Source organism: Schistocerca serialis, chromosome 8, assembly GCF_023864345.2.
Source record: "Schistocerca serialis cubense isolate TAMUIC-IGC-003099 chromosome 8, iqSchSeri2.2, whole genome shotgun sequence".
Lineage (NCBI taxonomy): Eukaryota > Metazoa > Arthropoda > Insecta > Orthoptera > Acrididae > Schistocerca > Schistocerca serialis.
The window spans coordinates 500,378,802-500,450,890 of record NC_064645.1 but is presented as its reverse complement, the minus strand read 5'-3'; positions in this window follow the sequence as shown (position 1 = coordinate 500,450,890).

The following is a 72,089-nucleotide window of genomic DNA, read 5'->3' as shown; positions in this document are numbered from 1 at the left end:
TTGTACAATTGTTTAATGATATTTATAATTCGGGAATTATTCCTAGGGATTGGTTGACATCTACCTTTGTTACATTACCCAAAAAGGCTAATGCCAAAACTTGTAATGATCACCGTACAATAAGCTTAATGAGTCACACCTTAAAGATATTTCTAAAAGTTATACACCAACGAATATACAAAAAAGTAGAAGAAGGTATAAGTGAAACACAATTCGGTTTTAGAAGTTCCCTCGGTACAAGAGAAGCATTGTTTGCTTTTAACATATTAGCGCAACGATGTATGGAGGTTAACCAGCCACTATATGTGTGCTTCCTGGATTATAATAAAGCATTTGACAAAGTTCGTCATGATCATCTCATAGAATTGTTAGAAAAGAAAACACTTGATAAGAAAGACATCCGCATTATATATAACCTCTACTACAATCAAACCGCAACCGTGAAGGTAGAAAATGAGTTATCGAATGATATAGAAATAAAGAGGGGTGTGAGACAAGGTTGCGTTCTCTCACCCCTATTGTTTAATATGTATTCAGAAGACATAATCCAGGCAGCTCTATCAGATGAAATAGCTGGCATTAAAGTGAATGGGCTAAACATTAACAATGTTAGGTTTGCTGATGACACTGCACTACTAGCTGGAAACCTCAAAGATCTACAATTACTTCTTGACAAAGTCGCAGAAAAAAGTGAAGAATTTGGCTTGACTCTTAACGTAAGCAAGACTAAGTTCATGGTGATATCTAAAACACACCAACAAGAAAATCTTACAATCAATAGGGAAAGAGTCGATCAAGTACGTAAATTTAAATATCTCGGAACAATTGCAAATGAGGAGATTGAAAGCTCAGAAGAAATTAAATCGAGAATAGGACAGGCCAGAAGTATCTTTAATAAGATGAAAAATGCATTCTGTTCGAGAGACATTTGTTTAAACACAAAAATGAGGTTGCTAAGATGCTATGTATTCTCAAAATTATTATACGGAATGGAAGCGTGGACATTGAAAAAGAAGGACATGAACAGTTTAGAAGCTTTTGAAATGTGGGCATATAGAAGAATACTTAGAATTAGTTGGGTGTCGAGGATTACTAATCAAGATGTCCTAAGAAGAATGGGAAAGGAAAAAGAATTAATTAAAATTATTAAAGTAAGGAAGCTACAATATTTAGGCCATGTTATTAGGGGAGTAAATTACAAAATATTGCAAATAATACTAGAAGGGAAAATTTGTGGGAAGAGAACGAGGGGTAGAAGGCGGACATCCTGGATTGACAATTTAAAAAATTGGTACAACTGTTCAACGTCAGAACTCCTTAGATCAGCCAAATCAAGATCAGAAATTGCCATGATGACAGCCAACCTTCTTAGAGGAGACGGCACATGAAGAAGAAGAAGGCCCTCCATGAACCATCGAGCACTCTTGATGCGACGGAGCTTGCTCAGTATCAACTCATTGCAGGCCTCTTGAGACATATTGTTCAACTCCTCAATGGCAGCATTCCTGAGAGCTTCAATAGTTAATGGAGGATGTTGACGACCAGAAATTACTCTTTTGAGTAAGCTCCATGCATGCTCTATGCAATTCGTATCCGGTGAGCATGCTGGCCAATCCATTCTTCGGATCCCACGGCCTGTCAGATACCAACACACACTGCGAGTACGATGAGGTCGGGGGTTATTATCCTGTAGAGTGAACCCTTCCCGTACAGTCTCTGCAAAACTACTGACTATGGGTCAGAAATGTTGTTCTCATACACTGCAGCGGTCATGTCGCCTTCAATTTGAACGGATGGTGTGCGGCGGCCATACATCATAGTGCCCAAATACGATTGAGCCACTGGATTGTTTTTGACTATCCACAGACAGTGAGGAGTGATTGCGTTCCCCTGTTTGCCTCCGTATGCGAACAGAATTGACTACAGGGTACAAGCATATTCGTACTTTGTCTGTGAACAACGATTTGGTCGATTGGTCTCACGCTCGATGTTCATGTGCTCCAGCCCATTTTACACGAGCACTCCTGGGATACGACCGGAGTAGTAGAGTCATGAGATGTCTTCAGCTGTACAATCCCCCACCACGATGTCTGTCGCGCAGTTTGGGTACTTACGGGAACCCCTGTGGCTTCTCGAAGCTCATGGCAAAGAGTTGTCGCTGCCTTTCTAGGGTGTCTCCGTGCAGGTATTATTACGTAACGGTCATGAGCTGCTGTAGTTTTGTGTGGGCGGCCTTCGCGATGTCTATCTGCTACTGAATGCGTTTCCTGGAGCTTTTTCCACAGTCTAGAGACAACACTTTGATTAACATGAACAATATGAGCGGCATTAACTTGTTTCATGTTTTTTCCCATCAATGTGGTGATTTTGATACGCAGAGGCTGTTCTGAGGCATTGTGCTGCACTACGCGCCACACGAACAACTGTGCAATCACGAGAGCTAAGCTCTGGTGTATTGCGTTTGTTTACAAGCCGTGATTGCACGGCTATTGATGAGACAGAGTGACAACGACGAACGAGTTCGCATTATGTACACAACCACCTCCTACATAAACACGAAAGGAACATCCTTAGTGACTATTAGTGGCTAATTTTGAAATATGTTTAACTTTTTTATGAGTGTATGTTATCGTTGTATGAAGAATTTCCCAAAACAAGATAAATGCGGAAGATCACATTTTTAGAATGGAGGAGATAGAAATGGTCGACCCACGAAGAAATGGCAGTCAACTGAGGTTGGAACACGCCAACAGCCTAATTATGGAAGAGGAAGTAAGTAACTGTTCAGTCAACATTATCAGTTACACTTATACCCAACATTCTCAATTATTTGTTGGATATATAGCAGTCTCTGTCTTCCCCTACAGTTTTCGCTCTTTACGGCTTCCTCTAGTACTATAGAAGCTATTATCCGACGTCTTAACGCGTGATTTCCATCTTTTCCTTTCCTCGCCTCCTCCTCATTTCTTATCTAGTCAGTCCGTTTAATTTCGTCTTCTACTGCATAACAGTTTCACCAATTAGATTCTCTTCTTTTCTGATTTTTCCAATGGTCCATAATTCAGTTCCATTCAATTTTATGCTCCAAACGAACATTCTCAGATATTTCTCCCTCAAATTAAGGCTTATTTTTGATAGCTTTGGTTCGCCTTACCCGTAATTTTACCTTTATGATCATTCTAGTCACTCCGCAATAACGTGGGAAAACTTCATTTTCCTTATCGTGTATACACTTTTCAGTATCCTTTGTTTACGTTCGTGAGATTTATCAGCTTCAAAAAGCCATCTACTTTTGCGCAGTAGTTGTCAAATTTTTTCTCCTCACATCGCGTGACGTGTATGCGGGCTCTACGGTTCTTCGGCACTCTGACCGTCGATCTTAATTTCCAGCTGCCACAGGTCGACTACAAGTAGTGGACTAATTGGTCCTCCAAGATAGAGGGATAGATTTTTGTTAAAAGTGGCGAAAGATGTGCCTTTGCCGATTGTATGAAATGATTGTGATCAAGTTAGAACGCGGAGATATCTTGGTTTACGTTGAATCGTTTCGCAGCCGTGCAGGTGGCATCTTATTTTCTTTACTATCTCTTATGGATGCAGTAACATGTCTTTAGTATTATATTTCTGTGGCGTTTTCGATCTAAAACAGAAAATATGGCTAGGGAAATGAGAGGGTAAGGGAGAAATCCGCATGCGGATCCCCCGAATGCGCCGTGTGGTGCCTCACAATATTACGACAGCCTGCAAGAAATGTCTCTACCAACAGATTACGAATTGGTCCCTGCTTGTATAATAGTTTCCGGCATTACTAACCTCCAAAGAATTCACAGAATGAAAGGGGTTTGGAAACACTCCTCACACGTTTATTAAAATACGATAAATTGCTTGTGAATTGTCACAGTTCCGACTCTTAGGCTACATTCAACTTAACCGTAAAATTATTCTCTAAACCAGTATGTATTTGATGTTTCATTAACTACATGCGCTGAAAGAACGTTTAGTGTATCACCAATTTTCCTGAGATATCACGTTGTCCAGTGACGTGATTTCTTAGAAGTGTCGAGATCTTCCAAATATCGAGTCCTCTCTAAGAGACGCTACATCAAATTACTTTGATTTCATACTCTATGAAGATATGATTCCTTTTCCTGCCTCTCAGAAGACAAGTATGTGTGCAACGCCACATAATCAGCTACTTATTTGCGGCAAAATGATTGTTTATCCTCACACCGGATCAATCTATTTTATGCGCAGTTCACCTGCCGAACAACTTGTCCAATATCTCACACGAGGCTGATATGTTTTAGAGCTCTTGGCGACAAATAAAGCAGACCTTGTGGATTCTTTTAGTAATGGAACAGGGGTTAGCCAGTTCGATGTCGTAGCGGGGCTCATCCCTTGAACGGCTTGTTAGCCTGAATGCAGGTAGCGTGCAGCCATTTGTTCGTCACGGCACTAGGAGGAGGAGGGTTGAATCTACCACCTTAACGGTTTACCACCTTAACCGCCAGACCACAAGGACCGACGACATAAGAAAAGTCTAGCACAGTTTTTGTATTTGTTCTAGAGATTGGCAGTCACTAACTGATTATATATATATCTGTCTCAAATTTGAAACTCAAAAACCAACCAGAATACAAGTGTAAATTACCATTTCACTGCGCTGTGAAAAAAACACGACCCAAGTAAGGTTGTACAGGAAAGAAAAAAATCCATCTTGATTTTATAACATTTGGGAAACACCGAGCACGTTAGCTTTCTCTGTACTGTTAAGAATTTTTCCTAGGTAGGAGAACAGTGACAGGATGCTGTCAGTCACGTCTGGTCGATTGAGGAGCCACTTGAAAAGGGAAGTAGCCGCAGCCTTGTGAAAACACTTATCACCTTGGAAGAGGAGAGCGCCCACATCATGCTCGTGCTGAAGATGTAGAAGAAAGGACAATATATTTCACCGAAAACGGTGAAACATATCCATACATCCTCTCTCACGTTAACTGTAAACTGAGCTAATGGTGCTGAGTTGTAGTACGGGAAATACACCCAAACAATCATAAAAACGCGACACACGGCAGGCTGAACTCCTTATTGATCCATCGGTGCAATCGACTTGTCGCACCCCACAACGCACATGCAGCCTGCTACTGCCCAGTTTCTGTGTTGTTTGCTCCACTGTCGCTGTGAGAAATGCCCTTTAGCGATGTACCCGACTGCAAATATTTACAGTACCCAGTTACCTCCGCAGTAGTCTGGTAGTAACTGATTGAGATGGACCTGCAGTCACTGATAAGAGCAATTCCCAGTATAACACCTCTGTAGGTATTTTGTGCCAAATATGACGTTAACGCATTATAAGTGTTACCCTCTGGGACGAATTTTGAAGTATGACCGTGAGTTTACCTAATGGACAGAGGGTATCGAATATGAATTTCGTTACTATGGCAATTAGTAGAAAACTGAAAGACTTTAATTTTGTAAATAATGATTGTAGTAAAATTCGCGTAAATGAAATACTAAACGGTCGCCAGCCTAATTAGGCATCATAATTTAAAACATTAAGCTCAAAGAATTTAAATATAATTTAGCAAAAGGGAGTTTCATTCTTTCTCTCTTGGTAAAGTGGAATGGACACACATAAATACCAGATGAACTCACCCGTGGTAATGAGTAGTTATCATTTGCATAAATTGGCACTCACAGAAAGATAATTAGCACTTTACTCCTATTAATAACAATCACCACCTCAACCATTAACCAATTCAGCACCAAAAGGTTATCAATCACCTCATGAGACTAAATGAAGTGTGACAAGAGTCCTGGTTTAACTAACACACACATCACAAATGTAGATAAATAACACTATACAAACACTTTTTTACCCTGTCTCATTTACGGAAATACTTTAGATTTCTTTAGCAAAACAATCTTTAGTTTAACTTTCTCATAATAGAAAAGAATATAGTGGGGATCTACAAACAGTCACTTCCTTTATAAGCAAGCTATGCACACATTTTATAAACTATTTTCGTTACACTAATACTGATTTTCAAACCCACATGAAATTATTTATCTTTCAATGCTTCAGAGAAATTTACGCTAACATTATATTTACTTAACTTCAGCAATAAGTTCAAGGTAAAGTTAAGTTTCATGTAGGTTCAAAATTGTGTGCGTCTTTCATTACTTATGAAGCAAGTGATTTTAACTAAAAACATTTATGCCCTTTAGCACTAAAATTTTGGCACCTTCAAAGTAGAAACAATTCAAAGCAAAATAAAGTTTTTTCTAAGTTCCAAATTATATGTCTCTCTCTTTACCTGTGAAATACGTAATTTAACTAACAACATTTATATGCTGTAAAACTGAAACTTAGGCACATTCAAACAGAAACAAGTTAGTAGTTCTTCATAAACAGGATACTCGGTCTTTAGCACGTTTTGGATAGGACCCTGCTTGGTTTCATGAACAGGACAGTTTCAAAGTTCAAACACGAATTTTTATCATTGAAATTATTATTGAAAACCACTCACATCAATATACTGGTCCATTCTGTAATACATATCTGAACTGCTGCAGTTGGTGGAGCAGTGGCGCAGTAGTGGTGGCAAGCACGTGGTGGCTAGGTGGTCCCATGCTCTTGAAGTTGAATGCTCTTTACAAATTCTTCTTGGCGACGTATTTCCTTCATTTCAGAGCCATTCCATGATAACAAGAGCACCATACGACAGACAAAACCACATCCGCGGCAATTTCAACATCAATTGGCTTCCAAATGCCTCACTTGGCACCCGCGTTGTTAACAGTACAACGTCCAGCCACTGACTGGATAATGTACTCTCTCTCTTGTCGCTAAGATTGACCGCAACGTCCACCTTTTCTCACGCCCCAAACCCCTACCGTAGCGGAGGGGGTTCCCTACGTCTTTTAAGTTACAATTTCCCTAAGTATGAACCAGTATTCAAATTACAAATTCTCTGTTATAAAGATGCATGATTTACAAAATTGTTTTTAAATTAAAATTATTTTTAAACATTTTTTAAAATTTTTATCTTACGTATATTACACATATCAACTTTCCTTTCACAACTCAATGAACTTAATCAGTAAAGAACAACCACTTCATAGTAACATACATAGTATTACACAATATAAAGTACTTACAATCGATATTGGTGTTACAATACCGGTTGGCATTGACAAGGAGTGGCGCTCAACTCTAGTCCCTGACGGTTGGAATGATTTCACCACTGTTCTTACGCTGTGCTAGGTAGTTACTAGTGGTAATCCATGTCTTCTAGACACGTTGTACAGTCCGCGTTGATACACCAACAAACCGACAAGCCTAATTCACGGTGCGTTCGTGGATAGTCCAAAGACCTTTCCTTTCGGTGTACTCTTTTAACGGGTTAAACACTATTTTGTCGGATGAGCATATGTGGTTGATCTGTAAATCTTTTTAACTGAAACAGGATGCATTCAGGTTATAACACCGCTTTTTTCTCAGAAAATAATTACACGAAGACTGTGGATCTTGTGTCACCTTTCGATGTAATCTCCCTGCAGCCGTAAACGTTTTTCACACTGTCAACACCATGGTTCCAAGGCCGCTGCGAACGCTTCTTTAGGAGTCTGGTTTGACCATTGGAAAATCACTGATGTAATAGTGGTACATCTAGTGAATGCGCTACGACAGAGTGTGTCTTTCATCTTTGGAAACAGCCGAGAGTAACTGTGAGCCAAGTTGAGGTTATGTGTGTTCCTAGAGCGTAGACAAACTGAAATATGAAGTGGGGAACGGAGAATAATGTTCGTTTTTCGGATATCTATGCTTTGCATACGTGTTTGTGGGATTTCAGTGATGCTGATTACAAAAATAAGCAACATATTGCTGTCGCTGAGACCGTCATGTGCGATCATAACATAGATGGTTTGATAATATCTGAGCTGCAGGGCAAAATTTATTGAGTTAGGAGCACATATACGACTGAATTAAGAAATATACAAGCAAGCGTAATTCTAGCTGTGGTAATGCTCTCGTCTATAAGACTAAAAACTCATCGTTCGAGTTGGCCAACTCTTTGTTAAGGAATATTGTTGACAGGAGGGAAGGCTATACAAATTCAAGAAGCAGCATTATTTATTCAATATTCATCTGTTTAAGACGTTGCTGCAGTGCTTCGCTTTCATATATGTTAGAATTTTGAAATATTGCCACTGTAAAGATCTCTCTTCAAGAGAGTAGTTTGCAAACCATTCTCTTCTTAATGCAGCCCGCTTCGAGTAATTATTGTTGCTAATGTTAAAAATTATTACTGTTAATGTTAATAATTATTGGTGTTAATAAAATAGCGTCATCACCAACTAAAACCGTATCTTATAGCATGCCGAGTGTTCTCGATTGTACTGCACGCAATATGATATGTAATTTCAGTTCTGGCGACAGCGCATCATGCATTACAGTACCTTTATTCTTTTCCACATAATTAACTCTATTTAGAAGAAACGTGAACAGTTCTGGTGACATTCTAAGATAGTTAAAAGAACTTCTTGGATCTTCCGTTATAAATTATTTCAGCAATGATGCTGAGCAACCGAGCTGACGTCTTTTCTTCATCCAGTCACGTATCGAAACACGTTTCTTATTTTTTTTTTTCTTATGCAGCGGCCCCACGCTACAAGCTTTAACTCGTGCGACGTGCAGCTGCCAAAAGTTTCCGTCCAGACACGACTCAAAGACCAACAAAACGACGAAACTGAAGCGTATACTGGTGTCGCCGTGTCGACAGTCATATATGAAACCACTTGCGTGCAACTCATTCCACGCAACGAGTGGTGCAACCCAATGTCGTCGTGTAAACTAGGCTTTACATTAAATCAAACTGCATGTTTCTATCTGTAGCCGATCTTGAGAAAAAATTCGAATGTGTGATAACTTGAATGCACCGCGTCTTACGATATCGTGCACAGCGATTCCGATTACATGCGGAGGTAACAGAGAGTGCACGAAGGGAGCGCAGTAGGACGATGATTGCGAAGTGCAGGGAAGAGTACTTTCGGCGCAGACATTAGGCGCGTTCAATATGTAATGCAATCCATATTTTTCTCAGCCAATTTCGGTTCAGAAAATGCATCGTGGAATATTTCCGATTCAGCCCCTTTAGTCTCTTGAAGTTCCGATACGTGGCGGCGGTATCGCAACCTTCAAATGGTTCAAATGGCTCTGAGCACTAAGCGACTTAACATCTGAGGTCATCAGTCCCCTGGAACTTAGAACTACTTAAGCCTAACTTACCTAAGGACATCACACACATCCGTGCCCGAGGCAAGATTCGAACCTGAGACCGTAGCGGTCGCGCGGTTCCAGACTGAAGCGCCTAGAACCGCTCGGCCACTGCGGCCGGCTCGCTGTTTGATGTCCTCCATCATGATGCAACAATCAACTCTGAAGCGTACCGTGCTACCATCAGGAAGCTGAAGATGTGTCTTCAGTATGTTCCTTGCCACAAAAGTGCAAACCAGTTTCTGCTTCTCCACGACAACGGAAGGCCTCACACAAGTCTGCGTGGTCACAGAGCTTCATTGGACCGTTCTTCCTGATCCCCCCTACAACCGGATCTCGCACCTTCTGATTTCCATCTGTTTGGCGGATGCACTCCTCGAGACGTTGGCTCCGACGGCGAACAGTAGAATGGTACATCTACATCTACATTTATACACCGCAAGCCACCCAACGGTGTGTGGCGGAGGGCACTTTACGTGCCACTGTCATTACCTTCCTTTCCTGTTCCACTCGCGTATGGTTCGCGGGAAGAACGAATGCCGGGAAGCCTCCGTGCGCGCTCGAATCTCTCTAATTTTACATTCGTGATTTCCTCGGGAGGTATAAGTAGGTGGAAGCAATATATTCGACACCTCATCCAGAAACGCACCCTCTCGAAACCTGGACAGCAAGCTACACTGCGATGCAGAGCGCCTCTCTTGCAGAGTCTGCCACTTGAGTTTGTTAAACATCTCCTTAACGCTATCACGCTTACCAAATAACCCTGTGACGAAACGCGCAGCTCTTATTTGGATCTTCTCTATCTCCTCTGTCAACCCGACCTGGTACGGATCCCACACTGATGAGCAATACTCAAGTATAGGCCGCACGAGTGTTTTGTAAGCCACCTCCTTTGTTGATGGACTACATTTTCTAAGGACTCTCCCAATGAATCTCAACCTGGTACCCGCCTTACCAACCATTAATTTTATATGATCATTCCATTTCAAATCGTTCCGCACGCATACTCCCAGATATTTTACAGAAGTAACTGCTACCAGTCCTTGTTCCGCTATCATATAATCATACAATAAAGGATCCTTCTTTCTATTTATTCGCAATACATTACATTTGTCAATGTTAAGGGTGAGTTGTCACTCCCTGCAGGAAGTGCCTATCCACTGTAGATCTTCCTGCATTTCGCTGCAATTTTCTAATGCTGCAACTTCTCTGTATACTACAGTATCATCCGCGAAAAGCCGCATGGAACTTCCGACTCTATCTACTATGTCATTTATATATATTATCAAAAGCAATGGTCCCATAACACTCCCCTGTGGTATGCCAGAGGTTGCTTTAACGTCTGTAGACGTCTCTCCATTGAGAACAACATGCTGTGTTCTGTTTGCTAAAAACTCTTCAATCCAGCCACACAGCTGGTCTGATATTCCGTAGGCTCTTACATTGTTTATCAGGCGACAGTGCGGAACTGTATCGAACGCCTTCCGGAAGTCAAGGAAAATGGCGTTTATCTGGGAGCCTGTATCTAATATTTTCTGGGTCTCATCAACAAATAAAGCGAGTTGGGTCTCACACGATCGCTGTTTCCGGAATCCATGTTGATTCCTACAGAGATTCTGGGTTGCTAGAAATGACATGATACGCGAGCAAAAAAACATGTTCTAAAATTCTACAACAGATCGATGTCAGAGATATAGGCCTATAGTTTTGCGCATCTGCTCGACGACCCTTCTTGAAAACTGGGACTACCTGTGTACTTCCTAGTAAGGTGGCATAAGGCGTCTCATTGAACGGGGATTTTGTTAAAACCAGGATTTTGTAGCCAAAGAGTGGGGAATAATATGATGTATTGGAATCCTGAACAAAATTTCAAATAAAAATGTGCCTTACTTGTTACAGCCTGCTCGTATGTAGATACAGATAGGGGCGGTACGGGTTAAGGAGTGGTGCCTACGGCAGCGACGGCGCGTCTGTTTTTGCGCGGCTCGCGAAACGGCGCCTGCCCGTGGCGCGGTGAAAGGTCGCGGTTCGTTAAGCCGCGATGACTGCATCGCCGGCGGAATGGCATCACCACGGCCGGTCGGAGCGACTATTTTTAAGCCGTGCGGCCTCTTTGTTCTATTTATAATCGTAAGTCGTCAACGCAAATGTCTCGGGGCCGTTCTCAGTTTCAGGAAATTACTGGTCATAAACTGCTCCAACAGCAAGTGGGACAGCAGGGCGCGCTTCGTGACTAATTGGTGTCGGCTATCCTCTCTGGCCCTTTTCTTTGTCTGTTCGTTTGTCTGCCCTCACCTTCTGTTCCGCTCTGGGTTTCTGATTACACGTGACCGCTGTTTGTAGCCTTCTGTCTCCTCTCCTGCTGACGGCGTGCTAGCAGACAAGAGGTTTGTGTCTTTTGCCAAATTCGAAAGAAAGAGATGGAACGCTGTCTGTGTAATAGCAGTCATCGAACCTTTATGCTTCAGTAACAGTCTTGTGCCTTAGTTTAACGATTTACAGGAACCAGTCACGAAAACCGATTCAGACATTATTTAGCGAGGATTGAGCTTTTAAAGCTGAGACACCCTGAGCTGTGTGTGCGACTATCTGAGCATCCTAGTGGTTCAGGAGCTTGTAGACGATTGGGCTGAGGTACCTCAACCGTCAGAAATCAGTACATCTTTGTACAGGGACAGATACTGCTAGAAGTGAAGGACAGTGTGACACGCATCTAGTGAGCGGGGTTCAGCCGTTCTGTTCAGTAAGCGGACAGATCTCAGGTTATTTTCCAGTGAAACGTATGTGTGGGCGTAGAATCTTTAGACAATTATTCCGAAATTCAGGAAACTGCAAGTGCTGCTTGGTACAATGACTGGTAGTCGATTTTTACCATTAGAAAAAGAACTGCAATGCAATGCATGTAAACGGGTGAAAATCTTCAGTATTATTATATCATTCCATAGACGAGTATTCACAATCGTCAAATACCTAGCTGTATTCCGTAGGAGTGACACCAGATACACCTACAATGCTGGTCATTATAGTATCATGCCTAATACGGTGTATGAAATCAGCTGACATTCAAAACTGATTCGAGTCATCTCGGAGTGGATAAATTCAGGCCCGATATGGTTTTCAAGGGAGTATTACACCATCTTTCTTCCAAAATGGTGGCAAGTTTAAGTAACGATGATGGATGTGGATAGCAATCACCCACCACAAAGGCTAATAAACACTACTGGCCATTAAAATTGCTACACCAAGAAGAAATGCAAATGATAAACGGATATTCATTGGACAAATATATTATACTAGAACTGACATGTGATTACATTTTTACGCAATTTGGATGCATAGATCCTGAGAAATCAGTACCCAGAACAACCACGTCTGGTCGTAATAACGGCCTTGATACACCTGGGCATTGAGTCAAACAGAGCTTGCCTGGCGTGTACAGGTACAACTGCCCATGCAGCTTCAACACAAACCACAGTTCATCAAGAGTAGTGACTGGCGTATTGTGACGAGCCAGTTGCTCGGCCACCATTGACCAGACGTTTTCAATTGGTGAGAGATCTGGAGAATGTGCTGGCCAGGGCAGCAGTCGAACACTTTCTGTATCCAGAAAGTTCCGTACAGGACTTGCAACATGCGGTCGTGCATTATCCAGCTGAAATGTAGGGTTTTGCAGGGATCGAAAGAAGGGTAGAGCCACGGGTAGTACCATATCCACTGTTCAAAGTGCCGTCAGTACGAACAAGAGGTGACCGAGACGTGTAACCAATGGCACCCCACCCAATCACGCCGGGTGATATGCCAGTATGGCGATGAGGAATACACGCTTCCAATGTGTGTTCACCGCGATGTCACCAAACACGGATGCGACCATCATGATGCTGTAAACAGAACCTGGATTCATCCGGAAAAATGACGTTTTGCCATTCGTGCACCCAGGTTCGTCGTTGAGTACACCATCGCAGACGCTTCTGTCTGTGATGCAGCGTCAAGGGTAACTCCAGCCATGGTCTCCGAGGTGACAGTCCATCGAGACGTGGTTGCACGATCCGTTACAGCCATGCGGATAAGATGCCTGACATATCGACTGCTAGTGACACGAAGCCGTTGAGATCGAACACGGCGTTCCGTATTACCCTCCTGAACCACCGATTCCGTATTCTGCTAACAGTCATTGGATCTCGACCAACGCGAGCAGCAATGTCGTGATACGATAAACCGCAATCGCGATAGGTTACAACCCGACCTTTATCAAAGCCGGAAACGTGATAGTACGCATTTCTCCTCCTTACACGATGCATCACCACAACGTTTCACCAGGCAACGCCGGTCAACTGCTGTTTGTGTATGAGAAATCGGTTGGAAACGTTCCTCTTGTCAGCACGTTGTAGGTGTCGCCACCGGCGCCAACCTTGTGTGAATGTTGTGAAAAGCTAATCAGTTGCATATCACAGCATCTTCTTCCTGTCGGTTAAATTTCGCGTCTGTAGCACGCCATCTTCGTGGTGTAGCAATTTTAATGGCCAGTAGTGTATTAAGATCTGGTCAGTATGGTGGCCAAGGCAGATGCGAACCTTCATTGTCGTTCACACAATAGCCGCCCTGGACGATGGGAGCTGTGTGAGCAGGGGCCCTATCATCTTGAAATATTGCAGCACATTTGGGAAATAAACATTGCTTCATAGGATGGGCCTGATCATTCAAATGCTCTTCTCGAATTGTTCCACAGTCCAAATTTTATGGTTTCGGCACCACGTTTTCCTGTTACGGGCATTTGCATCACCATGGAATTCCAGTTCGCCCTGAAGTTCCCTCCTTATGGAGCTCCATTCGTGTTGTTTTGGTGCTGACGGGGTTCTCGAGTCCGACATTCTGTCATGCAGTGATTTTTCCAGCTTCAATGACCGTCCGTCACGATCACTCAACCCAAACCCTTGTTCACAACTAATAAAATGTTCCGGGCTATTACGCCATGGGCGAATGGATTTTAGCTTAAAACCCAAGGTTTCGGTGTGTCCCTCCACTGCGCGGAACCATGTAGAAGCGGAATTTTGCTGCAGTCGGTGGCGAGCCAGGGTGTGAATCGTACATTCAAAACAGCTGCAATTCCCCTTGAAAATGTCCTCCGGGGATGGGGACGAAACATTAGGTTTTAAGATGAAATCTACTCGACCACGGCATAAAAGCCCGGAATATTTTATCAATTGCGACGTTTCCGACAGTGAAAATTAACATTTTACACTTTCGTTCCCCTTGTGACTTAGTAGATGATGTTTTTCCGCTTTCCGTGTGAACCGTGGTGCGCCTTTTCTGGCACACCAGCTCTTTGGCAGTACTATCTATTACCTGGCTGTATTACGATCTTTGCCCCCGTTGCGATCTGGCGGCGGGTATTTGCGGTAGGGGAGTTGGTCGTCGAACTCTCTAGCGCTAGGACGTGCTTGTGGGATCGACGTAGCAAACACGCGGGCTCGGCGAGGGGTGGCGCGGCCGGTCTACCTTGCAAGACGGTCGGGAGTTTGTGGTGGACCTGTCTGATGTCAACTTCGGGCGCTGCTCGTCACATTGCTTTGGGGCCTGTTTTCTCGGAGAGACCCATCCCTTGAGACCATCTCGAACAACGCTGTCCGTGTAAGTGGTTTGGCTGCCTTCGTTTCGTCAAACGATTTGCATTGCAGCGAGTGTACTTATTGGTCGGCTGATTCTAATATACGTGTTATCGAAGTAAAAGCAGCCGGCAGAGTCTGTGTGACTGTATGCAGGCCAGCAGTTACTATTTGCTTTAAAATCCGGTGGTTGGATGACTATTGAAAAACAGATTAGCACGAACTCGTGCGTGTGATTTTGGGTTATTGCCAACAAGCGACGTCCCTGGTATATTGCTGTAAAAAAAATTGCAACCAGTTATTCTGTTTTTAGTAAAACTTGTGTTTGTAAAGCTAGTCATTTATATGTACTTCTTTATATACGTGCACTTATTGAATGCACTCACTCAACAGTAATTGGTTTGTCTATTTTATTGTTTATCAGTTTCTTAACGTATATTGATTAATGTTTGGTTGGTGTTCGCTGTGTCTTCTGGGGTCTGTTTGTGTTACAGTTTCTGCGTGTTGTGTACATAGTTCCGCATAGTCAGCGTGTACACAACTTTCCCACTAGAGCGCGCCCCGCTAAGCACAACAGCGCAGGCGCAGCGCTCGTCCGTCTCCGCACTCCGAGATGGCGCTGCCATAGAGACGGACCAAATTCTGCTTCCGCCGATCCACGTATTAATATGTAACGCAGCCAATGAGATTGCTGCTAACGTAGAACCTTTTCTCCTCGAAAATCACAATCGCGCAGTGATACATGAACGCACGAGGTATTATAACGAGTGTACAGACCTCCGATCAGTCAGTCTGCATTAGTCTGTACGAGTCTGCATTAGTCTGTACCAGTTTCTAGTCAAGTTTTAGTCTGTGCCTAGTAAGATTATCATATTCCTGTACATAGCCATGAAGAGAAATGTATAGACACTTTGTCAAGTATCAGAGATATGTGAGAATAAGATTAACGTACCAAGACCAAAGGAACTTCAGATTGTCAGTTGTAAACAGCATCCAGAATCAAGTTACGTAATGTCTATATTTTTTATAATTTTAATAAATGTGTGTGAAAATTAATCAAGTTCTGTTTAAAGTTGGTCACCGTCAATCTGCTACTCTAAGCGTGCAAGTGGCATTTCTATCGTCTGACCTAACGGCAGAAGATAAACACGCCACGATAAGACCACGAGACATATTGCTGACACTCGCCTACTTCGTTAGAGCGACAAGTCAAATAATCTGATGGTGTGTGTACCGAAGGTCTTACAGTACACACACCACATTGGCGACGAGGTACTAAGGAAACAGAAGATTTCAGCACAATTACGGATGACCACGTGTGAGCCTGAAATAAAATAGAATTACAGTGGACTTCGGGAAGCTACATACTTGACTGTTAACCCGCTCTCTTGCAGCCAAGATATCATTGTTGCAGTAATCTGGTCGCACTTGGAATTTTCAGATAACCATGGACCACACGGCGCAGATCGTAAATCTCATGGCACAAATACAACAGACGCAACAGGCGTTGCTCACAAGAGTGGAACGTTTGAAGTCGCAGCCTGCCGTAGCGTCTCCGCTACAAATTCAACTTCCACCATCACCTTTCGCAGTTTACGACAGCAAGGAAGAAGCGTGGCCGGACTATGCAGCACGCCTGGAACAGCACTTCCTCACACACCAGATATCGGGTGATGTAGAAAAAAGATCTTATTTTTTGGCGAACTGCGGCGCAGCTATCTACAACCTTATATTAAAACTGAATCCGACTTGTGAACCGACAAATTTGTCATTCCCAGCTATTAAAGACTTGCTCGAAAAATACTGCGACAAGCAAACGAATGTGCTGCTGCAAGGCACAGCAGACATACGCGGAATGGATTACACAGTTGCAAGGATTAACTAGGAACTGCAAATTTATTTGTGAAAACGAAAAGTGTAAAAAGACCTATGCAAATTCTTTAATACGTGATATGCTCATAATGCATTCACCGGAGGAGAAATTAAGGAAAGAGCTCCTTAGTTTAATCAATGCGTCCTTGCAAGATTGTTTACCAATCATTCGAGCACACGAACAAAGCCAAGCTTCTGTGAATGCGGTAAAAGACGACGGCTGTGACGTGTTCGCGAGACAGGCACGCGACACGGGGCAACGCGGCCCACGTACTCAAGGCCGTAAACAGAACAGCAAGGCCAGGCTCACGCGATCTGAGAACGGATCACACACCCAACCTCAAAGACTAAAGTTGAAATCATGTCTTAAATGTGAAATCAATCATCACAGAGACAATTGTTACTACCGTAACGCACATTGTGACTTTTGCAAACGAAAAGGTCACAAATCAGAAGTGTGTAATAATAAAAGTGTACAGTCTAGAAATAAGTTTAGCAATAAGAAAGTGCTTAATTTTAAGAGACATACCTCCAATGCGTGTGTCGATATGAATAGGCAAGACTATATTCCGGTTTGAAACATAAAGTTAATGCTATAGTACAAAACAGGGACAAATCTTTGTATGTAACATTACTGATGAACAAAATACCTATCAAATTCCAGATTGACACAGGATCGTCGATCTCTATCATAAATCTGCACGCGCATAAACGACTAGGTTCTCCTAAATTGCAGCATTTTGAAAGCTCACTGTACAGCTACAGTAATAAACAAATTCCAGTCAAAGGTGCACTGACGACGGAAGTAACTTACAAACAGTTCACCAAGACAGCTACTTTAGCAGTAGTTAACACCAATAAGGCATCAAACTTGCTGGGTCTGGATCTCTTTAACGAATTAGGCTTCACAGTCCATGAAGCGAAACAGGTCACACATGAAGTTCCGAAAGGAAAATTACAAACAGAGTTGCAGAAGTACGACGATATTTTTTCCTCCGCGACAGGCAGTGTAACAGATTACCAGGCACACATTACGCTGACACCGAATGCAGTGAAGAAGTTTTGCAAAGCTAGAACTGTCCTTTACACAATGAAAGAACGCGTAAAGCAAGAACTTGACCGTTTAGAAGGCAATGGTATTATCGAACCAGTCACATGAAGCTCCTGGGAAACACCAATCGTTGTAATAGAAAAGCCAAATGGATCATTACGTATCTGTGGAGATTTCAAGACTACTATCAATTCACAGTGCATTATAGATACATACCCGATTCCGAAACCGGAAGAACTGATGTATAAATTAGCAGGGGGTGTGTATTTCGCCAAACTGGATTTAAAGGAAGCATATCTGCAGATCCCATTAGACAAAGATACACAAAAGTTTATGGTCATAAATACTCCATTTGGATTGTACAGATACAAGCGCTTACCATTTGGTATCGCTAGCGCACCAAGCCTCTTTCAACGTTACTTGGAACATTTAATTAGAAACTGTCCTAATGCAGTTAACTATCTCGATGACATAATCGTCTCGGGAAAAATTCCACAAGATTTACTAGATAACCTGGAAGAACTGTTCAAGGTTCTCAGAAAGGTCAGTCTCAGGTGATACAAGGACAAATGTATATTTTTTGTCAAGAAAATTCAGTATTTAGGACATATATTGTCAAATAACGGTATCAGTCCGACACCACAGCACATAGAAGCAATACAGAAATTTCTAGCTCCGAAAGACTTAAGGCAACTAAGAGCTTTATTAGGCCAAATTAATTATTACCGGAAATTCATACCGAAAGCAGCTGAAATTTCCGAACCGTTGCACAGATTGCTTCGCAAAGGAGTCACGTGGAATTGGTCCAAAGAATGCCAGCGCGCACTCGACAAACTGAAACGACGTTAAGTAGACGCAAAATGTCTTACGACATATGACCCGCAAAAGCTGATCACTATTGCGGTGGACTCGTCAGATTACGGGATCGGTGCTGTCATGTCCCAAAACATGAAGGAATTGAACGACCGATTGCATACGCGTCGAAAACATTAAACTCAAGTCAACTAAACTATAGCCAAGTAGAAAAAGAGGCATTAGCAATTATCTTTGCAGTGAAGAAGTTTCATGACTGCATATACGGATGTATTCTGCTCACAGACCATAAACCTTGGTGACAATATTCGGACCACATAACAGTGTAGCCACTAAGACAGCACAGCATTTACGACGTTGGGCATTGCTACTGTCTAATTGCAACTACGAGATCTTATATAGATCGACGGCAAAACATGCCTACGCAGATGTACTTTCACGTCTACCGGCGGGTCAAGATGAACATTTTGACAAATCAGAGGACGTATGTTTTCAGATAGACGTAATCAGTGAGGACGTCGTGTAAAATTTCCCCGTCAATTCCACCTTAATAGCTAAGTTAGTGACCAAAGATCCAGTGTTATCAAAGATAAAGCAGTATATTCTTACGGAATGGCCAACCGATAAGAACATGTTAGCTCAGCCAGAAGTGAAATCTTATTGGAACATGTGACATGCTCTCACAGTGCACAAAGGCGTCATATTAGTTCACGGTGAAACGGGAAAAACAAGAGTAGTTATACCCAAAGCTCTCAGGACTAAAGTGCTAACAATGTTACACCAATGTCATTGGGGCATAGTACGCACGAAACGCATGGCCAGAGAACATTGCTACTGGAAGAACATTGATAAAGATATTGAAACAATGCTTTATAACTGTAAATAATGTCAGACGCATCAATCAGCTCCGCCGAGACAATATTTTCCGTGGCCACAGGCAACAGAACCTTGGTCAAGATTGCATATTGACTATGCAGGTCCTTTTCTTGGAACTTCTTGGTTGATTGTTACTGATGCATTTTCAAAATTCCCTTTTGTACTACAAATGCGTACAACTTCTTTAGCGGCAACAATTCAAGCGTTGTCAAAGATCTTTTCCATTGAAAGATTGCCTCAAACCATAGTGACCGATAACGGCACACAATTTACGTCGCAAGAATTCCAGTCATTCTGTCAGATGAACGGAATTGCACATTACAGGACGACACCATTCCACCCTGAGGCTAATGGACTCACCGAACGATTCGTACGAACGTTCAAGGCACACATGACAAAGTTGGTGCAACAGTACAACAAGAGACTTCCTTATTAATTTTTCTGTCACAATACAGAGCTACTCAGCACGAGGCACAGTCACCAGCAGAAAAACTGCATGGGCGACAACACAGGACTTTGATGTCTATTCTAAAACCCACAATGCATCCAGAAAATGATCAACGAACGTTGAAAGGACGACGATTCCACGTAAACGACAAAGTCATCGTAACTGTCTACAGTCGAGGAAAGCGTACTTGGACACAAGGAATCATTGTAGAGTGCATTGGAAATGTCTTGTATAGAATAAGAACGCAAAGCGGCATAGTTATACGCCATACTAATCAATTACGGCAGCAAAGACAGCAGTCACATATAGGCAGAACTCCTAGGCTGTTTCCTTTTGCAGACTCAGAAGCAGATGTCAACCCCGAGCAGCTCGCAGGATTCCAGACGCCGTCACCGGCAGCCGACGCTGCCGCCGCCAACGCAGCCACCGCCACCGACGCCGACGCAGCACCTTCATGGGCAGCCGACTACACCAGCCGTCCACAGCCGACGTCCCCAGAGAAGATGGACGTCGAAGAAGAATTTAAGCTATGACCAATGTACCGATGTTGAAATGCAATTATTTAACAAAATTTTTGCTTCTCCGGTTCCCTGTTCCATAGGTTTTGAGTGGGTTTTCCTAGCGGACCGCAGCCGAATGCCACAGGGAGCAATATGTGTGCACCCACAGACAGACGCACGCCGGAAAGCAAGGAAGCAGAAAAAAAGGCTTTTCAAGCAAACTTCAAAAGCTTTCTTTTCTCCCCCCGGAAGGGAGGGATGTTGTGTACATAGTTCCGCGTAGTCAGCGCGTACACAACTTTCCCTCTAGAGCGCGCCCCGCTAAGCACAACAGCGCAGGCGCAGCGCTCGTCCGTCTCCCCACTACGAGACGGCGCTGTCTTAGAGACGGACCAAATTCTGCTTCCGCCGATCCGCGTATTAATATGTAACGCAGCCAATGAGATTGCTGCTAACGTAGAACCTTTTCTCCTCGAAAATCACACTCGCGCAGTGATAAATGAACGCACGAGGTATTATAACGAGTGTACAGACCTCCGATCAGTCAGTCTACATTAGTCTGTACGAGTCTGCATTAATTTGTACCAGTCTCTAGTCGAGTTTCAGTCTGCGCCTAATAAGATTATCATATTCCTGTACATAGCCATGAAGAGAAATGTATAGGCACTTTGTCAAGTATCAGAGATATGTGAGAATAAGATTAACGTACCAAGACCAAAGGAACTTCAGATTGTCAGTTGTGAACAGCATCCAGAATCAAGTTACGTAATGTCTATATTTTTTATAATTTTAATAAATGTGTGTGAAAATTAATCAAGTTCTGTTTAAAGTTGGTCACCGTCAATCTGCTACTCTAAGCGTGCAAGTGGCATTTCTATCGTCTGACCGAACGGCAGAAGATACACACGCTACGATAAGACCACGAGACGTATTGCTGACACTCGTCTACTTCGTTAGAGCGACAAGCCAAATAATCTGACTGTGTGTGTACCGAAGGTCTTACAGTGCGCACCCCACACTGCGAGTTGGAGAGCGTGGATGCGGCGCCACGTGCCGCTTCGGTGCACAGAAGCTGTGACGTGCCGTCTAATGGGGAGTGACTCCCGGTTCGGCCCCTGCGTTTAGGTTTTGTTTGGACGGCTGGTCTGCTGCTTCCGGCATTTAAGTCACCTTTGCCAAGGGTAGCCTGTGGTCACTGCCCGTTTGATGAACGTAACTTATTTCATGTATCTCTTTCTTTTTTTTTTCTTTTTTTTTTTAAATAAAAAAGGTTTTAAATTTGTTGATTATGAACTGTAATTATAGTCACGTGTTGTGCTGGTTGGGTTTTTGGGGGTTCTAAACGAACTGACGCTTTTCGTCTTTATATTGTAAATTATTTTTTTTTTAAAAAGTTTCTGTGCCATTTCTTTAAATCAGCTTCAGACTTTAATTTATTTGAAAGCTCTTTGGGTCATCTCTTTAAGTCTGTTGGTAATTGTTATCTGCTGTCTTGCTTGAGTAGCAAGATATCTGTAATATTTTATTAAAGATGCGCACGTTGATTGTCTGTTACCTGTATTAAATAAACAAGAATTTGGTAGTCGTTGTTTACGGAGTGACATTACAGGGGCCTTGACCTTCCATCCCAAGTATACCCCTCATCCCCACTTTCTAAGTTACACCGTGTGTGCTCTGTAAGTCTTCGATACGGTGCCTCTTGCAACAACAAACACTTCGCATCTTTTGGTTACGGTGCCACCCATCGTCCGAGCACCAACAATTTGCTCAGATCATCTCCGACTTAATGCATTCGCAACTACACAGAACACTATTCTGACTACGACTGATATTTGAGGAAGTTGCACATTTGCCGTTAGTGGCCAAATACAACAGGGAAACCACCTGCATCCTTGCCTAACAAAATGGCTCAAATGGCTCTGTACACTATGAAATCAGTCCTCTAGTACTTAGAACTACTTAAACCTAACTAACCTAAGGACATCACACACATCCATGCCCGAGGCAGGATTCGAACCTGCGACCGTAGCGGTCGCACGGTTCCAGACTGAAGCGCCTAGAACCTCTCGGCCACTTCGGTCGGCCTTGCCTAACATCTGCATTTATGTTCAAGCACGTGTTTCCCTCAGTATTTACATACTTTTGTCCAGGTCCTGTACATTGAGCGACCTAAGATGCAATGTGCACATAAAAATGTAGGAAATATGGTTCCAGGCTGAGATTCGTTGGAAGAATCATAAGGAAGAGTAGTTCATCCACGAAGAAAGTGGCTTTCAAAACAGTTGTTCGACCAATGTTTGAACACTGCTCTATAGCTTGGGGCCCTTCCCAGGTTGTATTGATTAAAGAGATGGACGAGATCCAACGAAGAGTGGTACGTTTTGTCACGGGATCGTTCAGGCGTTATGAGATGTTCAACAAACTCCAGTTGCAGACGCTAGAAGAGAGGCGTTGTTCATCGCGGAGAAGTTTACAATTGAAATTCAGAGAGAACCCGTCGGGCAACATATTACTTCCATCTACATGCGCATGAACGAGAAAACTAGAGAAATTAGTGTTTACACGAAAGTTTACCGACAATCATTCTTCTCATGCACCATTCCCCAATGGGACAGGAAACGGGAGAAATTGTTAGTAGCAGAAGTACCCTCTGCCAAGACTGTAAAATGACTTGTGGAGAATACACGGTGGTCCATTGATAGTGACCGGGCCAAATATTTCACGAAATAAGCGTCAAACGAAAAAACTACAACTTGTCTAGCTTGAAGGGGGAAACCAGATGGTGCCATGGTTGGCCTCTAGATGGCGCTGCCATAGGTCAAACGGATATCAACTGCGTTTTTTTAAACAGGAACCCACATTTTTTATTACATATTCGTGTAGTACGCAAAGAAATATGAATGATTTAGTTGGACAATTTTTTTCCCTTTGTGATAGATGCCGCTATAATAGTCACAAATGTATAAGTACGTGGTATCACGTAACATTCCGCCAGTGTGGACGGTATTTTCTTCGTGATACATTACCCGTGTTAAAATGGACCGTCTACCAATTGCGGGAAAGGTCGATATCGTGTTGATGTATGGCTATTGTGATCAAAATGCCCAACGGGTGTGTGCTATGTATGCTGCTCGGTATCCTGGACGACATCATCCAAGTGTGCGGACCGTTCGCCGGATAGTTACGTTATTTAAGGAAACAAGTATTCAGCCACATGTGAAACGTCAACCACGACCTGCAACAAATGATGATGCCCAAGTAGGTGTTTTAGCTGCTGTCGCGGCTAATCCGCACATCAGTAGCAGACAAATTGTGCGAGAATCGGAAATCTCAAAAACGTCGGTGTTGAAAATGCTACAACAACATCGATTGCACCCGTACCATATTTCTATGCACCAGGAATTGCATGGCGATCGACTCTGAACGTCGTGTACAGTTCTGCTACTGGGCACAAGAGAAATTACGGGACGATGACATATTTTTTGCACGCGTTCTATTTAGCGACGAAGCGCCATTCACCAGCTGCGGTAACGTAAACCAGCATAATATGCACTACTGGACAACGGAGAATTCACGATGACTGCGACAAGTGGAATATCAGTGACCTTGTCGAGTTAATGTATGGTGCGGCTATATTGGAGGAAAGATAATTGGCCCCCATTTTATCGATGGCAATCCAAATGGTGCAATATATGCTGATTTCCTATGTAATGTTCTACCGATGTTGCTACAAGATGTTTCACTGCATGACAGAATGGCGATGTACTTCCAACATGATGGATATCCGGCACATAGCTCGCGTGCGGTTGACGCGGAATTGAATAGCATATTTAATGACAGGTGGATTGGTCGTCGAAGCACGTTCACCGGCTCTGACGTCCCTGGATTTCTTTCTGTTGGGAAGCTTGAAGGATATTTGCTATCGTGATCCACCTACAACGCCTGACAACATGCGTCAACGCATTGTCAATGCATGTGCGAACATTGCGGAAGACGAACTACTCGCTGTTGAGAGGAATGTCGCTACATGTATTGCCAAATTCATTGAGGTTGACAGACATCATTTTGAGCATTTATTGCATTAATGTGGTATTTACAGGTAATCACGCTGTAACAGCAAGCATTTTCAGAAATGATAAGTTCACAAAGGCACATGTATCATATTGGAACAACCGAAATAAAATGTTCAAACGTACCTACGTTCTGTATTTTAATTTAAAAAGCCTACATGTTACCAACTGTTCGTCTAAAATTGTGAGCCATATGTTTGTGACTATTACAGCGCCATCTATCACAAAGCGAAAAAGTGGTCCAACTAAAATATTCATATTTCTTTACGTACTACACGAATATGTAATAAAAATGGGGGTCTTATTTAAAAAAACGCAGTTGATATCCGTTTGACCCATGGCAGCGCCATCTAGAGGGCCAACCATAGCTCCATCTAGTTTCCCCCTTCAAGCTAGACAAGTTTCGTTCTTAGTAGTTTTTTCGTTTGACTCTTATTTCGTGAGGTATTTGGGCAGGTCACGATCAATGGACCACCCTGTATATGTAGATGTAGAACACCATAAACGCATCTTGCAACAAACGTCAAATGAAGTTTACTTTATGCTTAGATACGCAAATGATAAGCATTTCATTTCAACCGGACAGTGTAGGTAGCAGTAACGCCCTCTGCATTCTGTTTATGGGTAAAAATTACATAATTGGTTTCTCAACCAGAAGTTCCGTTTGAATCAAGAAATGTAGAAGCCATGAACTGTGTGTCTAAAGACACAACCGAGTTTTCTTTCGAGTGATGGCAGCGATGCAACTAATTGACAATGGGTTCTCCTCCGTTGCTAATCATTTACAAGAGAAAAAATTTTTCACTGACATGAATTGTTATCATTCTTCATTAAAGATGGAGAATAGTTGAAAAGTAATGTTCTAGCGATACAGACGTTTCATATAACCGCAAACATGTTCGATATTTATGCAGTTGGAGATTCGAGCGGCCACGAAACACTACGCTATTGGTTTTGCTTTTCGGAGGGAAAAATTGTCACACACAGACTTTTCTGCTTTTACACTGTTGTCACGATATTAGGAACATGCCATTGTCTAGAATAGTCTATCAGAACTGCTGACCTAATCCCAAATTACGTAAAACAGATCCAAGCACCACGTCGCAACACAACACAATTGGAGTGTCGTCACAACACATTTTTGGCAAACATCTGTAGATCCAAGCGTCTGTGTAGTCCATCACGTATTGTGATGCAACACTTCATGAAGCGTTTTCGCACTCCTCCACAGATAAATGGAGTTATTTGCACCACCGTATGAGACGGTCCTATGCCGCGTGGGATTAGCCGAGAGGTCTGGGGAGCTGCAGGCATGGACTGTGCGGCTGATCACGGCGAAGGTTCGAGTCCTCCCTCGGGCATGGGTGTGTGTGTTTGTCCTTAGGATAATTTAGGTTAATTAGTGTGTAAGATTAGGGACTGATGACCTTAGCAGGTAAGTCCCATAAGATTTCACACACATTTGAACAGCTGATGGTCCTATAACCTCTCTAAGAGGCATTCTTTTACTGACCTGTGCACCTGATCTGCAACGTAAATGCTCTGCAATAAATGAAAAGGATGTCCAACGTCTGGTTCGTGCAATAGGTTTTAATATTTCTAGGGACGCTGGCAATTAATTTCTTAGGAATAGTAGAACTTTCAGTGGTGGTGGTGGTGGTTTTCGGGGAAGGAGACCAGACAGTGAGGTCATCGGTCTCATCGGATTAGGGAAGGATGGGGAAGGAAGTCGGCCGTGCACTTTCAGAGGAACCATCCCGGCATATGCCTGGAGTGATTTAGGGAAATCACGGAAAACCTAAATCAGGATGGCCGGACACGGGATTGAACCGTCGTCCTCCCGAATGCGAGTCCAGTTTTCTAACCACTGCGCCACCTCGCTCGGTTTGAACTTTCCGTACTTGGTGTTTCTCTGATATACTGTTTACAAAATGGAGCGAACAAATGGCCTAGGAAGATTTCACTCGTGCCAACTGTCTCTTATGACATGCCAGAATCAATGTTTCTCTACAATCGTGCTATGTTCAAACTCAGTCACATGTCTCGAATAACTTATTCCAACGAAAAACTTGTCAATGTTGATACATTGCGGTTGCACGTATATATCCTTGATTGCATAGCCGAAGACCTTTAGCAGCAATTTAGATTGGCGAGAACGTAGTGTGTCAGTGTCACGAATATAGATTTAGATTTTGCCTGATCTAGACAAAATATCTGCAGACCTCCACGAAAAAGTAAAAAAATAAATAAAACGGTATTTAAATCTATATTAAATTTAATAAAGACGTACGGTCTAAGTCAAATCAAGACTTACACAATGACAGCAGGAAGTCCAATCGGTAATCGAATCCCATGATCTGCTATGTCAAATTGACGAGGTACTTAAATCTGTACAAATGGTAAGAAAACAAACTGAATTCAGTCAGTAATGCAAAATGTAAGATGCATTTCACTTTCCGGTGCTTTACATCAGTTTTATATCAGGTTACCACTCTTCCCGCTAAGTGCACAAAGGTATTTTGTAAAGTGATATGTTGTGCTAGAATACAGCTCTAATGTTTTGCAAAACAATGGCAAAAAGAAAATTACTGTTTCCAGTAGCGGCTTCATAGTCGTTACGTACAGCACTTTTAAAGACTATGTAACCACTACTGAAGACAGGAAGAAGTTACTGTCTTTTTTGCCGTGGTTTTGTAGTGCCGCTACCCAGTGCTTGAGCAAAAATTAGATCTTTAGCAAAAGCAATGAGAAGTAGTGTAGAAGCTGCCGTGGAGCACTGCGTTAACAGCTGCTAGCTGATATCCGCCATTGTGGCGACTTATGGGTCACAATAAGGTCACACAAGGGGATTGCGAAGCCAGCTTAGCTGAGCGCAGAAGTAAACTACCGGGTGATCAAAAAGTCAGTATAAATTTGAAAACTTAATAAACCACGGAATAATGTAGATAGAGAGGTAAAAATTGACGCAGATGCTTGGAATGACATGGGGTTTTATTAGAACAAAAAAAAAAAAAACAAAGTTCACAAAATGTCCGACAGATGGCACTGGACAGCAAAACTGCTACCGTGACGGGTGGGAGGTACCCCGATATGTTACAGAATCGCCTCATCCCCAGCCTGGCTGATAAACACCTGCTGGAACCTACGATGTTTATGCAGGATGGCGCACAACCCCACATTGCTAGACGCGTGAAAGATCTCTCGCGCGCGTCGTTTGGTGATGATCGTGTGCTCAGCCGCCACTTTCGTCATGCATCGCCTCCCAGGTCCCCAGACCTCAGTCCGTGCGATTATTGGCTTTGGGGTTACCTGAAGTCGCAAGTGTATCGTGATCGACCGACATCTCTAGGGATGCCGAAAGACAACATCCGACGCCAATGCCTCACCATAACTCCGGACATGCTTTACAGTGCTGTTCACAGCATTATTGCTGGACTACAGCTATTGTTGAGGAATGACGGTGGACATATTGAGCATTCCATGTAAAGAACATCATCTTTGCTTTGTCTTACTTTGTTATGCTAATTATTGCTATTCTGATCAGATGGAGCGCCATCTGACGGAAATTTTTTGAACTTTTGTATTTTTTTTTTGTACTAATAAAACCCCATGTCATTCCAAGCACGTATGTCAATTTGTACCTCTCTATCTACAATAATCCGTGATTTATTCAGTTTTCAAATTTATACTGACTTTTTGATCACCCGGTATATCGCACAGCGGTAACCATGTAGTGACCAGGGCGATGTCACCACACCAGGACAGGTCTCTATAGGGTGTCTGGGTACACAGGACATTCTAGTAAATTCTGATAAATATTCTATAAATATTTTAAATATTAATAAATAAAAGAACAACAATAAAATAAAATCTAATAATTGTAATATTTTTTTCCAGATTGAATGATGGCTCTGTCTAAAGAAGAAAGAACGAAGTTGGTACTCTTAAGTGCAGGAGAAGGATGGATGGATATAACAATATCCATAAACTTCTTTAAAAGCGCTGAAACTGTAACCATTATTAACTTTCTAAATTATCAAGAAATAAGAATATATTCAGAAAAATATTGCTGAAGAATTTAACCTTCGACCCCCTTATAGTCAACCTGTTTGTATTAATGCCGTCGGGAAATTAATCACGAAGATTAAAGAAGCAGGTAGTTTGTTGGACAAGTCCCATTCCGGCCGGCCAAAGACTTCAGACGAAACGAAAGAGGTTATCTTGGCTAAGGTCGATGATAGCTCAAAGATATTGCTTCGTCGGATATCCACAAGTTGGGTGTTCCAAGGTCATCCATCCACAAAATCCTGGCAGAAATGAGGTTTCATCCGTACAAGATACAGAAATTGCATCACTTAAATGGGGGTGACCCCGACAGACGCATGCAGATGTGTGAATGGTTTGCAGAGAAAATGGATAAAAATATCGATTTTAGTAAATACTGTGTGTTGTTCAGTGATGACGCTGTGTTTTATGTCAATGGTGAAATGAACAGACAAAATCGTCGATACTGGTCTCAAGGCAATCCACATTGGATGAGTGCACCGAAACAGCAGTATTGAAAAAAGGTGATGGTGAAAAAAGGGGGTGGTGTGATGTGGTTCATCTTTGATGAAAATTTAACAGGTGAGACTTATCTGAACATGATGAGAGACAAAATGACACCTCAATTTGAGCGTTTGAGTGAGGGACTTCCAGAATGGTTTCGTGTTGAAAGATAAAGTTTACTCGTAGAAGACTACAAATTTAAAACACCTGACAGAACGCATTACCAGTCAACGTGCTAAAATCGACGGCATCTCAAACCTGTTCCATCGTTTTCAGCTTAATCTTGCAAAGCGCATCACATTATTCAATGAAAAGCAAGGAGATCATGTTAAAAATACTATTTATCAATATTAAAGTGGCTATAATGTGCTTTGTTATTATTTATTGGAGTTCACTGTGTATCCAGACTTTATGGATACCCTGTTGTTACGTGCGACATGACTAGGTGACAGGCTTTAGTGAAACAAATGTGTGACAGTGACATACAAAGAAGTTTGAATTTCGAGGAAGGCGGTCACTTCTCGTCGCCATAAACTAGCAGCACGACCACGATGCCAGAAGATACACCAGGCATCAAGACGACTGGGCTTTGCCAGCAGCGGCCACGTGTTTGAGACGGTGCTGAGGCTACCTCCAGCACGAAGTGCTACACCAGGACTCGGTGCCACAGCCCCATCGAACTGCCAACCGTGCCTGCTGCCACAGATACTGAGTTCCTAGTGGGGTTTGGTGCCACTGGGCCAGCTGCCATCTGACTCCTGACGGAGGGCAGTGAGTTGTACCAACACGACTCAAAGGAAGGCCTCGGCGCTTGTTGGTGACGTCACGTCAGCTAGGCACGGCGAACGCCAGGTCTGTCGCAGGCAGAAACGCCTGGGCGTGCTTATCACTATAAATCTCTTATTTTTGGACAAAATGATTGGCATTGTTTTGGATCCTGCAGTTTTATTTAGATGAAACATTTTCTTACTATCGTAAAGCTACAAATGAAGATCATAGTTCTGTATTACTGAATCCTGTCGAAACAAACGTAGATCAATATGAGAAGATGCTTTGCCCTATTGCAAGCTTCGGAAATTTTACATTCAACTAATTATATTTACTTGATCCATTTTGTTACCGCAACTTACCCCAACCCCCTTACAGTTAACTCGTTTCTTTTATTTATTTATTTATTTTCGTTTGACATCGTCACTGGAAATGTGAACTAATTTACATGTGCAAATGTCCAACTGTTGCCAGTCATTATATTACAGTCGTTTTCAACGAAAGGAATTCTAAACAGGAAACAAAATAGCTTCATACATCTAAAATACTGCTGAGCTTAAACTTTCTTAAACATGCACATTAGAAAAGACAAATATTCCCGTCTTGCAACTGAAAGGAGAAACTTTATAAGATAAAAAAATTTTTATTTGATAAAACAAGTATCTCTCTTTTGCCTCTTCTTCTGTCCCCCACCCCCTCCCCCAACGTGTACAATCGCAAGATACTTCACTAACATCCAGTGCTCCTCAACCCATAGTCAACCAAGATACCTAAAGAAGAGCACCAATATGTTCACAGTTTCTTGTAAAAGCAACCCAGTACAAACGTAACTTCCTCAGATTTACAAATAAGATAAAGAAGCACGAATTCTGTTGCTGCAGGACCATGAAGTTGTTTTTGTATGTCAATCCTTAAGACAGGTGGAAATTTAAGTTCAGGAGTACACTATTTGTTAAGAAGTGTAATGAATTGCACAATTAATTGATTGCAGAAATCTCTCAGAACACTGTATGTTGGTCAACTACCGCCAATAGTTTCACATTTTCCTGCGTCAGAGAGGGAGACACCACCATTATAAGTATGCCTGCAACAGACCTGGCGTTCGCCGTGCCTAGCTGACGTGACGTCACGAACAAGCGCCGAGGCCTTCCTTTGAGTCGGTGTTGGTTGTACCCCTCACGCAGCCGTCTTCGCGCACCAATGCGGTGAAGTGAGCAGAGCGGGGGACTGCGCGGGCTCCGCGATGCTGAGGAAAGTAGCGCCCACTGACGTCAACGGCCGTGGCCTCTGAGGTTTACCAACCTATCACGGGCCTACGGTCAGCAATGCTGGACACCTGCTCAGCCACCGCTACGTCAGTGCCAGCCAGGCACAACAGACAGAGGCGTGGTTGCCTCATTACGTCCTGTAGCGAGGTCAATAATAACTGTTCTTAACTGCTGAGCGAGAGGGTCGTTCTTATCAGAATCGACAGCTAGGCAACACCGACACGACAGTTCAGGTATACATGCCGACGTCGCAAGCTGAAGATGAAGAGATAGAGAAAGTGTATGAGCATATTGAAAGAGTGGGGATACTGAAAGGGTGATACAGTACGTAAAGGGATATGAAAATCTAATAGTCATGAGGGGCTGGAATGCAGTTGCAGGGGAAGGAGTAGAAGAAACGGTTACAGGAGAATATGGGTTTGGAACAAGAACTGAGAGAGGAGAAAGACTAATTGAGTTATGTAATAAATTTCAGCTAGTAATAGCGAATAAACTTTTCAAGAATCACAAGAGGAGGAGGTATACTTGGAAAAGGCCAGGTGAGCTTTGGAGGACTTAAGGGCAAATAAGGCAGAAGGGATACGTAACATTCTATCAGAATTTCTAGTCATTGGGGGAAGTGGGAAAAAACCGACTATTCACTTTCGTGTGTAGAATGTGCGAATCTGGCGACATGCCATCTGACTTTCGGAAAATTACCATCCACACAATTCCGAAGACTGCAAGAGCCGACAAGGGCGAGAATTATCGCAAAATCAGCTTAACAGCTGATGCATCGAAGTTTCTGACAAAAATGATATACAGAAGAATGGAAAGGAAATCTGAGGATGTGTTAGTTGACGATCAGTTTGGCTTTAGAAAAGGTAAAGTCACCAGAGGGGCAGTTCTGACGTTGCGGTTGATAATGGATGCAAGATTAAATAAAAGTCAAGACATGTTCATAGGATTTTTCAACGTGGAAAACGCGTTAGACAATGTAAAATGGTGGAAGATATTCGAAATTCTGAGAAAAATAGGGGTAAGCTATAGGGATAGGTGGGTAATACAGAATATGTACAAGACCCTAGTGGGAATAATAAGAGTGGACGAGCAAGAACGAAGTTCTCGAATTAAAAAGGGAGTAGAATAGGGTTGGAGTCTTTCGTCCCCACTATTCAATCTGGACAACAAAGGTTCAAGAGCGGGATTAAAATTCAAGGTGAAAAGATATCAATGATAAGATTCGCTGATGACAATGCTATCGTCAGTGAATGTGAAGAAGAATTGCAGGATGTGCTGAACTGAATGGACGGCATAATGAGTAAACTTGGATTCCGGGTAAATCGAACAAGGACGAAAGTAATGAGAAGTAGTAGAAATGAGAACAGCGAGAAAAAGAGCATTATAATTGGGGATCACGAAGTAGATGGAGCAAAATAACCCATGATGGACGGAGCATGGAGGATATAAAAGGTAGACTACACTGACATAAAGGGCATGTCTGGCCAAGAGAAGTCCACTGAACAGTCTTAATTTGAGGAAAAAAATTCTGAGAATGTGCGCTTAGAGCACAGCATTGAACAGTGGTGAAATATGAACTATACGAAAACGGGAACAGAAGAGAATCCAAGCATTTGAGACGTGGTGATACAGAAGAACGTTGAAAATTTGGTGGACTGATTGGATAAGAAATGAGGAGGCTCTCTGCAGAATTGAAAAACACTGACAAGAAGAAGTGATAGAATGATAGGTCATCTGTTAAGACATCAAGAAATAACTTCCACGGTACTAGAGGGAGTTATAGAGGGTAGAAACTGTAGAGAAAGAGACTGGCAAACACACAGCGAATGATTGAGGTGCTACTCTTAGATGGAAAGGTCGGTGCAGGAGAGAAATTCTTGGCTGGCGGCATCAGACCAGTCAGAAGACTAATGACTGAAAAAAAAAACAACGGGAAACCAGTTTTGCAACACTCATTTGAACACAGGAAATTGCTTTAAATAGCCTCCTGTGTAACGGAGGAAAAACTAAACCTTTACTCTCAGTGCAGTCTGTGGAAGGTCACGTGTCTCCAATTGTGAACGGAATTATGTGATTTTTGCAAATTGTCCAGCCTGTCAAAAATCCTCGAATGTTCATTTCAAGCTTAGACTGTACGAATGATGACATTTTATGGCAAGAAGGGTTATCAGTGCTGGGAGTTGCTCCATGAATTGGAGTACAATACGGCGTCATTTGTATATATGAAGAGGCACAAATAATTGAAGATGTGCCTCGAGATGGTCGCCGGCAGTGAACAGCACCAACTGTTGTTCATCATCCCGGATCCGGACGAAAATGCAGGAGAATTTCGCTCTGTCTTTTAGGAGAACGATCCAGACACTAAGTAGCCGTGTCCGCACGATCAATTTGGTCTCCAGGCGTCCATTACAAACAATTCAAACCCCGACACCGAGAGCGTGAAGAAGGTGGGCATGGCGTACACCTTGAATGGAACCTGAGTCGGTGTCGTCGGTCCTCTGCGCTGACAAATGCAGGATTTTTTGATTCCTGATGAGTGTCCCGGAAGAGGCATGCTGTCCCAATGGATCCACATGGAGGTGTGTCACATTATGTGCTGTTGTACGCCTCTTATCGCTATTTTTTAGACTGTGGAGTATCGAATAGGAATCCTCAGATCTATTGTCCAGCACTACTGCCCGCTGAGGGGTTTGATTTTTAAGACGATAAGGCGCAAGCACACCGCACCTACTTGGTGCATACCTTCTGGAGGCGGGAACCAACCGGATGACGTAGTCTGCGGTATCTCCTGACATGGGACGGCTGATTGCGCTTGCTGCCAGCTGAAACTTTCAGTGTGACTTCGTAGCAACCCTACCCACACCGGATGATTTCAGGAAATCCCCCGGCGGAGGCAGTCTTGGCCAGCAAAATTTCGACCACATTATCGACAACATGTCAAGGAGAATCCAAATATGTCAGAATGCATTTGATGTAGCAGCTCGGTATTATATGAATAAAAAACACCGACTGGATCACTATGTTCTTTTTATTAATTATAACCGGCTTAGATCTGACTGTAGATCATTTTCTTATCTAGTCCTAGAAGAAGCAGTCTGTCTGCAATAGTAAGAATCTACAGTGTGGCTGTAAAGCCAATGCCTTTTTAAATTCTGATTCTCCTGGAAAGTAGCATCAGTTCTTGGTGGCGTGTGGTAACGTTGACTAATATGAGATTTCCTATTTATGATTTCAGAGGCAGAGCGAGTGAAAACCAAAAAATGGCTGGTATACTTACAGTAGAAGAAAGAGTTAAGATTACCGTCAGGTAGGAAATCTGGCGGTCGGTTGTGCAAGTTCAGTGATGGTGGAAGCAAAATCGAGGTAGAAATGCAACACTTGTCCCCAAGACAATAAGAAGCTGTCATAAGAAATTTATAGTGTGAAAGATGCAATTCCATCTGGAAGCCCTCAACATCCAAATCGGAAGACAATGTGAATGTTGTTCAGCTTATCTTCCAACAGAGCCTTTCAAAGTCAATTAGTCAAGCTGCTAGAGAAACGGAATTTTCACGTCACACGATAATGGTCATTTTAAAAAGCGAGCTATGTGTACACGTGATGCGACACGACAGTGAAAGGAACCTGTTACCACTGGAGGCAGTGCCACAAGTTCCTCAAAAAAATCGTAGCACAACACACACACAAATGTAAATCCACCTGATGATGGAGGTTTAAACCTTTGAAACGCGTCGTGGAGATAAATAAAGAGTGACTGGTAACAGTAAAGTTGTTGTTTCATTTAATGTCAATAACAGTCACGGTAAAGACTAACCTAAAATGTTCACATTTAAAGTGGTTCTTAACAACTACTTTCTGTTCACATACTTAGCAATCGAGAATTTGCGGCGCGGATGTCAACGTAATAGTACCTTTATTGAGACTGCGTAGTCTGCAGCAGTGATTGTACAAAAAATATTCCATTTCCGTGCTAATCGCACCGAACGCTGATATCAGACTGACGTAATATGAATGGACCGCTGCGGCACGTCAGTTTTCCGGCAGGCGAGATACACTTACATCGTTGTTTGCCCTCTGCTTAGTTCTATGCGAAGACTCTTTGTTCCACCTTATGACACGATCTGGACGGAGATTGGAATGTTGTTGTTGTTGTGGTCTTCAGTCCTGAGACTGGTTTGATGCAGCTCTCCATGCTACTCTATCCTGTGCAAGCTTTTTCATCTCCCAGTACCTACTGCAACCTACATCCTTCTGAATCTGCTTAGTGTATTCATCTCTTGGTCTCCCTCTACGATTTTTACCCTCCACGCTGCCCTCCAATACTAAATTGGTGATCCCTTGATGCCTCAGAACATGTCCTACCAACCGATCCCTTCTTCTGGTCAAGTTGTGCCACAAACTTCTCTTCTCCCCAATCCTATTCAATACTTCCTCATTAGTTATGTGATCTACCCATCTAATCTTCAGCATTCTTCTGTAGCACCACATTTCGAAAGCTTCTACTCTCTTCTTGTCCAAACTATTTATCGTCCATGTTTCACTTCCATACATGGCTACACTCCATACGAATACTTTCAGAAATGACTTCCTGACGCTTAAATCAATACTGGATGTTAACAAATCTCTCTTCTTCAGAAACGCTTTCCTTGCCATTGCCAGCCTACATTTCATATCCTCTCTACTTTGACCATCATCAGTTATTTTGCTCCCCAAATAGCAAAACTCCTTTACTACTTTAAGTGCCTCATTTCCTAATCTAATTCCCTCAGCATCACCCGACTTAATTAGACTACATTCCATTATCCTTGTTTTGCTTTTGTTGATGTTCATCTTATATCCTCCTTTCAAGACACTGTCCATTCCATTCAACTGCTCTTCCAAGTCCTTTGCTGTCTCTGACAGAATTACAATGTCATCAGCGAATCTCAAAGTTTTTATTTCTTCTCCATGAATTTTAATACCTACTCCGAATTTTTCTTTTGTTTCCTTTACTGCTTGCTCAATATACAGATTGAACAACATCGGGGAGAGGCTACAACCCTGTCTTACTCCCTTCCCAACCACTGCTTCCCTTTCATGTCCCTCAACTCTTATAACTGCCATCTGGTTTCTGTACAAATTGTAAATAGCCTTTCGCTCCCTGTATTTTACCCCTGCCACCTTTAGAATTTGAAAGAGAGTATTCCAGTCAACATTGTCAAAAGCTTTCTCTAAGTCTACAAATGCTAGAAACGTAGGTTTGCCTTTCCTTAATCTTTCTTCTAAGATAAGTCGTAAGGTCAGTATTGCCTCACGTGTTCCAGTGTTTCTACGGAATCCAAACTGATCTTCCCCGAGGTTGGCTTCTACTAGTTTTTCCATTCGTCTGTAAAGAATTCGTGTTAGTATTTTGCAGCTGTGACTTATTAAGCTGATAGTTCGGTAATTTTCACATCTGTCAACACCTGCTTTCTTTGGGATTGGAATTATTATATTCTTCTTGAAGTCTGAGGGTATTTCGCCTGTTTCATACATCTTGCTCACCAGATGGTAGAGTCTTGTCAGGACTGGCTCTCCCACGGCCGTCAGTAGTTCCAATGGAATATTGTCTACTCCGGGGGCCTTGTTTCGACTCAGGTCTTTCAGTGCTCTGTCAAACTCTTCACGCAGTATCATGTCTCCCATTTCATCTTCATCTACATCCTCTTCCATTTCCATAATATTGTCCTCAAGTACATCGCCCTTGTATAGACCCTCTATATACTCCTTCCACCTTTCTGCTTTCCCTTCTTTGCTTAGAACTGGGTTTCCATCTGAGCTCTTGATATTCATGCAAGTGGTTCTCTTATCTCCAAAGGTCTCTTTAATTTTCCTGTAGGCGGTATCTATCTTACCCCTAGTGAGATAGGCCTCTACATCCTTACATTTGTCCTCTAACCATCCCTGCTTAGCCATTTTGCACTTCCTGTCGATCTCATTTTTGAGACGTTTGTATTCCTTTTTGCCTGTTTCACTTACTGCATTTTTATATTTTCTCCTTTCATCAAATAAATTCAATATTTCTTCTGTTACCCAAGGATTTCTACTAGCCCTCGTCTTTTTACCTACTTGATCCTCTGCTGCCTTCACTACTTCATCCCTCAAAGCTACCCATTCTTCTTCTACTGTATTTATTTCCCCCATTCCTGTCAATTGTTCCCTAATGCTCTCCCTGAATCTCTGTACAACCTCTGGTTCTTTTAGTTTATCCAGGTCCCATCTCCTTAAATTCCCACCTTTTTGCAGTTTCTTCAGTTTTAATCTACAGGTCATAACCAATAGATTGTGGTCAGAGTCCACATCTGCCCCTGGAAATGTCTTACAATTTAAAACCTGGTTCCTAAATCTCTGTCTTACCATTATATAATCTATCTGAAACCTTTTAGTATCTCCAGGGTTCTTCCATGTATACAACCTTCTTTCATGATTCTTAAACCAAGTGTTAGTTATGATTATGTTGTGCTCTGTGCAAAATTCGACCAGGCGGCTTCCTCTTTCATTTCTGTCCCCCAATCCATATTCACCTACTATGTTTCCTTCTCTCCCTTTTCCTACACTCGAATTCCAGTCACCCATGACTATTAAATTTTCGTCTCCCTTCACAATCTGAATAATTTCTTTTATTTCATCATACATTTCTTCAATTTCTTCATCATCTGCAGAGCTAGTTGGCATATAAACTTGTACTACTGTAGTAGGCGTGGGCTTCGTATCTATCTTGGCCACAATAATGCGTTCACTATGCTGTTTGTAGTAGCTTACCCGCATTCCTATTTTCCTATTCATTATTAAACCTACTCCTGCATTACCCCAATTTGATTTTGTGTTTATAACCCTGTAGTCACCTGACCAGAAGTCTTGTTCCTCCTGCCACCGAACTTCACTAATTCCCACTATATCTAACTTCAACCTATCCATTTCCCTTTTTAAATTTTCTAACCTACCTGCCCGATTAAGGGATCTGACATTCCACGCTCCGATCCGTAGAACGCCAGTTTTCTTTCTCCTGATAACGACATCCTCTTGAGTAGTCCCCGCCCGGAGATCCGAATGGGGGACTATTTTACCTCCGGAATATTTTACCCAAGAGGACGCCATCATCATATAATCATACAGTAAAGCTGCATGCCCTCGGGAAAAATTACGGCTGTAGTTTCCCCTTGCTTTCAGCCGTTCGCAGTACCAGCACAGCAAGGCCGTTTTGGTTATTGTTACAAGGCCAGATCAGTCAATCATCCAGACTGTTGCCCTTGCAACTACTGAAAAGGCTGCTGCCCCTCTTCAGGAACCACAGGTTTGTCTGGCCTCTCAACAGATACCCCTCCGTTGTGGTTGCACCTACGGTACGGCTATCTGTATCGCTGAGGCACGCAAGCCTCCCCACCAACGGCAAGGTCCATGGTTCATGGGGGGGAGATTGGAATATGAAGTACAAATACATTTGAAGACATCACGAAAGAGCTATGCAAATTGGTTGCAAACTGATATTCATACACTTACCGACGGAAATGCAAAACTGTAAACTTTGGCGGCCGATGGATGAATGTGTGACCCTGAAGTGCAGGTTCACAGGGCCACTGGCAAGGGTAGTAAACAGGGAACATGTCGATACAGGACATAAAGTCTTTGCGAAGTTCATTCCAACTGAGGTGGACAACAACTGTGCCTCACAGACAGGTGTGTGAACAGTATACGCAGATGTGAGCATTTGGGAGAGGACTTGTAGTTGAGCTCAAAGAAGCCGGTTTGAGTAATCAGCGAATAGTTCGACATTTGAATAGGAGTGATGCCACGATTCGACATTGTTGGTACGAATGGGGTGAACCATGGCTGAATAAAGCATCAAGCCTGTGGCCGAGCGGTTCTAGGCACTTCAGTCTGGAACCGCGCTGCTGCTACGGGCGCAGTTTCGAATCCTGCCTCGGGCATGGTTGTGTGTGATGTCCTTAGGTTAGTTAGGTTTAAGTAATTCCAAGTCTTGTGGACTGATGACCTCAGATGTTAAGTTCCATAATGCTCAGAGCCATTTGACCCATTTGAAGGGATCAAGAAGGAAACTGCCGATCTAGAGAGACGATAGGAAATGTGGACCGAGCAGTCATCAGAGAGGCACTCAGAGCCCCGAATTCGTTACTGTCATCGATCGGACGTGCAGTTGGTGCTTCAGGGACAGCAAGGAAATTAATGGACGACTCACAGGAAGGGAGCTGAGCTCGCGGTGCCCCTTGCGCCAACTACCATTGCTTTCTGTACACCAAGAAGCCCGTTTCCTGTGGTGTCGGGCACATTCGACCTGGAACCTCATTGACCAGAGTAGAATTGTTTTCAGTGAGGAATCCCGCTTCGAATTGAGCCCCGATGACCAGCCAAGACGTGTCTGGAGACGCTCCAGACAGCGGTGGGGTACCAACCCGACTGACGCCCGCCTTATGGGCTGACGACCACGAGCGATGGTCTGGGGTGACATTTCATTTCATAGCAGGGGCTATTCAGTTGTCACCCGCGGCACTCTTACAGAACAGCCCCGCTGTTGATCAGCAACAGTTTTTACTGCTTGTTCTCGTGCATGCCAAGCCCTATTCTGGCCAGCAAGGTCGCCGGATCTCTTCCCAATTCAGAACGTTTGGAGAATTATGGACAGGGCTCTCCAACAAGCTCGAAATTTTGGCGATCTAAGACGCAAGGTGGAGAGAATTTGGCGCGAAATCCATCAGGAAGACAACCAGCAACTCTGTCTCGAACAGTCCACGGGTGTACTGCCGGTCCATAGTGTCCAACGGGCACAATATTTCGGCGGTCAGATATGTCGCCATCGTCAGGTGCGCTGACGAACTGAGCTCCTGAGGACTGGCGGCCGTCCTAAATCCTCTTCCTCCGCGAGGCGTTCTCTGCGCGGTCCTCGGCCGCGGCCGCGCGTAGACTCATTGTCAGTGCTGGTTCCCATTCCTTCCTGAGGTTATAGCCGCAATCTCTGTTGATGAGCCCGTCCCTGGTACGAATTTCGATAGCCTCTCTAACGACGCTGTCCCAGTATTTAGATGTCTGTGCCAAGACCCTGGTATGTCAGAGTCTAATTAAAACGAAAACGAACGACCAGGGCGGACGAGGCAGTCACACCGACGCCACCACAGACGCCGACGCCAGCCTCTCAGCGACCGCCGACGCGCGGCCGCGGGCGCAGACCGCGGGGTAAGGACGGCCGCCTGCCCTCGGGATATCAGTTCGTCAGCGCACCTGACGATGGCGACATGTCTGATCGCCGAAATATTGTGCCCGTTGGACACTATGGACCGGCAGTACACCCGTGGACTGTTCGAGCAAGATATACGCCGGGAGAAGTTGAAGAATCACAGCAACTCTGTCAATCAACACTAAGCCGAATAACTGCGTGGATAAGGGCCAGAGGTGGACCAACGCGTTACTGAATTGCTCAATTTGTGACGCTGTTTCTCTTGAATAAATCACCCAATTTTCATGAAATTGTAATCATTTGTTTGACTGTACATGTACACTCGACAGCAAAAAAAGTGGGTCACGCCTGAATTCCAACGTGTAGGCTGCACCTGAATGAATGCAATCAACATTGAATATCTGTGTTGCACATCGTCGCAACCCTCCACAGTACAGTCGTTGCAAGATACACAATGGGTACCGCTAGAGTCTACTAGAGAACACCGGTCTCTATGACAGTCTGTCCAGATGTAAAGTAACACCACAATAGTACAGAAGAGATCAGACAGTCTTTAACGTTAGTAAACTAAACTTAATTACAATAAGTGACATTTCAAACGTTATGAGACAACTAATTTTGTCAGATAAATCGTTCAGTAATCCTAAGGGCATAATTAAATATTTGAGACAGTATACGGATTTATAAAGTTCTATGGCAATTTGAAACGTTTTTTGCTGTCTAAAAGGTTTACCCAACACATGCTGAACGTCGTTCAACGTTCAACGGGGTGTGGTTTCGCATCAACTTTATGTAATACTAAGCAGTTAAAAGAAAACGTGATTAATGGCGGCAAGCACTCTACGGAAATTCCAACATTAACAGCGAATCACAAGTAATACCATTGCTCACATTACTCATCAACTGTTACTTGTACACAAAGTTGTACTTTAAATGACATGACCAACGTCTTCGTTCTGGATCCAGATGCAAACCCAGAACGTAAAGCCATTGTTAACCAAACAAAGTTTTGTGCCTTATCGAGACTCGATCACTAGGCAGAAAGAGCCGTCAAATATTGACGTTTGCACCAGTATCACTTATCAATTCTCAAATTGAACGTAAATAAGTTTGTACGAAACTAGGAACCCTAACATGACAATTACCTTCTTCGTAATTAACCTCGAAAGACTTTGTATATTGTTGCATTGACAAGGAAAAAAGGATGCACATGTTTAAAATTGAAATGCCATCACGTAATGCTGGTGACAAGGATGCAAACCCAGCACCTAATCGGATTGTTGAATAAATACGTAAAATCAGAATGTAGATATCTCAGTTTGTCACCAATAGTGAGGTTGGAACCTTACATGACGATGAAGTTGTACTGCCTGACCGGGATTCGAACCCGGCACCTACCACCGTCGTTGTCTAACCAGGAACAGACGAGAAATGTCCAGTGTTGGTCCACCATTCGCGAGATGTGCGCACGTTTAACTAGAAATAATGTGACGCAAACGTCTATGCTGAACGCCGCACACATGGTTATGAAGTCAAGTTAGTAATCAAATTCTTATTCAGTAGTAGCTAGAAGTAGCATGTTTAGTTGCAAACCTTAATGCCTTTCTCATCTCTAGTAGCGTGTTGCCTAATATCTGCGATATCATGGTGTTAATTTACAAGTCGTTCAAAATGGTTCAAATGGCTCTGAGCACTATGGGACCTAACATCTGAGGTCATCAGTCCCCTAGACTTAGAACTACTTAAACCTAACTAACTTAAGGACATCACACACACCCATGCCCGAGGCAGGATTCGAACCTGCGACCGTAGCAGTCGCGCTGTTTCGTACTGAAGCACCTAGAACCGCTCGGCTACAGCGGCCGGACATCTAATTCAGAGCACTTACAAGAAAGAATAGTTTCCTGCGTCATGCTATTGCTAGCTAGGTGAAATATTTTGTGGTAGCTATGTTTAACCAACAGCCCAGAACGAGCCAACACTGCTGCGCCGCATGCCTCTGCTTCTGCCTCTGCCGCTCCGTTTGACGTAAATATGTTTACCTCCTCTCCTGGCATCAGTATAAGAGCGGCAATCAGAAATACACATCAGGCTGTCTGCCGTAATGGCTCACTGGGAGAGGTCGTCGCTCTCATTGAAGAAGGAGGATGTTCCATCAGAGAAGCTGGCAGACGGTATGGGGTACCACATACCACTGCAACGAGATGGTGGAGGATCTACCTTGAAAGAGGCACCAACAACAGGGCTCCTGGCTCAGGCAGGAAGAGAGTGAGCTCACAGCAGGAAGACAGGGACCTAGTGTCTAGGAGCAGAGAAAGTCCCTTTCTGAAGGCGAAGCAGTTGCGGCAGGAGACCAACTTCCCCGGCTCCAGTCACACGATTCACCGAAGTCTGAAAGAAGCTGGACTGCATGCACGACGATCCGCCGTGAAACAAAAACTCAGTGAAGACAACGTTTTATTCCGGCTAGCATTTGCGGAGCTCCATCTGAGGGCGTCGTGGGACAACGTCATTTTCACTAATGACAAGGTGTTTTCCACCAGTAACGACGGTCCACGAATGGCTTACAGGCCGCAAGGGACTCGCCATCGACGCAAATATGTAAGCACGCCGAGAAGATGTGGCCGGCTTGGGATTTCTGCCAGAGGGGCGGGAATTCTTCACAGGATAGAAGGAACTCTGGACAACGTGCAGTATGCCCACATATTGGAAAATGAGATGCTTCCGTCAGTGCGAATGCTGTACGCAGAAGGGGACGTCACATTGCAAGAGGACCATTCTGCTATTCACAAGTCTGCATATGTTCAGCAGCGGCTCTCCACGATTGGCGTCTACGTCATGGACTGGCCGCCACGGGCGGCTGATCTGAACCCCATGGAAAACATGTCGCTGAGGTCGCCAGAACATTAACAGAGGCCGGCCCGTGTGGCCGTACGGTTCTAGGCGCTTCAGTCTGGAACCGCGTGACCGCTACGGTCGCAGGTTCGAGTCCTGCCTCGGGCGTGTATGTGTGTGATGTCCTTGGGTTGGTTAGGTTTAAGTAATTCTAAGTTCCAGGGGACTGATGATCACAGATGTTAAGTCCCATAGTGCTCAGAGCCAAGCCCATTAACAGAGAACTGCCCACGAAACCAACCAACTACTGCGGACGCTCTTTGGGACTGCGTCCTGGAAGCCTGGGAGGAAGTTGCTTCTTCAGGCTGTTACGCCCGACGGCTTATACATTCTATGCCAAGACGCATGATAGAAGTACAAAATAATGAAGGATTCTGGATAAAATATTAGAGTCCTTAAAATGTTTTGTTGTGTCTTCTTTTTCGTCATTTTTCCTCATTGGGAGCTAGTGGAAGATCGTGTGGCACCAGAAAAGATACAATATGGGTTAGTTTTCCTTTGAGTTGCCTTTTAATGGAAGTGGGTTTCTTTTGAATATACAGTTTGTTAAATATTCTATTTTGATTTCATTTATACCCTGTCTAGATACTTACAAACTAATTAGCGTAGATGGACTCTGTCACAGTAGTTTTTATTATTTCAAATACATCTCTCTCTTCCCCACCGTCCATGAATACACCCTCCGTCCTCCACACAATACGCAAACGATTTCATATTATGTTTACCCGTTGTTAATATCTCCTCTATTCTCTCTCACACACTCTCTCTGACACTATCGCCGCAAGTGCCCTTCTATTCCATTCCCCCAAAACTTTATAAACAAATCTAGCGGTTTCCATTGACGCTACATTTTGCCTTTACTCTCTATCATTCCTCTCACCACCTATGAAACCCTGTTCTTTGATCTCCCCTTGCCTATAACCAATTATTCGTTCTGAAAACAGTCCTTCCTTATCTCTCGGTCCTAAGATATAACGAAATGTGGCACACATCTAAGTAAGCAACACTCTGCAGGCATTTCACTTTTATATTTTGCACTTCTGCACTTCTATCTATTCCCAGATCTCGCCCTCCTTCCTGTTACGCGTCCGTTGACATCTGCATCTACATCTAAATGAATACTCTGCAATTCATAATTATGTGTTTGGCAGGGGGTTCTGTGGTCTGATGGATTAATCTTGTATTGATGTGTAAAACGTGTAGGTTTACATCTCACGTCAGGCGTAGATTTTTAACACACACAAACAACTCTCCTTCACCCCTAGTAACGCCAAGTGGAGAACGCCAGTAAGCTCCGTAGTTCAATATCCGCTGTAAAGATAACATCCCTTCGAGGCCGCCTGGGGCAGAGCGACATTCGTTTCAGCTGTGACAGATGGAGAAACCCCAGAAGTCAGAGACTCTGTCACCAGCAACTAGAAAACTTATTTCATTTAATGAACCAATGGCCACGTAAATTCTTAAGGCTCTTACTTTATTTGAAACTGAGATGTTGAAAATTGTGGTGCTGGACTGGGATTTTAATTAGATTTCACTGTGTTCCCGAAGATTGCAAACTCTTCTAGGCGTCCTCGAAAGGCACCTATCTGGTTTCGAATCCTGATCAGCACAGAATATTCACTATTTCATTTCAAGCCCTAGCATGTGCACTCCGAACCACTGGTGAAAAATAATTGCATTTTCAACGTCTCTTTGTGCGTTGTCAGCTGTAACGTGTTCGTTTCAACTCACAGCCACATGATAAGCTTTTTATCACAACATTACAAGATCAAACGTTTACTTACATCTTTTCAAGTTCAAACATTCCGCTCCATCCTACTGGTGAAAACGGATTTGGGTTTGACGTTGTGTTCGTTGTGATCACCAACGACGACATGTTGTGGATTCAGCCTCTAGCCAGCAGAGTATTTCCCATCACATCATTGAAAGTACAAACATGCCATTCCTAGCTATTATTGGAAAAGAATTTGATAGTTAAAGTTTCTTCATGACCACGTATGCGGGGTTTGAATTCCATTCAGCACAGAACTTTTCGTCGCCTGATGTCTAGCTAAAAATGCGCCCATCTCACTACTGGTGAACCAACAATAGCTATTTATCGTCTGTTCCTGGCTAGAAAACGAAGGTGCTAGATGCTGGGTTCGAATCCCAATCACGCAAAAACAATTCTATCGTTCAATTAAGGTTCCAGCATTTCGCTATTGGTGAAAACCTTTGATATTTAACTTCCGATTTTATGTACAGTCGTGCTCAAAAGTATCCGACCTGAATTGCTTTCACCTGATTCCCCTGCGACCTACATAACGCAGCTGTCTAGCAGGTCCTCTAATCGCTCCTTGGTATAATCGTTTGACTATTGAAAATGGTTCCAACAAATCACCACTAGAAAATACTGCTCTGTATCGCAATAACTCAAGATGTAAAGTAGTACCACGATACTACAAATATCAGGGAACACCTCATCACAGATAAGACTGTCCTTAAGGCTTGTAAGCTCACATTTATTTGCAATAAATGATATGAAATGTTAGCACTCACATTATTACGTAAGATAGGTAATTCACGTAGTAAGTTCGTCGTATTCATGATATCCTCTTCAAAGTAACATGCCATACTTGTTATTTAACACAAAATGTCATTAAAAATTTACGTTATTCACGAGCAGCTAGTTGATAATATGTATGAACTTCAAATGACACGACGAATCGACTCGTTCTGCATATGGTTGGTTGGTTGTTTTTGGGGAAGGAGACCAGACAGCGTGGTCATCGGTCTCATCGGATTAGGGAAGGATAGGGTAGGAAGTCGGCCGTGCCCTTTCAGAGGAACCATCCCGGCATTTGCCTGGAGTGATTTAGGGAAATCACGGAAAACCTAAATCAGGATGGCCGGACGCGGGATTGAACCGTCGTCCTCCCGAATGCGAGTCCAGTGTCTAACCACAGCGCCACCTCGCTCGGTCTGCATATGGATTCAAACCCAGGTCATGCAGGCTAGGCCGCGGTAGCCGTGCGGTTCTAGGCACTTCAGTCAGGAACCGCGTGACTGCTACGGTCACAGGTTCGAATCCTGCCTCGGGCATGGATGTGTGTGCTGTCTTTAGGTTTGTTAGGTTTAAGTAGTTCTAGGTTCTAGGGGACTGATGACCTCAGACGTTGAGTCCCATAGTGCTCAGAGCCATTTGAACGAATCATGCAGGCTAAGATTTCGTGGCTGACGGAAATTAACAGTCATTCCTGACTAGGCATAAAGAGAGTGATATACCTCATTTTTGGACAGTATCAGTTAGCAAATATCAACTTAAAATTACATAACGTAAACATTTTTAACGCACGCGAATTCCCACCCAGCATCTATTGTCCCTGTTAACGAACTACGAGAGATGTTAAATATTGCTTCTTCACAAGTAACTCATTTTAAATGCAGTGAGGTAAAGCTTTCTGTTGGACAGGGATTCAAACCCAGAACCTAATCGGATTGTTATCGAAGCACAATCAACTTTGACATATCGGATTTTTTCGGCGGTAGCTGGATGTATTAAATGAAATGAGACGAAACTTTAATTTTTCCTTCCCAGGACTCCAACCCGGCACGTATCGCTGTTATATTCTAGAGAAAAGGAACGTCAAGTAGGGGTTTGTTACACCAGCAGCGACATGTGAGCATGTTTGAACTAGAAATAATATGACGAAGTGTTCAGTGCTGACTGAGAATCGAACCCCAAACATATCATTGTTGACTACACACAAAGAGACGACAATTACTAAATTTTTCTCCAACAGCAGCTCGGAATAACATCCTTGAACTTATAGTGATCTCGCAAATAGTTCTGTGTCGCACTGGAAGTCAAAAACGTCAGATATCGTTAGTGTTGACAACGAATGAAAATGCATTAAAAATAAAAATTATTATTCACCAGCAGATAGGTGTTCTCATGCTAGAGCTTGATAATACATAGTGAAAAGTTTAGTGCTGGGCCAGGATTCAAACCCATTCATGCGCAATATGTGGAGATGTTGAGGAATCTGCAGTTTTGAATAAACAACAAGTTGTAGTCGAGCTGTATTGTCACGAAGGGATCAAATTCCGCGTTAAGGGCGGTCTGAGTTGCATTCCCAGTTCAGAACCAATTTTATCGACACACAGAAGCTCAAATAAAAGATGGAATAAGTGTCTTGTGACCATACACAGGGTTTGTTTAGTCACTAGAAATAAATAACCAGTACAAGAGAGGTTACTGGTGACAGAGTTTCTACATGTCGCCACTCCTTACTTTATTGTGGTTCCACCTAACGTCTACTTGGTAGAGAAGGAATATCATGCTTAATGTGATTTTCAGATCACAATGCCATTATACCTTCTTCACTTGGCGTAACCAGAAGAGAATAGAGTCTGCCTCTCGCTATCAAAAAACATCGGCAGAAGTTGGAATCGAACCGAGACCATCATCATATGAAACTATCATCAGTCCAATAGACCACCAAACCCTCTTCTCGACGTCTCATTTCTCTTTCATTACACCATTGCGGCACACAAGATGAGAATTCTGACACACAGGCTCCCCGTAGTGGTTTGCAGGATGTTCAGTACATTCATTTACTTGGTTGACCGAATCGCCATGAACTAGCTGCCTTGGCTACCCAGTGCATACATTCGACTCTATTTTGTAATCACCGAAATAAAATGACGTAACTGCCACCTACACAGAATTGCCAACAGTGTAGGATGCAGAAATTTAAATAGGAAGTGTTCCTTTCCGTTTGAGCTACTCTATTGCGCTATCTGTTTGTTGAAACCATCGTGCAGTGCAAAAGAAATGCTGTAACTGTCTGTCTCTCAGAAGTCTGGATCCGGCCATATGCATTATCTCACAGCACTGTGGAATGCCGAAGTTCTGGAGGAATTGTTGTTCACTTCCAGAGATGCTGCAGCTACGTCACAGCTAGTAGCGTAACAGTAAGCGTCGCGCACTGTTGATAAGACGTTGCGTGTTCTATTACATTCGCTACTAGATTTTTTTTAAACGCAATTCTACTGTCTGCAGAAGTTATCATATTAATGGAACTTTGAACATAATTCTCTTCACTTCTGAACCCAAAATAGTCGCATGTGGAAAAAAGGCTAACTTCTGCGTCATTTTGTTCTTTTCAGGTTTAATAGACGGCCAGGCAGCAGATGCGTCTCGAAGCTTTTGTATTATGTATGGGGAGAGCGCATCGAGCCAAAATAGTCAGAAAAGTATTTTCTACATTAGCTGTCGTCTGGTAGTGGCATTTTATTCTTCTTCAAACCTTTTTTGTCAGCTTTAACTCAGAACAAGTTTTCTACATGCATGTAATCAATAAACTGCATGTGCATTGTCAGACTGTTATAGATAACATCAGAGCATTCGCATATATCGTTGATGAATAATTTCTCTCTCATGTTTAGTATTGTTTTAACAACACTAAAAGAAAGCTTACGAAAACTGTGCACTGTATTGTAAGAAATGAAATAAAACTACCCACGATAACCTTACGACGAAAGTCTGTTTTAACAAAACTGAGTATCTGTACACAAGTGTGCGTCTATCTGCACGAATTAGTAAAATACTACTCACTTAGATTTCGATTGGGTCTGTGTTTAAATGGTATGCTGTGTCATACTCAACAAGTATGCAAATGTGGCATTTCATAAGTAAAGGTACATATTCCTAGAAACGCTTGTCAGCAGCGGAAAGAGGCGTTACCTGTTGTGCAGCATTGTAAGTTTTTCACCATTGAACTAAGAGCTGAAAGTATTTTCTTGCGATTTGCTAATCAATTTATTTCCTTCATACTTATCACCCTGGCAGGGGAGTCTTAAGTGAAGAACATTATTGAATTTCGTATCGTTGACGGTCAATTCGAATTTCTTCAGAGACGCTTGAATTCTATAGCAGCTTGGCAGTCAGAAAGCCGAGATCTACTACCATTAACACAACTTCCTGCGTCGAGCTGCCAAGAGGATTTGATGTGTGAAGGTTTTCTTCTGATTTTGTTACAGAATTTATTCTGGGAATTCGCAGCTCCATGAAATAATACACAAAAAAAGCTAGCACGCGTTGGCCCTACCATGACGATTCTCTTAACCGTTGGAACACGAGACACTGGCGGTACCACAGGGCTACGGACACACTGCTGCCAGCACGCCACTCTCGTCATGGTATTGGTCGCTCAGCGTCATAACGCATCGTGAAAGATATTAAAAGTTGTCACTTATGTGAAGAATAGCATTTCTTTAGCCAAAAAATTGAATTTTCTGTCTCAGTGTCTTAGTTTACGTGAGGATTATATACCACGAGTCATTCAAATGGAAAGGGAATATCATGTGAATTTAGCGAGTCAGTTCAATACCATACGCGGAAGTGATTGCACTGTCACAGTGTTGCCAAATGTTTGTGACGATGTTGCCAATTCTCAGCTGTGCTAGGAACAGCTCTGTAGCGTTATAGGAGGAGAATCCTGTGCTCGTGTCATAGGAGGATACGGAGAGGAGGCGCGGGGTTTCGATAATATGCAGCGTTTTCTCCTATCAGCTGTGTCAAACATTCAGGTGTGTAATCTTCCATCACGATTACAGTTTCCCACAAAATATATACGAATAAAACACTTACCTTGTTACTTTGTTACAAAAGATTATTTCAGTACAATAAAAAGTGTTTGGAAATCAACTTTGCCAACCTGTCACGAAAAGTAAGATAACAAACACTTTGCACCTCGAAATCGATTGCATCTATGTGCAGTCTTGTGATCGTACAAGTAGAATTTCATGAATTGCACGAGAATGCAGAAAAATGTTGGTGCGAATGGAAGCTGTAAGAAACACAGTTACCTAATTATTCTGTACCACGTAATAATCAATTCATTTGATAATTCGGAAGAGAAGAAACTAAAAATTATGCCCATTATGACAGAAACTAAAGTGCAGATGCGGGCACTGTGCAGATCTGCGCTTTTTCATCTCCAGATCTATACAAATAATGTATACTAACCAGGGTATTCATTGCTTTCTTAATGTTTCCCTCTTGTTTAGTCTTCTAGTGATGAACTGGATCCACACCCATGAGTCTGATTTTTTCTTTGTATCCTTCCATCTACTATCTTTGTGTGTTATTGTTCGGTGTTCAAAAAACAAAATATTATGCCTGCTCACACGAGGTATTAAAATGAGGTCGCAAAAAGGTTAACAAATTATAATCAAAATACAGTGAGACGCCAATTTGTTTGTCGTCATGGTGTTAAGTGGACAGAAATAGTTGGGTGTTATTGTCGTCTTTTCTTATTGAGATTTTCATATTACCCTGACACAAGACGCCGAGATAAATGTGTATGTTCTCTGTGACGAAACATCCCACGTTCCATTCATCCTGATCCATTCGTTAGGTGCATCGGCGGCAATGAGTGATAGGAAAGCTGTTGTGGGGTGTCGAATAATAATAACAATGGTAGTAATTACAAATCAATAATCAAGGATGTTTACTGCATTACAGACGATTAACAAAATAACCAAGAATATCTGAGTGTTTAATTGGCGCACTGAGTAGGTGTTCTTACCACTTTGTTACTGAATTCTGTTCTAGTTGTTTGCAGGGAGAAAACAAAGAACCCCGTAGCCATACAACGAGATATTACCTATCAGCTATCCTTGCTTTACATCACGAGACGAACATGGCGTCACTGAGCTGATATTTGAAATACATTTCTGTTTTCTCTCTCTGTCTCTCTCTCTCTTTTTATTTTTATTTTAATTTTTTGAGGAAAGCATCGAGAAGCGCGATAATAAGCAAGTAGGCATATAACCTGTTTACTGTTATTTTCATCGGGATACATAATGCAAAAATACAACTTTTAAGTGTGTTATTGCGTAATTCCAGTTATTAAACGTCTATTCGTGAGCTTGCTCGCATTCAGTGAGGTGAAACCTATCACAGAAGCAAGCAAAACACAAATATTTCTGTGCAACACATAAACGAAATCTCTCTGCACTGACGTGTTGTCCGGTATATTGCACGTAAATCATATCTGATTCATGTTGCTAAATACAGCTCTATCATATATCAGTTTGGAAGCGTACCAAGTGTATAAAAGTATATCTTGAAATACGCAGAAAGGCCCATAGAGGTATTCGACTGAAACATAGCCATGACCAAAATTGTAACTGGGGTCGACAGCATCGTCGTCTACCATACTGACAACTCGAACGGTGACAGTGCTCGGCCGGTTACTTACGTTTACTGATATCAAAGCTCCATCATGAAAACACAAAATTATTAATAACCCAAAGATCATTAGTTTTGGAACCCATAGAAAGTAAAGCAGTCATCAGTCGCAAGAGTGGTTTGAATACCACAGTGCTTTAATAGGCACGGTCTTGTTGGAGGTGGTATGCTGTTGCTTTCATCCGACTTTTGAGTTGACTTACCTAGCCAGTTAATAGGGGAACCTACAGTTTTACGTGGCTTTAGGACCACAGTGCAACTCGGCATTTTTCACATCAACAAACATTGCCCTAGGGGAAATACGTGTAAAACGGCACATAAAAGTCGTGGGACTGGTAAGGCATCGAACCCGAGACCTTCATATCCATAGGCTTGCTCTTTGTCACCTTGGCACCATGCAGCCAACATTGTGGTTTCTGCTAGCCATTAAGATTAAGGATCTCTCGTTTGTGCCTGCGTTGGCACTTGCGTGTCCCTTAGGAGACATTATCTTTGGGATTACCCTCGTATACGTGTGTGTAAACGCCTTCCAATGCCCACTCAAGGAAGACAAGGATACCTAGTCTAGCTTCAATATTACAAATATGCCTCAGTTTGTGGATGAACGCAGACTTAGGTTGATAATCATTTTGAATGTTTATTAGTACTGTACTTATTGGTGTGAAACTCGTTTTCTACAGATGATTCTCACAGCTACAGGAACACTACTTTAATACCTCTTACACAAAACACTTACGCAGTGCTATCAGACGAAAAGATCAACCTAACACAAACTGTGGGAAGTTTGTTTTACAATCTTCGTACCTGGATAAAGAGCTTTTCCTATTTGAGGTATCTGTGAACGTTGCTACATAAGATGATTTAAGAAGAAACTAAACTCCTTCAACTACGCCAATGTTTAAAGAAATCGTGTTAACGGCACTAAATCGTGGTTTGTAAATCGTCTACCGGCCGTACTCTGCCGCATTTCCCTGGTTCGAAGGTAAAAAGCTTACTCCCAAATTTCACAGAAGGAAAAGGGGGACGAAATGTCTCCCACTCGAAGATCATGTTGTTTTACTCAAATGATTTCAAAATCGGGTAAAACGAACAATGAGGTTGTCAGTATAAGCACATTACTGTTGTCAATATGATGTTGCACCGCCCAGGGCCTCTAATGAGAAAGGGCCCGTTTAGGTCAAGCATATTGTTCACAGAAGTGGAAGAGAGAGCACCACTAAATTCTACAATCCGTATGCATTGCATACACACAGAAACTACTGTTACAGTGTACTTGTGGCGCCCAATGACTGAATTGCATATTTTCGGGTGAGAAAGAGCACTGGCAAACAGTCTTCGCTACATTAGGTTACTTAAACTGGCGTCACTTTGAGCTACAATTTATGGCCAGCGACTAAGTGTAAGGACAGTGAGTCGGATGCGGGTTTTGCAACTGTGAAATACTTTCCTTACATTATGGAAGCGAATATTAAATTTGAACTTATACTGCGAAAATTTTGGACTTGGATAGCTTAGAACGAAAATCTTCCTGTTTATTGCAAAGGAAAACAATTGATTTTCTAAAACATTCTGTGTCATACACAACTTGAAACAGGTCACGTCGACCAAATCATATGGAAGAACCGACAGCGACGTATATTGGAAGGCAGTAAGATCCCTTGGCTTTTGGTTTGGCAGTATTCGACAGCCATTTCTAGGCGCAAGTAAATGAAGAAAGGCAGCGCGTTTTCGTTATCAAGTAACGTCTTCATCAATTACTTTAGTTTTAATGTGATCTACGAGTAATTGCTGATGTTTGATATTAACATGAAAAGGATTCCGTAGACAGGGAAAGAACTTGTTCTTGAGCAACTACTTCATTAATGACCAAAAGGACTTAAATGATCTCAGGCACATGTGTTCCAGCAGCGGTATGAAGAAAATGATAGTAATAATGACAGTGATAATTGAATTATCCGGTAACTTCACACTTCACAGTGGATTTTATCGAACTAAGAAATTTCCTGAATTAGTGAAAATTTCAAAATGGCTTCAAATCGAGACTATGACGCCTAGAAGAGTCTTTACATCCTGCTGACATGAGAATAGCATAATCTCCACATCAGAAGCTTGCTTCTACTTAACCATTTAATAGACTCGCGTTTTTTTCCACCGTGACTAGTTTAGTAAGGTAAGCACATCATCCATTACAGCACACTCCTGGGGCTGGGAAATGTGGCCACAATGGTCTGGTGGAACGAACTATCACAAGTTCAATGCGTGGGTTCAGGCATTTACTTTTAAGAGGCACAAACAGATTTACTTTACCTCTGGTAACCTCAAGAGAAAGCTATTATAATCCAGAATCCGCATTAAACATCACGTTCCTTCATTCCAAACTGGGCAGAGCCGGTTTTCGTTGGAAAATGACATAGGTGGAGGTCAGAAATACTGTCACCAGTAAACTTACTTACATTAGAAAATTTTATTTTATTTGATGAACTGATAGCCGTCTAAAGGAACAGGGCTCTTATTTTACTTGTATTTGATTGAACTAGAGACGTTGAAAAATTTGGTGCTGGACTGTGATTCGAATTCGTATCTCCTCTTTCGAGGATCTGAATCTCTCGGAACAGTATAGTTCAATAATTTCACTACTCTTCCCAAGACTGCAGTCTTCTCTAGGTCTCCTCCAAAGGTAAATATGTGGGTCCGAATTCTGATCCAGTACAAAAATGTTCATAATTTCATTTCAAGCCCTATCACGTGCACAGCGGCCTGCTAGTGAAAATTAACGAGCATTTTTAATGTCTGTTCATGTTGCCAACAATTTCTGGACAAACACGCACACATCTTACTGTTGGTGAGTAAGGAATTGATACTTAAGCAATTTTCGTGGACAATAAAGAAGAACGATAGGAGTGCGGTTCGATTGTCGCTCAGGCACAAAAATTTGTGTCCTTATTTTAGATTCAAACACCTAGCAGCTGGCAAGAAAAACCGATACGTAACATTTGATTTTACTTAGTTAACAATCCGATTACGTCTTGGGTTCGGATCTCCGTCGCAGAACTTCACATCATGCGCTTCATCTTAAAATGCATACACATTACGTTACTTCTGAGTTGAGGTTTATCAGATATCTCTCATGGTTAGTTAACAGGGATGAAAGGGTCTTGATAGTATTCCCGGTTTATTACAAAAACTGTCGTCTTTTATTTTCAAATTAGATTTGGTTACTGATATAGGGGAAAATTTCGGTACTTCATGACTCTTCATGGATAGTCAGCAATATGATACGATTAGATTAGATTAGATTAATACTTGGTCCATAGATCATGAATACGACATTTCGCAATGATGTGGAACGAGTCATTTTAATGAAAGATTTCTTTACATACCTGTATTCAATTTCTTTACAACAATTTTTTACCCTCTTTCTCTCTCTCTCTCTCTCTCTCTCTCTCTCTCTCACACACACACACACACACACACACACACACATACACATTCTCTTTTTATTTTTATTTGTTTGTTGTGCTCGACTATCGGCGAGGCACGGAAACGTCCGTGAATGAGTTTCTTGGTTTTGAGTACAGTTACGAAAGAAACATAAAAACAACTATGAGAGTTACTGATTTGTGATGCTTAGTAGCAGTCAGTTCTGAGTATTATTAGTAACTAAGCTCCAGTCCCTAAACCTAGTTACAGAAATGAGAATCAGGCGCATTACGTATTCCAGGCCGCAGCAGCCGCCTCTTTGAGGCGCCAGCTATGGTCACTTCCCAGCCAGCTGTAGGATCACATCGGTTCGTCTTATTCCTGCTGGTAATGTAACTGAGATTTGGCAACAACGCAAGGTAAGTTTGGCAACTCTGTGATCGACGAGTTACTTCCTGGTGTGCACGGAATTAAGCCTCAAAGTTCACTTGATTTCTCGTGTCATTTCCATTGAATAACCTGATTTTTTATCGCTTGAGGTGTTACTGAAGATTGTAAATTTACGGTTTTCAGCCCAGCAAAGTCATTGGACGTGGCAATCGCAACTAATCTCGTCCTGTAAATAGCAGTTTACGAGTTCTAGCCACTATTGGCCTCGTAAGAGGAAGGCGCAAACCGTATCTATCCGATAGCTCTGTGTTGTGCTGACCTCTGGAAACGCGGCTGTTATGGTTCGTGGTTCCAGCCTCGCTGAAAGTAACGTTTTTATCCCTTCTGTGTAAGAGCTGCAAGCAGTCAGATCAAACATCGATAACCAAATCGTAAGAAAATACTTTCAGCTCATAGTGTAATGGTGAAAAACTTACGATGGTGCACAACAGGTAACGCCTCTTTCCGCTGCTGACAAGCAAATTTTGGGTTTCTAGGAATACGTAACTTTATTTATGAAATGCCACGTTTACAGACCCAATCGAAATCTAAGTGAGAAGAATTTTACTAATTCGTGCAGATAGAGGTACGCTTGTGTACAGACAGTCAGTTTTGTTGAAACAGACTTTCGTCGTAAGGTTATCGTGGCCAAGTGAAGAAGGTATAATGGCATTGTGATCTGAAAATCACATTAAACATGATATTCCTTCTCTACCAAGTAGACGTTAGGTGGAACCACAATAAAGTAAGGAGTGGCGACATGTAGAAACTCTATCACCAGTAACCTTTCTTATACTAGTTATTTATTTCTAGTGACGAAACAAACCCTGTGTATGGTCACAGGACACTTATTCCATCTTTTATTTGAGCTTCTGTATGTCGATGTAGCCTCTCCCCGATGTTATTCAATCTCTATATTGAGCAAGCAGTAAAGGAAACAAAAGAAAATTTGGAGTAGGTATTAAAATCCATGGAGAAGAAATAAAAACTTTGAGGTTCGCCGATGACATTGTAATTCTGTCAGAGACAGCAAAGGACTTGGAAGAGCAGTTGAACGGAATGGATGGTGTCTTGAAGGGAGGATATAAGATGAACATCAACAAAAACAAAACGAGGATAATGGAATGTAGTCGAGTTAAGTCGGGTGATGCTGAGGGTATTAGATTAGGAAATGAGACACTTAAAGTAGTAAAGGAGTTTTGCTATTTGGGGAGCAAAATAACTGATGATGGACGAAGTAGAGAGGATATAAAATGTAGACTGGCAATGGCAAGGAAAGCGTTTCTGAAGAAGAGAAATTTGTTAACATCGAGTATAGATTTAAGTGTCAGGAAGTTATTTCTGAAAGTATTTGTATGGAGTGTAGCCATGTATGGAAGTGAAACATGGACGGTAAATACACTCCTGGAAATGGAAAAAAGAACACATTTACACCGGTGTGTCAGACCCACCATACTTGCTCCGGACACTGCGAGAGGGCTGTACAAGCAATGATCACACGCACGGCACAGCGGACACACCAGGAACCGCGGTGTTGGCCGTCGAATGGCGCTAGCTGCGCAGCATTCGTGCACCGCCGCCGTCAGTGTCAGCCAGTTTGCCGTGGGATACGGAGCTCCATCGCACTCTTTAACACTGGTAGCATGCCGCGACAGCGTGGACGTGAACCGTATGTGCAGTTGACGGACTTTGAGCGAGGGCGTATAGTGGGCATGCGGGAGGCCGGGTGGACGTACCGCCGAATTGCTCAACACGTGGGGCGTGAGGTCTCCACAGTACATCGATGTTGTCGCCAGTGGTCGGCGGAAGGTGCACGTGCCCGTCGACCTGGGACCGGACCGCAGCGACGCACGGATGAACGCCAAGACCGTAGGATCCTACGCAGTGCCGTAGGGGACCACACCGCCACTTCCCAGCAAATTAGGGGCACTGTTACTCCTGGGGTATCGGCGAGGACCATTCGCAACCGTCTCCATGAAGCTGGGCTACGGTCCCGCACACCGTTAGGCCGTCTTCCGCTCACGCCCCAACATCGTGCAGCCCGCCTCCAGTGGTGTCGCGACAGGCGTGAATGGAGGGACGAATGGAGACGTGTCGTCTTCAGCGATGAGAGTCGCTTCTGCCTTGGTGCCAATGATGGTCGTATGCGTGTTTGGTGCCGTGCAGGTGAGCGCCACAATCAGGACTGCATACGACCGAGGCACACAGCGCCAACACCCGGCATCATGGTGTGGGGAGCGATCTCCTACACTGGCCGTACACCACTGGTGATCGTCGAGGGGACACTGAATAGTGCACGGTACATCCAAACCGTCATCGCACCCATCGTTCTACCATTCCTAGACCGGCAAGGGAACTTGCTGTTCCAACAGGACAATGCACGTCAGCATGTATCCCGTGCCACCCAACGTGCTCTAGAAGGTGTAAGTCAACTACCCTGGCCAGCAAGATCTCCGGATCTGTCCCCCATTGAGCATGTTTGGGACTGGATGAAGCGTCGTCTCACGCGGTCTGCACGTCCAGCACGAACGCTGGTCCAACTGAGGCGCCAGGTGGAAATGGCATGGCAAGCCGTTCCACAGGACTACATCCAGCATCTCTACGATCGTCTCCATGGGAGAATAGCAGCCTGCATTGCTGCGAAAGGTGGATATACACTGTACTAGTGCCGACATTGTGCATGCTCTGTTGCCTGTGTCTATGTGCCTGTGGTTCTGTCAATGTGATCTTGTGATGTATCTGACCCCAGGAATGTGTCAATAAAGTTTCCCCTTCCTGGGACAATGAATTCACGGTGTTCTTATTTCAATTTCCAGGAGTGTAGTTTGGACAAGAAGAGAATAGAAGCTTTTGAAATGTGGTGCTACAGAAAAATGCTGAAGATTAGATGGGTAGATCACATAACTAATGAGGAAGTATTGAATAGGATTGGGGAGAGGAGAAGTTTGTGGCACAACTTGACCAGAAGAAGGGATCGGTTGGTAGGACATGTTCTGAGGCATCAAGGGATCACCAATTTAGTATTGGAGGGCAGCGTGGAGGGTAAAAATCATAGGGGGAGACCAAGAGATGAATACACTAAGCAGATTCAGAAGGATGTAGGTTGCAGTAGGTACTGGGAGATGAAGAAGCTTGCACAGGATAGAGTAGCATGGAGAGCTGCATCAAACCAGTCTCAGGACTGAAGACCACAACAACAACATGTCGATAAAATTGGTTCTGAACTGGGAATGCAACTCAGATCGCCCTTAACGCGGAATTTGCTCCCTTCGTGACAATACAGCTCAACTACATTTTGTTGTTTGTTCAAAACTGCAGATTCCCCAACATCTCCACATATTGCGCATGAATGGGTTTGAATCCTGGCCCAGCACTAAACTTTTCACTGTGTATTATCAAGCTCTAGCGTGAGAACACCTATTTGCTGGTGGATGATAATTTTTATTTTTAATGCATTTTCATTCGTTGTCAACACTAACGATCTCTGACGTTTTTGACTCCCAGTGAGACGCAGAACTATATTCGAGGATGTTATTCCGAGCTGCTGGTGGAGAAAAATTTGGTAAGTGTCGTCTCTTTGTGTGTAGTCAACAATGATATGTATGGGGTTCGATTCTCAGGCAGCACTGAACACTTCGTCATATTATTTCTAGTTCAAACATGCTCACATGTCGCTGCTGGTGTAACAAACCCATACTTTAACGTTCATTTTCTCTAGAATATAACAGCGATATGCGGCGAGTTGGAGTCCTGGGGAGGAAAAAATTAATGTTTCGTCTCGTCATTTCAGTTAATACTTCTAGCTACTGCCGAGAAAATACGATATGTCAAAGTTGATTGTGCTTCGATAACAATCCGATTAGGTTCTGGGTTTGAATCCCTGTCCAACAGAAAGCTTTACCTCACTGCATTTAAAATGAGTTACTTGTGAAGAAGCAATATTTAACATCTCTCGTAGTTCGTTAACAGGGACAATAGATGCTGGGTGGGAATTCGCGTGCGTTAAAAATGTTTACGTTATGTAATTTTAAGTTGATATTTGCTAACTGATACTGTCCAAAAATGAGGTATATCACTCTCTTTATGCCTAGTCAGGAATGACTGTTAATTTCCGTCAGTCACGAAATCTTAGTTTGCATGACCTGGGTTTGAATCCATATGCAGAACGAGTAGGTTCGTCGTGTCATTTGAAGTTCATACATATTCTCAACTAGCTGCTCGTGAATAACGTAAATTTTTAATGACATTTTGTGTTAAATAACAAGTATGGTATGTTACTTTGAAGAGGAAATCATGAATACGACGAACTTACTACGTGCATTACCTATCTGACGTAATAATGAGAGTGCTAACATTTCAGGTATGTCAGTTATTGCAATAAATGCGAGCTTACAAGCCGTAGGGACAGTCTTATCTGTGATGAGGTGTCCCCTGATATTTTTAGTATCGTGGTATTACTTTACATCTTGAGTTATTGCGATACAGAGCAGTGTTTTTTTCTAGTGGTGACTTGTTGGAACCATTTTCAATAGTCAAACGACTGTACCAAGGAGCGATTAGAGGACCTGCTAGACAGCTGCGTTATGTGGATTGCATGGGAATCAGGCGAAATGCAATCCAGGTCGTTCGGATACTTGTGAGCATGACTGTACTTCGTTGACAATCCGATTAGGTGTTCTGGGTTCGCATCCCTGTCACAAGCTTTATATGATGGCATTTCGGTTTTAAACATGAGCATACCTTGTTCCTTGTGAGTGACGCCACATTAAACGTCGTTGGGCGTAGTTCCCAGGACGGTAACTGTTATGACAGGATTTCCAGTTCAGTACAAACATTTTCGTCATTTATTTTCAGGATCTGAATTGATAACTGATACTTTTGCAAACGTCTATACTTCACGTCTCTTTATGGCTAGTGATCGGGTCTCAATAAGGCACAAACAAAGCTTAGCTTAGTTAGCAATGGCTATAGGTGCTGGGTTTGAATCCAGATCCAGAACGACGACGTTGGTCATGTCATTTAAAGTTCAAATTTGTGTACACGTAGCTGTTGATTTGTTACGAGAACAATGATATTACTGGTGATTCGCTGTTAATGTTGAGATTTCCTTAGAGTGCTTGTTGCCGTTAATCGCGTTTTTCTACTGGTTCGTCCAATATCCAGTTTCCAGAGCCACTCGCCGTTGAGCGGCCTTCACCACGTGGATGGAAAACCTTTTAGATAGCGAAAAACTTTTTTCCAATTGCCGTACAGCTTTGTAACTCCATATATTGTCTCAAATATTTAATTTTGACTAAGGATTACTGTACGATATATGTAAAATAATGTTTTCTCAGAACTTTTGGAATGTCACTTGTTGTAATTAAGGTTAGTTTATGGGTGTTATGTTGTGTCTCATCGCTAAGAACGTGTTTTCTAATATGTTTTGTATGACGATATTAGTTGACACTTAGACTGACTGCCATAAAGACCTTTGGTCTCTTAGTAGTCTCTTGCGGTACCCATTGTGTGTAGTCAAACAACTGTACCCCCCTGGGGTTTTGGTGTTTAGAGGACCCGCAACACAGCTACGTTATGTTGGTTGTATTCGGCAGTGACCCACTGTTTTTGCTGTCAAGTGTACATCACTTCTACCAATATTCGTCTCATTGGATAATTTGTTCATAGTTCGTACTTTCTTCTGTCTTCGAGTGTATTTAACACATTAGCTAATTTGTAGAATAATCAGACGTTTGAAGCTGTTGCTACACGTGGGAGTTCGATTCTTTAAATAATTCGGATGAGGTTACTGGTGTACCATAAATCTAGTGACAATTTCTAGAGTTTCTTGGCTTCTTCATTCGCCTGACTAGGCACGTATTTCGTAATTGACGGCCGGTCTATGAAAATCGTTTTATGCTACATCCTTAGCACTACCAACGAACTACACTTTGCAGTACTAGAGCGGAAGATATTATGCTAGTCATATCAGAATGCGATCATCGTCAACAAAAAATAGTAATCCAAACACTGTTTTTCATTTATGATACCAACGAAGAACGCGGTTTCCTAAACACCTCGTCAGCTATCAGAAACACAGTAGCAGATTTTCTTTTAACAAGTGTGCACTTTTGAACTGCCTTTATTTTAGTTAAAGTTTTGTTTCAATTTCATGGAAACTTTTTTCTTTTTTTGTTCCATAAACTTAGTCTTTCGAATCCTGCTCCCTTTTAATCTAAGCTCAAACATGTTCGCTAATATAGAGGCGTGCCAAAACATTGGTTAAAAGTTTATTTTAATACTTTTAATGTACGAGGTAGGGTCAATAAACAAGTCGCCAAAGCCAGAATACCATATATCGTTTAAACTTTCGCGCCTATACGTACCTAGAAGGTGGCAGCACATGTCACGTGGAATGCAGCCGGTACACAGTGTTTCGCGGTCATTAGTTAATGATAAGTAGTCACACCAGGATGGCAGGTGTGCTATGACTGTGTAACCGATGAGAACAATCCGATTTTTATAAGCCCGAAGGACTGCCTGCAGAGCGCTTCCGTAGACAACCTCGTCCCGTGTATAGTTAGAATTGTATTTCATGGAAATTTCTACTCAGCTGCATACAGGAATTCTGCAAAGGACAAGAAAAATTCACAATCACGGAGCATCCTGGCCACCCCGGTTATACACTGATCGCTCATTATTTTCCTGTCTAGGAGTATTTCGCTACCCTTAAGACACCTTGGTCTTACGGGTTGCAGCTATTTGAGAACCAAATATGTTGAAAAGGGATATAAATGACATGCAAACGCTGTTAGAAGAATTATATGCTGCAAGCTTTTAAGGCCTTGTTGAACGACAGGATAAATGTTTAAGTCTACAAGGGGAGTATGTTGAAAAAGAATATAAATTTCAGGCTGGTACACGTGGCTCTGATGACTATCCAAGTTTGCGAATTATTTATTCACCTATCCCCGTATGTCTTTGTGTGTTTATATGTGTACTATAATGCTATATTAGTTTTCACTTTTCTGCTTAACTGTGAGAATTGTTTGTTAAGGAAACCGAAATCGGTAATCGCCAATATCCGTACTCTCGATTGTGATGGATAAACAGGAAGTGATCACTGTTTTCTTCCGTATACAGTGCCATTTTGTACAAGAAAGGACAGATTACTGGTTAACCTTTTTCTGTATTCAAACTGAAACCCACTTAATAGCGGCAGCCAGAAACGTATAGAACTTGCATTCCTGTTCTGCTTAACAACTACTTTCTCTCCCCTTACTTTGCTCTCGGAATCAACAGCGCGTGAGTCAAAGCGATAGTACGTTTAATTACACTGCATAGGCTGTGGCATTGATTAAAAAGTCCATTTGCGCACTGATCTCATCGAACGCTGGTATCAGAATGAGGTAATATCAATGGAATGGAAATCTGCGGGACTTCAGTTTCTCCGCAGATGAGAAACACATTCATCGTTGCAGTTCTTCGCGAAGACTCTTTGTTCCAACTTATGATTCGATCTAAACGGAGATTGGGAAATGGAGTTCAAATCCGGTAGTGGACTCGTGTGTAGAATTAATTTCCTTCACTCGTAAAATATGGAAATTCTGTCCTCAAGAAACTATTCGTCTCGTAAAATACTTCTTAACACCAAGTGAGATGGCGCAGTGGTAAAACACTGAACTTCCGTCCCGGAGGAATGCAGTTAAAATCTCCGTCCAATCATCCTGATTAAGGGTTCCGCAGATTAAGGATTATGGAAAGATTTCTTTGAAAAAGAGATACGGCGGATGTGATTTCCTATCCTTCCCACCGAGCGGAGTGATGCAGTGGTTATCGTACTGTACTCGCATTCGAGAGGACTGCTTTTCAAATCCCCGTCCGACCATTGGCTTTTAAGGTTTCGTGACAACTGCCGGAATGGTTTCTTTGTAAAGGGGACGACCGATTTCCATCCCCATCCGAGCTTGAGCTCCGTCTCTAATGACCGCACTGTCGACGAGACGTTATATTTTAATTTTTCTTGTAAATTTACTCAATCCAGGCTTGATCTTCGCTTCTAATCTTGTCGTCGTTGGTTGAGTGTTAAAACTAATTTTTGTTTTATAGGTATGAGAGCTGAAGTGATTCAGAACAAAAGGGACAAAGTGGAGCAAATTTTCGGCAGACGCCAATGGATGGAGCTGTAATTTGTGGGGACTGCAGTTTCATATAGCGTCCAGGCTTTTGGCTTACAATATATTAGGCGAAAGTCGAAGAAATGATGCCTGGAAAAAAGTTGACGAACAGCACAGGTTCTGAGCCCTTGTTAGAAACAGCATCATACATTGGTTTACAGATGAGGATTTCGTTTCGGAACTCTATGAAAACTAGATGGAACAGGATACATTTAAAATGTGATGTTGTAGAAGAAAGTTATCCATTCCTGATGATTCTCACTTTGATTACTCAGTTTTCCCCATTGTCATGGCAAACGTCAGTACCTCAGTCGCTCCATTCGCTCCCAGTCTCCAGTACTTGAGGCAGTTACCGCCTATTCCCCTCCCTCCCACAGCAACACTCCAATCACAGCACAAGATATTAAACTTATCCTCTGGTCAAAACGCAACACGGTCCTTGGTCACGACTGTTTCACCTACCGCCACCTCAGAGAACGCCCTGTCTCCTTCCTGATTGTCCTTGGCCGATTTATACAGCGTCACCCTTCCACCAGCTTCTACTCTCACCTGTGGAAGATTTCCCACATGCTATTGTTCCTCAAACCCAACAAACCCCCTTCCATCACCTCTTGCTATCGTGCCATCTGCCTCACCCCCCATCTTCAGTAAGGTCTTCCATCCATCCCCTCCCATCATATCCTTCTTCTTTTGCTGGTGCCTTGTCCTGCAGCTTCGCAGGGTCAACATGGTTAGGAGCAGATTTGACAAGGTTAGTTTTTAAGGGGTGGCCGGATGCCCTTCCTCTCGCACCCCGTACCCCCAGGATGGAATTATTGTACCCCAGCTGTTTATGTCTAGTATAACCCATGGAATAGTGCGAATGTGTTCAGATGGCTGCGAGTAGTGTAACTGAGGCGGAACGTGGGGACCAGTCCGGTAGTCATCTAGCAGGATGTGGAAAACCACCTAAAAACCACATCCAGGCTTGCTGACACACCGGCTGAAGTTGGTAATCCACTGGGCAGATTCAATCCAGGGCCAGTGCGCCTACCAGATTCTAATAAGCAGCGCATTAGCACTCTCGGCTAACCTGGTGGATCCTCTCCCATTCTATCCATCACCACCTTAATCAACACCACTTCCTCTCCCTTATACAGTGTAGCTTCTGACCCTCCTTCTCTGCTGAAGACCAACTCCTTAACCTCATCCACCTTCTCTCCCTCCAACTTAACTCGTCGCTCCACCATTTTTGTTTCCTTCGACCTCCCAAATGCTTATGACCACACATGGCATCCCAATCTCTTCTAATAAACTCCAAACCTACACCCTGCCTATCAGTTTTGTCCATGTGGTTGCTTCCTTCCTCTCACACTGTCCTTCCTATGTAACCCTCCACAATACCAACTCCCATATCTTTTTACCACCACTGGCGTCCCTCAAGGCTCTGTCCTGTCCCCTCTCCGCTATCTCGTGTACACTGCCGATATACCCAAGCCACACTCACCTGTAGACCTCCTCCAATATGATGATGACACCGCCTTACTGGCTCCCTAATTTACCCTTCAATGGTCCCAATGCACCCTCCAAACCCACCTTGACCGGTTCACCACTTGAGGCAACCAGTGGTTCCTTTGTATCAACCCCTCCAAGACCCATGAAGTCATCATAGGCTTCACCACCCACTCCTTCCATCTCCATGATTTCTACCTAACTATTTATGGTCATGCCATCTAGCTCACACCCACCCTGAGATATCTTGACCTCACCCTCGACCGGCACCTCACCTGGACCCCTCATATCCTGACCATCCAGCCCATACCCACCTCTGCCTCCTTAAACTCCTGTCTGGCCAGACATGGGGACTGCATCCTTCTACCATCCTCCACACCTATAAGTTCCTCATCCACTTTTATAAGGCCCTCCAAAACCTAGAATGCCACACTCTCTGCCTCGCCTTCTGTATCCGCCTTCTGTCCCCCACATGGCTCCTTCCCCACCTCCGCCTTTTCCTCCACCATATCTGCATCCTTTACACTGTCTGCAGGCTTGATACCCCTCAACCCCTAGTGTCCTCCTTCCTCTCCAAGTCTGTCTGTTGCTGTGCGTCTATTGCTGTATCTCTCCCTCTCTCCACCTTCACACCCTCCATCTCCTTCATCAAAGCAATTTCCAGCACCTCTCCCTCTTGGATGTTGAACTTCGCCAACATGTCTACCGTTCCTACCAACTATAGCCTGGCCTTGTCCCACCCCCTTCCCAGTGCCCCCTCTTTTCCTCTTCCCTCCTTCCCCCAGAGCAGTTTTTTCTCCACCCCTGAGCCTCTGCACCCCCTCCACATCAATTTACCTCTCTTGTCCTTCCCTCCCCAGCCCCCTTCAGCGCACCTCCCACCCTGTCTCCCCTTCCCTCATCCCCACTGTAGCATCACCCAATCCCCTCCCTTTCTTCCCTTCTCCCTCCCACCCGTAACCCTGGCAGATCCTCCCAGTTTGTTCTTCATCGTCAGTGTGCTACGTCAGTGTTGCGTTCGGTGCTGTTCTACAGTGATGTCAGTCAAGTGATATGATTTTAATCATGTGCTGGACTTGTACATAGTGTTTCTGTCCATGATTGTTCTTTGATACCCTTCCCATCGCAACTTTTATGCTCTGGCCGTACATCGCCTTGTGTTCTTTTAATCATCACAGTGTGTTGTTTTTTCTGTACACTACTTTTTTAGATTTTTATCTCCATTTTTACAGTACTCCTTTGGTATGCCATCTTCCATTATGTTCCACCTTTTTTTTATATCTCTGTTCCGCCACTTTTTTCCTTATGATGTTTTAAATGTCTTCCTGTTACGTACTTATTGACTCTCGGCTGAAGAGCTGCAGTTATGCTGCTGCCAGCCCGCCCTGGATGGGAAATTGAAATTCAATAAACAAAAAAAAGAAAGTTATTAGTAAGGATGCAAGTAGAGTTAGAGAACCGAGAGACATTAGAAAAGGAAATGAACGTATTAAGCCGTGGCGGCTTCATTTCCTCTTTTCTTCCCCTTTCGTTTGATGGTGCCCAGCTAGGTGACATGCATTAGCTACCTGTGAGTTATACTAGCGCGGAGTCTTGAAAACACGTCAGAGCATGTGGAGTGGGAAATGTCTGCGTTTGTGGCAAGAGGGCAACACGGACGGTGGTCGGTCCATAGGTGTAGGTCGTTGGCTCTGTTTGTGCGGAGATCGGTTGATTGCGAATGTACCGTTAGTGGCTGAATCAAAGTTTTCACCAAGCCCTTCAGTGTGCTTCAACTGAATTATTTTCCCTCATCTCCATGCTGTGTGCTTTTGGATGCTGACATTTTGCGTGGAGCTGAAATAGTGGAATAACGACTTGCTGGTGTAGCAATGGTTGGTATCTATCACGCTGTGATATGCCCGCCTTTGTGACTCTCGCTTTACGGATCTCAAAAATTTTTCTTATTCATTGTAATTCTAGCTAACCACAACTGGTCTGTTTGAGTTTTTCCGTTTAATTGTTAATGCTTGTTCTACACGTGTAACGGTGGCTGCTACTTGAAGTTTTGCCTTACTGTTGTTACTTGTTTACGCCACAAGCTGTCTGATTCCTTAAATCGAGTCCTATTTTTCGGTGAGCCGGCAGGGCATTTGTCGTTACCCTAGTGTTTAATGAAGTTGGGTATTTAGTGCTGTTGTTTTTAATGCCTTGGGATATTTACGTGGATTTATTATTAAACCTCTTAATTGTTTTAAGGAAATTTGCCGAACGAACGTATGCTGTTCAAACAGTGTTCTAGATCGTTCTGAACTCTGAGCGCCATGGAAGAGAGCCTTACTTACAAGCGCTAGCAATGAAATACCAGCTCCTAGAGCTAAGCTGCTGTTTCTCACAGAAATTTCAGTTTGGTGCAAACAAGTCTCTGACTGTGTAGCCTAGGTGACCCACTAAGTGTTTTGTTGTTTCAAGTAACTTCCTGTGATTAGTGATTTCACCCTACTTAGTTAAGTTGTTTTTCGGGTAACGTTTATTACACAATCATTTTACCATTTTATGTTATTAGCGGTGTTTTCTCTGTGCAGTTTTGAGTAACGTTGCTGTTTGATTATTATGGCAGACTGGAAGATTTTATGCCAACATGTTATTAAGGCGTGGGCGAATTACGTTTTCTTAATTTTTATATTGTAGCTCATGCTTCACCTGAGTGGTGTTTGTTAACAGCTCTTAGTTTTACGAGTTGTGGGTCCGCTGCCTGGGGCGACACTGGACTGCAGGGACCTGTTGCTGTTACGAACCGGCATGCTGTTTTTCAGGAGTGTTTGCGGCTGCCCGACATTAACTTAGCGAAGCTGAACTTCCTAGCAGCGTATTTCTTGAGTTAAGTCTGTTTAGCGTACGCTCTTATTTACAAGCTCTTATGTTAGTATTTTCCGTCAAATATTTCACGTCTCTCCTGAAATGGGTAGTAGCCTAGAACCGATTTATGATTAACCCTCAGATTTTTTAAATTAAATTATTTGGAAAATTTGGAAATGTGTAGTAAGGTCTTATGGGACCAAACTGCGGGGGTCATCGGTCCCTAAGCTTAATCTAACTTAATCTAACGCTAAGGACAACACACACACACAAGCCCGAGGGAAGACTCGAACCTCCGACGGGTTAAATTATTTCACCTTGTACTTATTGTCTAAAATTCGAAAACTTTGAGCCTAAATTCTCTTTTGGTCAATGTTTGAGATGTTCTTCTAATGATCTGCCATCGCTTCCGTGTTATATTCATTCCATGCACGTAAAGGATGTTGCAGGATCGTAACTGTTGGCTCTTAACTTTCATGTTTGGTCTGTTCTGAAGACTGAATGTTTGGACCCGCGATTTAGTTCAAATGGTTCAAATGGCTCTGAGCACTATGGGACTTAACTTCTGAGATCATCAGTCCCCTAGAACTTAGAAGTACTTAAACCTAACTAACCTAAGGACATCACACACATCCATGCCCGAGACAGGATTCGAACCTGCGACCGTAGCGGTCGCGCGGTTCCAAACTGTAGCGCCACCCCGGCCGGCTGCGATTTAATGATTGCAGCTGCAGATTTACCTTTCAAAGGCTAGTCTAATATTGAAATTAATTTAAATTGCTTATTTAAAAATCCTTTTAACACTCTTAAGAGGCGATTTGTTCTTAAGGTTTTGACACAGTATTTTTTTTTCATTATTCCAAGACCAAATTGCTTTAAATAAGAAATGTCTTCCCTTACTATCTTGCAGTTTTTTATTTATTACTAATTTCTTGCTTGAGGTTGATCAGCGCTTTAAACCGATTATTTATAAAGAACAAACAGTCCTTCCTATTGCTTATTCATTGACATGTTAATGTTGTATTCTGTTTGTTAGTGTAATGTGTTCTGTAAATAAATCTGAACTGCCAAACGAAAAGTGATGCGATTATCGTGGGTCCACCCTCCCATTTATCCTTTTCCTTTCCCATCTTATCTAATTTGTGATTTCACGTATTACATCTCTGTCCATTTGCGGTTCAAATGGTTCAAACGGCTCTAAGGATTATGGGACTTAACATCTGAGGTCATCAGTCCCCTAGACTTACAACTACTTAAACCTAACTAACCCAAGGACAGCACACACATCCTTGCCCGAGGTAGGATTGGAACCTGCGATCGTAGCAGCAGCGTGTTTCCGGACTGAAGCGCCTAGAACCGCTCGGCCACACAGGTGGGTCCATTTGCGGATTTGCAATACTAGATTTGTGTGCAAAACTTAAGGACTGAGGTAACTTTCTGCGGTGTTCTTCAGCCACTATATAAGAGGGGCGTTCAGTAAGTAATGCAACACTTTTTCTCAAGGCAGGTTGGTTTTATTCAGGATTCCAATACACCATATTATTCCCCATTATTTTGGCGTTAGCTCAACTTTTCAACATAATCTCCGTTCAATGCGACGGCCGGGCACTGTCTTACTGGGAGGACCATTCTATTGGTCGACGTCGGAGCCAACTTCTTGCTGCATCAATAACTTCCCCATCATCCACGCACTGCTACCTGCGGCGTGCATTCTTCAATGAGAAAACAGATGGAAGGTGCGAGATCCGGCTGTAGGGTGGACGAGGAAGAACAGTCTAGTGAAGTTTTGTGAGCTCCTCGTGGATCACAGACTTGTGTGAGGTCTTCCGTTGTCATGGATGAGAAGAAGTTCGTTTGCATTTTTGTGGCGACGAACACGTTGCAGTAGTTTCTTTAATTTCCTGATGGCAGCACAATACACTTCAGAGTTGACCGATGCACGATGAGGGAGGACGTAAAACAAAATAACTTCTTCAGAGCCCCAGAAGACCATTTCTAAGACTTTACCGTCCGGGAACGCGGCTTTTAATTTTTTATTCATAGGGGAGGTGGCATGGCGCTACTCAATGGACTATCGTTTTCTTCGAAGTGATGAGCCCATATTTCACCAGCTGCGACGCTTTTCGACAAAACATTGTCACTATCGCGCAGGAAATTCTGCACAGATGGCCCTTCGTTGCTCTTCATGGCCATCTGTTAGGCCAGGGGTTCCCATCAAAATTTTCTCGAGGACCGCCTCATCCAGCATGATTGGTACCTTGTCGTATCACAGTATCAAGTACCTAAAAAAGCCAAATTAAGAGTCTTTTTATACGTTTTCTATTTTTGGTACTTAGAAAAATCATTGACATATTCATTATTGAAAAAGTATTGAGCTTAAAACTTTTTCAATTTAGCCATCATTGTTATTGTTAAATTTTTGATTATTGCTCAAAATCTTTGTCTTCAAATCTGGGTTTTTAGTATAACAAACTCCTTAAAGAAATAAAAATTGAGTATGAACTGAAAATGAGAGGAAAAATTAAAACTGAGTGTATTGGCCTTTCATGTGTAATACACTTGAAATTGCATTGAGTAGACATGTGTGAAAAATAAGAAAACACTAATTTCATACAAGGTGTTATTTATTTGAAAAAATACAGTTACAACAGAGTACTCCACCAGTATACAGTTAGTTTTAATTTTCAGTTCTTAATGAGATGAGTTCAATTTGACGTTTGAGTCCATTATTTCTGAAATATTAGGTTCCAAACTTGAAACTTTCACTCTGAAAGCTGACCGCATGTCGAGCCGATTCCTATATTTGTTTTTCATGGAACACATGGAAGAAAATGCTTGCTCACACCGATATGTGATTGCAAATGGAAGGATCTTTTTCATTGCCTTATCTCCAAGTCTCTTTTAGTCCTTGCGTGCTGATGCCCAGAAGTCTGTAATTTTATCACCGATGTGTAAAGTGAGTGTCAGTTGTCAGCTGCAAAGTGGCAGCGCGCGCAGTCTAACGGCATACAGCGGAACTATTTGATTCTATCTAATTCTAGTTTTGCGCTAGAGTGTGCTAGTGTCAGTTGGCTCTAGGAAGACGCTAGACGCAGAAGTTAGCCTTCGCTAAAGCTCTGCTCATGCAGGAAGCGGCCAAAACAAAAAATCTATTGTCATACGAAATATATTAATATATTTTCTATTCTAATAGCATCTTGCGGACCCCTCTGGCAATGCTCGCGGACCCCTGGGGGCCGCAGACCACCTCTTGGGAACCACTGTGTTAGGCGGTGAGGAATCCAGCAGGCACACACCTTTGAATACCCCAACTCCTGAACAAATGTGTCGGTACCACTAACACAGACTCCCAGTTGAGCAGCGAGGTGTTTTATTGTTATCGGTCGATCACCTCGAACCAAAGTGTCCGCACGTTCCAACACTGCAGAAGAGCTGTGAGTGGCCGGCCGGCACCCGGGAGATCGGACATGTTTGCCTGGCCTTGTTCCGATGATGCTAGGCGCCTCGCCCGACGACTCACCGTGCTTTTGTTTACTTCCAGGTCTCTGTAGATATTCTGGTAGTGCCTTTGAACATGTGTTATGCTCTGGTTTATCACCAAACAAAACTCAATGACAGCTCCCTGCTTGAAAGTCAGCTCCCTTATAGGCGCTATTTTGAAGGCTATGTATAGAGCCCCAGCACACTGTAACTTCATGAAACTACAGGCTGTGAAGCTGGAACGTTCCACAATGTCTCACAACAATTGTAGCGTTTTTTCAAGCAAAACTGGCCGAGAAGGGAGGTGTTGCTCTACTTATTGTACACCCCTCATAAACACTACTGGTTATTAAAATCGCTACACCACGAAGATGACATGCTACAGACGCGAAATTTAACCGACAGGAAGAAGATGCTGTGATATGCAAATGATTAGCTTTTCAGAGCGTTCACACATGGTTTGCGCCGGTGGCGACACCTACAACGTGCTGACTTGAGGAAAGTTTCCAACCGATTTCTCATACACAAACAGCAGTTGACCGGCGTTGCCTGGTGAAACGTTGTTGTGATGCCTCGTGTAAGGAGGAGAAATGCGTACCATCACGTTTCCGACTTTGATAAAGATCTGATTGTATCCTATCACGATTGCGGTTTTACCGTATCGCGACATTGCTGCTCGCGTTGGTCGAGATCCAATGACTGTTATAGAATATTGAATCTGTGGGTTCAGGAGGGTAATACGGAACGCCGTGCTGGATCCCAACGGCCTCGCATCACTGGCAGTCGAGATGACAGGCATGTTATCCGCATGGCTGTAACGGATCGTGCAGCCACGTCTC